The sequence below is a fragment of the Quercus lobata genome, chromosome 4, assembly GCF_001633185.2.
Source record: "Quercus lobata isolate SW786 chromosome 4, ValleyOak3.0 Primary Assembly, whole genome shotgun sequence".
Classification (NCBI taxonomy): Eukaryota; Viridiplantae; Streptophyta; class Magnoliopsida; order Fagales; family Fagaceae; genus Quercus; species Quercus lobata.
In genome coordinates this window covers 28489689-28561777 of record NC_044907.1, presented here as the reverse complement: position 1 = coordinate 28561777, position 72089 = coordinate 28489689, and the positions used below count along the sequence as shown (strand labels likewise).

The following is a 72089-nucleotide window of genomic DNA, read 5'->3' as shown; positions in this document are numbered from 1 at the left end:
GCAAAAGCAAAAGCAAAAGCTTATTCTTCTCTCCTATTCTCATGGGTCGATTGAATCTCTCTTTTCGTACGGCTTTAGATGCAGCCTAACTGCCTAAGCCGTTCTCTCAATCACTCTCTAAACGAAGGGAGATAATTCCGTACCGTACCGGCCGGTACGGCCGGAATTTTTCGTGCAGGCGCTGGACTGGTACAGAAACAGACCTGATCCGTACCGCTCTAGATACCGTAGTATACCGGGATGTTTCGGCCGTTTCAGTGGATTTCGGCCGATATATTGGTTTCGGACCGGTATAAGATTTAGAGTTAAAAAAAAAACACGAATTTACCAGATCTACACTTCTTCTTCGTTGCTAGCAGTCGCTTTCCTTTTCTACTCTTTGTTGTTCTTTGCTTCAATTTGAGAATAATGGCGAAAAAAATTCTTCAAATCTTGTAATTTTTTTTTTTTTTTTTGGCTTTGCTCGCTTTTCTACGGGCTGAAAAGAGCTCACCTCCATAAAAATGCAGTTGAAAATTGAGTGCATTGCTACCTTCGATTCATACTTGGAATTTTCTGGAACAGCCTCTTGACTCTCGAGTTGTGGTTCTTTTATTGAAACTTTTGCGTAGTCAGTTAATAGCTGGCATCCACTAGCCCACGGTCACAATTATAGAATTCCTCTGATTAAAGCAAAACCGCTAATTCCAAGTTTTGAACTTCATAAATTGTTATATATAAGGTTCATTTTAATATAACTTATTTTATTAAAAATTGAAAACTGAAAATACTGTAATAAATAAGTAAAAAATATAGATGATTATTTTTTGATACGGGCATTGTAGCTCAGCTGAAAAATACAGATATTTTTTTTTCCACTCCTCGCCCACCCTAACGCCTGTCTTCGAGAAGAGAAGTCCACGCTCACCAAAGAAATCCACACAGGAAGACAACCCAGTCTAACGCCGGTGGTGGTTCCAGTCGGCGCGGTGGTCAATATCCACCTGTCTATCACACCCACAGAGAGAAGGAGATATCTAAAACCAAAATCAAACCCAAAAAACTCAAGGATTCAAACCTCAAATCAAAACTTAGATCAAATCTAAATATCAAAATATTCAAAACCCATTACAAACCCAAATATTAAAACCTAAACAAGCTCAAGATTCTTGGGACTAACCATCGATTGACTCACCTGCGAAGTCTAATTGAGTAATCGACCAACAAGCAATGGAGGTAGAGACAACAACTTTAAGATCTGGCTTGGGTGGCAGCAAAAACAGAGGTGCTTGAAGATAAAAAAAAAAAAAAAAAAAAAACTAAAATGGTGGTGGGTTTTGTGTTGTGGGTGGGGATGGAAATCTTAGATCTGACTTGAAGGGGGTAGAAATCTCAAGTTTTGTATATATATAAGCAAATCGGTGCAGTTCGGTGTTCACCGGAATCCAAAAACCTTCGCTGACAACTGTACCGGCCGACTTCGGTGCTTGAAAATCATTGCCGACCACCGTGCCTAACACCTGCAGTGGAGGTTTGAGGTGGGCGGATCGGTTCGGCTCCGACCGGTTTCGTCAATGGCAGGCAATGCCTGTACAGCCTTAAAAAGAACCCAGTCCGATGCCGATGAACCTTCTTAGATGATTCTCTGCTGTTTCGATGCGCACTAAAGAAAAAAGCTAGCGTTTTTTCTTCTTGATTATTTCTCATTCCTGCGTTTCAACTATTTTCATCTCAGCGTTTTTCTTTTTGTCTACTGTAGCATGGGTCCCAGCACATTTTTAACGCAAATGCAAAACGCAATTACAAAACGCAGATCCAAACAGTCACGTAATGAATAAGTATGAATATTTTTGCTTTTCATTTTTTTTTAAAACATTAATATATTCATTCTTTACTAATGTACCCATAAGGCCATTACATCGTTTTTAATATTTATATTATCATTTTTTGACAAATAAAGAATAATAAATTAGTTGATTTTTCTTTAGTCCGAAGAAAATTTTTCTTAAATAAAATATTATATTTATATATTTATCTAGAAAAATAGTGCTAATCCTGAAATAGTATACTGGTATTGACCAGTACCGAAATATTTTGTTTCTCTGGCCAAACCGAAATAGTCTCCGGTACAATATTGACTCCCTTGCTCAAAACCCTAACCCTTAAATGCTCTTTATCAATGGCACAGAGAGATCCAAGGACCACAGTCATGTCAAACTATCTCCCACCTTCAGTCCAGCCTCCCGTTACCGTTATAATATATGGGGTTGGGAAAATATTATTCTTGTGGTTGATTTGATGGTGTTTTTTTTAGTGAGGTTGCATTCGAGACCCTATTGTCATGCCTTTTTTTTTTTTTTTGGGTTTGTTGTTAAAGTTTTTTGAAATTATAAGTCTACACTTAAATGCACATTTGTTTGTCTGTTATAGTTTAATCTAAATTCAGAAGTTGCCTATTATTGCCTAGACATGTTTCCTTACGTTCAACTCAGATCTCATCACTCAAATTTTATGCTATTAATTAGCTATCAGAATATGCTCTGCCATCACACAAAGAAAAGTAAATGAATATGTCATATGTTAGTTCCAATGTTACACATGACGAATACGTGTTAATGATAGACTTGACTCCCTTATATAATCAAGGTTTCATTTAATTTTGTTGCTTTTAATTTAAAGGTGTAAAAATATGTTGAAGAAGTTAATGATGGTCATTGCAATGGAATAGTTGCTTTCTCTCTATACTAATACACATACTCTTTGTTTCTATAGTAATCTATTCTTGGTTATCTTTTTGGCATGTTATACGATTTGTTAGATTTGGGAGAGCTTCAGACTATGGCCTACACTTTAGGAGATTCACTCTTTTATCTCTCAAGGGAGTAATTGAATTCATGCTTGAATAAAGCAAATGATGTATAAATTTTTATTGCAATTCGTGGAGACCATAAATCAACAATGGACTGAAATTACAGAGCATGTACTATGGTCCATAGACCATCTGTATGTCTCTCATTTTTAATGATTTTATGTGTAAATTTTTTACAATTTTTCATACGAAATGTTTAATTACTTTCTTTATTTTACATTGGAGCCAAGAGTTGAGATTAGACAAATATTTAACATCGCAACATTTATTGAATTATTGAATACTAATCTTTATTTGATTGATATTTTCAAAGAAAGTGTTAATGCTAAAACATGTTTCATATCAAATTTTTAAAATTGGAATCTTAATGTGTAATCTAAGAGGTTACAAAAGTTATATTTGTAAAACATTCATATTAAATAATAAGTCATACTCAATAACTTTCCTATGCATTGCACGGGTTAGCGACTAGTTGCATGTATTCCTAAGTCTAGTTGGTAACAAAGTATAGACCAATAATAAAATTTGCACTACCCACGTTGCTTGCATCAAATACCTCAATAAAACACATATAGTAAAATTAATGTGTTTTGTTGTCACAATAGTTAATTTAATTAGTTTTATCCCTATGCAATGCACAACTTAATTCAAATTATATAAAAATAAATAATTTAAACCTATATTAATAATTAGTGACCATGTCAAAAACCCAACTTTTATTTTTATTATTATAATTATATAAGAAAATTCTCTATTAAAGCTTCAAAAAATAAAAAATATGATTTCAGCATAGGCTAAATTTATGTATTTGTCATAGGCTAAACACAAGAGGGAACCTAAGATTCTACCATGACATAATATGAACTACTATTAAATAATAATTTTTATAAAATAATGAAAACAAGTGCTATGATATTAAATATTGACAAAGCTTAAATATAATTTCTAGACATTGTACCTTAGATTCTACCATTAAATTCAACCATGTTGCTGTATTTATCCATGCAACACAAAATATGTAAAATTCTCAAAAGGACAATTAAATTACCACCGCACACCCTTAGTATGATAGTCACTCCACAAATATGAGGTTGTTTGGTACTTGGTTTTAAACAATAATTTTCAGTGTTTAAACAACAATAACACTTCTAACACGTATTTCTATAATACTCAAACACATATTTCCACAACACTGAAAACTAAACAACAATACTTAAATATTGCTACCAAACAGCTACATAAGTGATTGTGAGGTGTAGAGGGCAAGAACCAAAATTTAAGTCTTCAAAAGTGAGTTTCATTCATATATATACTTAGTTTAGACTAGAGTATAATTTCTATATATCCTGTATTAAAAAAATAAATAAATAAAAAAGAGAGAGAATTAAATTAAACTAATAATGTGATTCATTAACAAATATAACGAATTTAGTATGAAAAATTAAAGTATAACTTTATAACTATTAATAAATGGTATTTAAGTTTTGTCCTTAAATAAAAATTTCTTATAAAATATAATTAAAATTATGTCTTTTGACCGGTCAAATAATGTTGTTTCATTTACACCACTTTATTTGAAATCATAGTAGTAATTGAATAAGGTTTTTTTTTTTTTTTTTTTAATGTTAAAATGAAATATTTTTTTATATAGCATAGCACTTGATCATTATACGCACGATTGATTAGTTGAATGATTTTAAGCTAACAATATTTAAGAATAGATTAAATTCTATAAGAATTTAGTATAAACCTTTTGGTTTATACTCACCAATAAGGACATGTCACATTATTATATTAATAAAACATAAATATATTTTGTAGGGGCACAATTTGTAACAACTCCAAGATAAAATTGGACTCGTAAGTAAAAAGGTCTCCCACAATATCATTTGTAGAGAGTGGGCTTCAAAGGTATGGTTTGGGCATAGGTGAGTGATTTTAATCGTAGTTCCTGCGAGGAACACTACATGGGCGAGCTTGGCTTTCCTAGCCAAAACTCCCTGGTGGCCAGCCCCCCCCCCCCCTCATCTTTGTTTGTTTCGCCTTTTATACTGGGGTCCTATTCCCCTTTTTTGTGTCCACGTGTTGATTTCTACTTTTGGGGTGCAGGCCTGTCCAGTCGACCCATACCTAGAGTGGTTGGGAGTTGCTGGAAAGGCGTATGGACATAGGCATGGGTTTGTCAGACGCTGAATTCCGTGTTACTGTGTTGGCTGCTTTTTTCCTGGCCCTGCCCGCTACACTCAGCTTGTTCCTTTCTTTGGGCATTTAATGAAGTGCCGAGGAGGAGGTCGTCCTCGGCAATGGCCCTCCTCGGCTTGGGCTGTGGTCCTTAAGATAAACTGGGCCTGGGCCGGGGCTACACTTTCTTTGGCCCCACATATTTAATTAGTCATTAATTCGTGCGATATATTGGATAATTAAATAAAAATTAAAAGTATTTATTTTACTTAAATGTCCATGACTTGACTTAAAAAATGTATAACTTGAAAGTAAATAATATAATGAAAACTACAAGCTGACTTTAACTTTTTTCTCTCGTTTGCTCTCCACTGGAAGCATGCGACAGTGAAACCCCATTGCCTTATATAGGCTCTCTTTCCCCATGACTGGTGGAAATCCTTGGTTTTGTCCTCATCTACCCTCTTTGGCCCCACTTTCCATCCCTCACCATGATGGATGACCTTGCTGGTCAATGTGCCCGCCTCTCTGTGCAAACCAAAGAGTGTCAAACCATCTCCTTAACATCTAAAGTAGAAGACAACAGCAAAACCCTTGTGGCGAAACTCTTTACAAAGCATCGCATCAACATTGAAGCCCTGTCACGAACTCTAAAGAGTATGTGGAGATTCGTACAGGATTTTGAAGTTCGGGATCTCACTGAAAATACAGTACTGTTACTATTCATGGATGAAGCAGACACACAAAAGATCCTATCTCAGGGGCCGTGGTCTTTCAACAAATACTTAATCGGTCTCTACAAGCCAAAAGCAACTGAATTCGTGGATGATGTAAGTTTCGATACTACTTCCTTTTGGATACAAATCCACAACCTTCCCCTTAGCTGGATGAATAGAGCAAATGCTCACGCTATAGGGAGCACTATAGGCGAAGTAGAACAGGTCGACGCCTCGCTGGCTGGGGAATGCCGTGGACGCTACCTTCGGGTTCGGGTTAACATCCGAATCGATCAACCGCTCTGTTGAGGGCGCTATGTGGACGTGGGTGATGGCAAACCGCACTGGATCTCGTTCCAATACGAGCGTATGCCTATCTTTTGTCATTGGTGTGGTTTAATGAACCACGACGAATGAGATTACAAGCTCTGGGCTGAGAACGGCGGCACTCTCCACAAAGAAACACAGCAATATGGCCCATGGCTGAGAGCTGCAGTGACGAACGTGCAACAACCATAAGTGGTCCATACAAAAGCTGCCACTCCTACAACACCACCACGGCCTCCTCGACCCACACCATCCCCTTCGACCCGACCATCACCTTCGATCCCAACGTCCCCGCACCCAACACCTAAACCTTCCCTTGCCACAAATTCCGCCACAACTACGATACACGCCATTATCTCCGATACGGTGCCGACAAACATAGAAATTTTATCGGACCCGAATCTCTTCCATGCACGTATCACGGCCATTGACCATGATTTAAATTTCTTTCCAAATTCAAATATGCAAACTTTACCCACATAGCTGGCACACACTAAAATCACGAACACTCAAAACCATACCTTTTCGTGCTCTACTATGTCAACCACCCTATTTGAGGACATCACAGACACATTAACTCCCACCCTTCAAAGATCATCCACCCCACCAAAGAAGAACTTAGAAACTTTATCTTCCCCTTCTCTTGACACATCCCATCCTGCACCTATCTCTATCTCCTTGGGCCTATATCCTACACCCGCTAAGAATAACCCAGATATTTTACCTTCCACTGACACATCCCGTTCTACACCTATCCCTATCTCCTCGAGCCCACATCCAATACCCGCCAACCCCACCAACTCCACCTCAGAAAAAAAACATTGGACTTTCGCAAGGAACTTGGCGCAGACAGGGCCCACCTAGACAAGTAATGGACACTCGTGATTCAAATGACCAAACTTTTGGGCCTAAACGTAAAACACATGCATGAAGACACGTCCATTGAAAAGAAGCAGAAGCTCTTGGACATGGAGGCAAAACTTTGGGTAAACTCATGGCAGACAATTTGGGATCGGCAGTGGCTGCTTGGCAGCACCGCCGGGCACAATGAGTATCCTAAGTTGGAACTGTCGGGGGCTTGGGAACCTCCGAACAGTCAATGCTCTTAAGAGGGCATGGAATAAAGAAGCTCCCATTTGTGTTTTCTTAATGGAGACGAAACTTTCCACTGAGCAACTTAACAACATGAAAAATAATTGGGACTACAACCAAGGCTTAGTGGTCTTTAGCAACGGATTGAGCGGTGGCTTAGCACTCCTATGGAAACCAAACACCCAGGTACATGTTCAGAATTTTTCTCGGTGGTTTATTGATGCCCACATTATTTGTGTTGACACAAGTCTGAAATGGAGGCTCACTGGTTTCTATGGCCACCCTGACACAAGTAAACGTGAGGAGATGTGGACCTTGCTTGAATCGCTTAGCTATTCCAGCACATTACCGTGGCTATGCCTCGGTGATTTTAATGAGATCATCAGTCATGCTGAGAAGGCGGGTGGGAATTTGAGGCAGCCAAACAAATGGATCGCTTCCGTACTGCCATCTCATGCTGTGGTTTCTTCGATTTAGGCCACAGGGGCTCTCCGTTCACATGGACACGAAATCATCCTACAGAGGGGTGTATTCACATTCGCCTTGACCGTGCCTTTGCTACTGCTGCATGGAAGCAACACTTCCCTAAAACCGTGGTGCACCATGTCCCAATGTCCACTTCTGATCACTCTATGCTCACCGTCCGCTAGCCAACTTTAAGACCATGTAAACCACAATATCCTCCACCCTTTCGCTTCGAAGCAATGTGGCTTCGAGACCCATGTTGTGCTGAGGTTGTTGAAGAAGCCTGGATGGAAGGTCTGTACAAGCCAGAGGGATCCCAAATCACCAACTGCCTAGACAGCTGTCAAACCCGACTATCCGCAACAAAATAGAGTTTGGTCATGTGCAACGACAGATTGAACGACATGAAAAAATTCTGCAATCCTTGGAACAGAATCCACAACACAATTCTGAGCGAATCCTCGAAGTACGCAAGGCTCTTAATTGTTAGCTTGATGCAGAAAACATAATGTGGCCCTAAAGATCCAGGCACCTGTGAATAACTAATGGCGATCGGAATACGTCATTTTTTCATCAAAAGGCTTCTAATTGTAAGGAGAAAAACTCAATCCTGGGGATCACTGATGAAAACGAGGTTTGGCAAGAAGATGATCTGGCCGTGGAACGAGTTATATTGGATTACTTTACTTCCATTTTTCGTACAAATGGACCCACAGACATGACTACAATAGTTGAAGCCATTCAGCTAGTCGTTATTGACCCCACGAATGAATATCTCTACCAGCCTTTCCAAGCCGATGAAATTCACCGAGCCCTGAAGTAGATGCATCCAAAAAAATCACCAGGTCCAGATAGCATGCCCCCACTATTCTATCAGCATTTTTGGTCTCTTTCGGGTGAATGTGTCACCAATGTTGTACTGGCTTTTTTAAATTCTAGTGTTATTCCACCAAAATTTAATGAGACCCACATTGTGCTCATACCAAAAGTGAAGAATCCTACAAAGGTAACTCAATATAGACCCATAAGCTTGAGTAATGTCATTTCTAGACTAGCTTCAAAAGTTCTAGCAAATAGACTAAAGAGTCTCCTTCCAGATATCATTAGTGAAAATCAAAGTGCATTCATGTCTTCTCGCTTAATTACTGATAATGTGTTAGTTGCTTTTGAAACTATGCACTACTTAAACAATAAACGATGGGGACAACAAGGGGAAATGGCTCTAAAACTTGATATGAGCAAGACTTTTGATAGGGTAGAATGGGGGTGCTTAAAGGATATCATGCTGAAAATGGGATTCTCTACCAAATGGGTGAATATTATGATGCTTTGTGTTACCTCTATCACATATTTGATCAGAATTAATGGGAAACCTAGAGGCCACATCACCCCTACAAGGGGCTTAAGGTAGGGTGACCCCATATCTCCTTTTCTTTTCTTGTTTTGTGTAGAAGGATTATCAGCCCTCCTCCGTCAAGCCACAAGCAGAGGAGAACTACATGGTGTGGCTGCCTGTCCACGAGGTCCACGCATATCACATCTTTCTTTTTTTTTTCGCAAATGATAGTATCATTTTCTGCCAAGCCACAAATGATGATTGCAATCGCCTGGAACAGATTTTGGAAACATATGAACGTGCCTCTGGCCAACAACTCAATAGAGAGAAAACCTCCTTATTCTTTAGCCATAACACTCCACAGGAGACGTAGGAATCTATCCAACACCGTTTTGGTGCGGAAGTCATCTGACAGCACGAAACCTACTTGGGACTGCCCTCTCTGATTAGTAGGTCCAAGAAGAACACTTTTCGTGCTCCAAAAGAAAGGCTAGCCAATAAACTTTCTGGGTGGAAGGAGAAGATGCTCTCTCAAGCAAGAAAGGAAATTCTCATTAAAGCAGTGGCTCAAGCCATCCCTACCTATACCATGAGTGTCTTCAAACTACCAAATACTCTATGTGATGAGTTAACTAGCCTGGTCGGTAGCTTTTGGTGGGGCCAATCCAATGGTAGACAAAAGATGGTCTGGTTGAGTTGGGAAAAAATGTGTACGCCTAAAAAAGATGGAGGACTTGGCTTTTGAGATCTTAAAACCTTCAACTTGGCACTTCTGTCAAAGCAAGGCTGGCGATTACAAACCAACACTCATTCTCTGATACACCGTGTTCTCAAAGCTCGTTATTTCCCTAACTGTGATTTTCTCCATGCAGAGCTTCGCCGGCAACCTTCCTATGCGTGGAGAAGCATCATGGCAGCAAAACACGTCATCCATGCGGGTCACCGATGGCAGGTGGGCGATGGCATTACTGTGCGAATCTGGAAGGATAGATGGATCCCAAAACCATTTACTTTCTGCCCTATCTCACAGCCAAATACGCTCCCTCTGGAGTCCACTGTTTCTGAGCTTATTGATGAAGACACGGGTGAATGGAATGCTACCTTGATCAAACAAATTTTCCTCCCTGATGAAGCTAGAACCATCCTAAGCATGCCAAGAAGCCATAGATGAGCCAACGATCGCATTATTTGGGCCTATACACCTAAAGGCAACTTCACGGTGAATAGCGCCTACAAGGTGGCCTAGGCGATATCACCATTTGCTGCCATGGAGGAGGTTTCAAATAATGATGCGAAGAGACAATTCTAGCAAACAATCTGGAACCTTGCTATACCGAATAAACTAAAGACCTTTACTTGGAGAGCATGCCGAGACATTCTTCCCACGAAGAATAATCTATGCCGCAAAGGAGTCCTTGAAAATGCCACGTGTGAGGCTTGCGGATTGACTGCTGAAACAAGCGGACACCTATTCTGGGATTGTATTAAGGCACGTGAAGTATGGACAGCAACAGGGATAGCTTTTGATACAAACGGAGTGCATCACGGTGAACTTGCTGATTTTCTCTGGTACCTTCTATTCGTGCAACACATGGATATGAAGTTGATAGAACTTACCATCACCGTCACTTGGTGCATGTGGTACAATCGTAATAAAACACGGCTTGGGTCCCCAAGACAAACCAGCCAAGAGATAACCTACAAGGCTCGCTCCATACTTGAAGATTTCCAGCTCACCCACCTTGCACGCCCACGCTTCAAGGACCAAACGGATACCTTTTGGGTTCCTCTATCCCTCCCGTGGTACAAAGTCAACACGGATGTCGCAGTTTTCTCAAATCTTCAAACTGTTGGTATTGGTGTTATCATTCGTGATCACGAGGGATCAGCGGTTGCCGCGTTGAGTCAACACCTGCGTTTGCCTTTGAGTCCATTGGAGGTAGAGGCTAAAGCAATGGGTGTGGCAGCCTCTTTTGCATGGGACATGGGCATTAGGGACGTGGTTTTTGAAACAGACTTAAAAGTGGTGTTTGGAGCTCTCTGTGGCACCACTACTCCCCAGGTCTCTATCACAGATGTCATTCAAGGCATGATTCATAGACTCCAAGACTTTAGACAATCTCAGATACAACATGTGAAAAGGAACGCGAATAAGGCAGCACATTTTTTAGCACAACACACTAAGGGAATTGATGCTTTTGTAACCTGGATAGAGGAATGTCCACGTTTCTTGGAATCCATTGTATTTTAGGATGCTATGTACTTATCCTCGCCTTAGTAATAAAAATTTCTCAGTATTCCCTATCAAAAAAAAAAAAAAAATTGATATAATGATTTAGAAAAATTCTTTTTCTTTCATATCATTGTTTCCACATAACACATCCCAGCATGGGCTATTCTATGATGATAACTTCATACAATACTCAACTGCAATTAAATCTACTATCCAACACCAATCTAATCTATGTTATCTTGATAGTAGATCTATAAATTGCATTCTCATATCCTTCTTCATTTAGAAGGTAACTGGAGTAATGATTGTATGTAATGTATAGATTTTATTCTTTTACAATATAAAATTATTATTATAGATGATTAAAATAATTAAAATAAAATCTAATGTTCTGAAAATTTTCTGAAATAGAATTTTAAATTTTTTAAAACTTAGTTAATAGAGTGTCTATTTTACCTAAAAGTGAACTATCATAATTAATGAGAATTTAACCATTTTTTGCAAAGAGAAGATAACCATAGGCCCAATTTTTATTTTAAAGCATATGATGTTATAGTAAATTTGTACAATGTGTAATACGTTAGTCCATTATGATAGTTCCAAATAATATCCTAATACCTATTTATATGAGTTTTCTTTTTTAATGATGCCATAAAAGATGAAGTTTAATAGAAGTCATTTAAGATCCAACGCATCCAATAATTTTTTTTAAAAATTAATTAATTTCAAAAGTCTTTTAATTGTAAATTTTTTTAATCATAAATAGACTTTATCTAAATTCTAAAGAAAACCATTCAAAATTATCATATCATTGATATCATATCATGATGGTTGCAAATAGCAATATTATTATTCATGGCTAATAGATGAACAATGAAACTGTGAATTGACAATTTAACAATTCAAATACCAAGTTTAAACTATAACAACACATATATAGAAGACTCCAAATATTGGAACCTACTTCTTCTGCCATTTTTATTATTTAATCAGAACCAAAATTTCAAAGATAATTCCAATTCAATTAAACCCAATACATACATACACATGAACGGAAAGAATTCCAAAAATAAAAACAACAATATCTAAAAGCCTTTGCCTAATATAGTCACTATTATTTTTTTTTCTTCAGATTATTGATAAAAATATCTCTCATATATGTTAACATTAATCAATTTAAACATGATAAGAAAACTTTAAATACCAATTGTAAGGGCGGTTTTTGGGGCCCAGGCCCAACAAGTAAGTGGTTCTAACCCAAAAGTCCCTAGACAATGAATTTGTAGAGAGCGAGTTATAGAACTAGGGCTGGACGAAGTGAACATTAGTTAGTTGTATGCCATGCAACAGCCTGAATGTGAGAATATTCCATTTATGTTTACAGGATACCGGTCCGAGGAGACGTATAAGTGCACCTCTTGCTCTGGTTAAAGACTACAGAATTCTTTAACCTCTCTCTCTTTTTTCTCTAAATTCTCCGATCTCTTCTTCATGGGGATTTCCTTCTCTTATATAGTCTCCTTAAATTGATAAGGGCTTTACACTTGTTAAACATCTGGACCTTCACTTGAGTGCCTGTCCCATCGGACATCCACCTTATCTTTCTATGAGTTGCACTGGCCAATGTAACACTGTTTGCCTGTCTTCTCCACATTAATGCGGCTGAAAAAGTAGCTTCCTTGCATTTAATGCGGCAATTGTGGCTTTTCCCTGGACGTCTTACATTTTCCTCTTTCCTGCTATGTGAGACTCATCCTACTACCCACGTTTGTTTGGGATGGTTCTTCACTGTGGAGGGGGCGCACATTGGGCCCATATTTGTGTGTCCGATGAGACATTTCTCCTCGGACGTCTTTTAAAATAAACTGAGCTCAACAGGATTGGACCAGAAGTCTTTTGGTCCCCCTTTTCCCTTTTGGTCATGGTTGGGCTCTGTACGGAACCCAAGGCCCATTGTTGACTTTGAGAATTTTACCCCTACACCAATGAATAACCCCCATTGACTAATTATTAAAGTCAAAATATAGTCATATTATCCAGAATCATATATATCAATCAAAGTTCAAAAAAAAAAAATATATATATATATATATTATCCAAATACATATATAAAATCATATATTCAATAATCAAATATATTTGTGATAATCCTATATTCTTTACTTTAAATCAACAATACAATTGAAATAAATTGTAACAATTATAAACAATTTTCAATAGTTAAGATACAATAGTGTAAGTAAAATAAAATCAATTACAATAAGGTTACTTACCTCAGCTAGCTCACCACAAAAAAAATTTCCCTAACACTTTCTCTAAAATCCTTAGATATCACCTAAAATAATTTTTCAAGTATCATTTACTCAATAATCAAATAATTTAAGAAAACTTACCACAGTACCCCCATAAAAAAAAACCTATTAAAAATACCTAATAACTTTTCACTATTATCTCACACCAAAAATACACGTATTCATAATATATATTTCCTTTATTTTCTGCCACCAGTTCCTACTTGCCAGGAATAAGGCCTATAGATTACATACAGAGTCAAAGTCAATTTGTAAAGGACCACCACCTAAGCCCATCTTCTTCTATTCGTGTGTTCCTTTCTTCTTCTTTTATTTATTTTTTTACCTGCCACCATTAATTCTCTTTAGAGATGAGGACAAAACCAAGCACTTTTTTTTTTTTTTTTTTAAGCTTGTCAGACTACAAGCCTAAACCATGACTTTTCCTATTCACCAAAGCCAAAGTTCGGCAAACCAGTGCAGAAATCAGACCCATTAAGTGTGTTTGACAGGGCTGGAGAAAATCAATTTTTTTACTATTTAATTTTTTTTGTTATTATTTATAAGTTTTATTATATTTTTTTATATTATTTATGGGTCTTATTATACTATTTCAGTTATCTTTTAACTTTATCTGTAGTACTTTCAGCAAAAAATTTTCAGTTTCAACTAAATAAACTATTTTTAAACAGACACCGGAGACGGAACTACCTTAGGGCTGAGGGGGCCATGGCCCCTTCCAACCTTTGAAAAAAAATTCCCTAGTATATATATTTGCATAAAAAAATATACTTTTGGCTCTAAAATTAATATACTTGGCCCCCCTCTCCCAAACAATTTACAAGCTGACCCATGAAACAAAAATGAAAAAAATTATCAAATTATCCCTTGTCTAGTTACCCCAAAAATATCAAGAAAAAGATTTAGCTAAACATTTGGACAATTTACAAATCCGGACAATAAGGAGAATCTACAAAACAATTCACATATTCAGATAATAATAAAAAATTCTTTGGACATGATCTAAGTTAAAAAATATATATATAACAAATCAATTATAAATCCTAGTAAAACAAATCACAAAAACTCAATAACCTCTACCCAATCTACAAGTAACTCAACCCCATAGTTACAGAAACAACTCCTATGCTGCTAATCACTCCATCCACACACCAATTAGTGGCACCAGCAACTTGGATCAGTTGGTGTCTTTAACTCAATCTATGAAAATTTTTTATTTTTTTAAAGATCTACTGCTCACTTGGATCATTTGGTGTCTTTTGAAAATTTACTTTAACGATACATTATTAGCATTAATTTATTCTTGATTATAATATCTATTATTGATTTAAAAAAATACAAAAAAAATTAATGCTAATTATACATCGTTATCAACCTTTAGTATTAATATTCTAACTTTTTAAAATTCTTGAACAAAGAACTTTGGCCCCCCTAAGTTTGACTCTTGGTTCCGTCCCTGACAGACACTAAGACTAAAAATCTGCAGCTTCTTTTTACACTTAACTCAAAGAATCAAAATCAATACAAGAAATTGTCCAGTAGAGTGGTGTTGAGAGCGTAGAAGTAGTTTTCTTAAATAGGAAAGAGTACGGATCATGGGAGAGTGTTATTGTATTTGGCTAGAAGTCTAACTTGCATTAGTGTTTTTTTTTTTTTTGGTTTTTTTTGAGAGAGTATAAGGAGTTTAGGGATGGTGGGAGAGTAGTGTAGAAAGAAGTGTTTGTTTTATATTTTGTAAGTTTTGTTTAAAAAAATAATAATGATCAAGTTTTGGGGAGGTCAACAAAAAGTCAAAAGTTTCGGTTATATATATATATATATATATGTAGGGACTAGGGCCTAAAATAATGTATTGGGCCTTGGGCCTTGTCCGAGGGCACTAATAAGTCTGAGGAGGAGCAAATAACTATTAAATAATTCCCAGTGAAAGTCTCATAAGCGGGAGATGAAGGGAAGGAGATCCGAGGAGGAATTCCTCATCGGTCACGACAAATGTAGTCCAAGTCTGTACTCTAGTAATTGAAATGTGCCCCATGAACAGTGAGAGGGAAAGAAACTTAAAATATCTAAGGAAAAACTGCTATCACTGCATTAAATGCACTGCAGCTACTTTTCTGGCCGCATTAATGTAGAGAGGACCTCTGAACAGTGCTGTATTGACTATCATAACTCACAAAAGGCTGAAAGGGGTGTCTGATGGGATGGGCACTCAAGTAGGGATTCAGATGATCAACAAGTGTAGGATCAAGATGGTTAAAAAGGAGTTATATAATGTGGAAGAACCCCCATGAGAAGGGGATCAAAAAAACAAAGAGAAAACACTGTAGCAATCTAAACTATCTTAGTATCCAATTGTGATCAATATACAATAATTGTGGTCTCCTCGGACTGAAAGTTCATTGATATCAATATCTCTTATTTGTGCTTGATTATCTTTTAATCCAATACTAGCCGTTGTTCAATTCATTAGGACCTAGTTATTTGACCCATTCTCTACAAATTCATTGTATTAGGCTCATTAGACCAAGACTCCATACATTTTGGGCTTGGGTCCCAAATTTTTAGCCCTACAATATATATTACAAAGGACAACATCTCAATAAACACCATATTAGGTGTGATAGGATGTATTGATTTTTAAGTAAAAGGCTGATGTGAAAATCTTTTATTGGATTATGTAAATATGAGTTTTACATCCCATCATTACCAAATTCGGACTCATTTAAGAATCACATAAGCTACAAGCCAAAGTGATCAATTGCTATGAATTTACAATTACCCTTACTCACTTTGGCATGTGGCACATGTGATGTTGAACATTAGTCATGTTGAAAGTATTCAAATAATTATAATTGTAATAATCAATTATTATCTCTATATATCAAAAACACTAAAATTATCCACCAAAAAAAAAAAAACACTAAAAAATAAATTTATTCCACAACCCTTGTTGGCATTAAGAAACGAAAAATATCTCTTGACCATTCTCCTCCTTTTGTTTAATAAGCACTTTTCACTGTAAAGATCCCTTTGATCATTCCGACCCACACCCGGCCCAGAGAAGACTATCATTTGGCTAAATTGTCTCAAAGGAATACTTAATCAAAGAAGCTTCAAGACAATCAGCTTGCCAACAATGATTAACCGTGTCAATTAAATCCCTCACCAAAGCATTTTTTGGATGGAATTTAGGTTGAGAAATAACCTTGTAAGTTGTACCCAAAGGAAGCCATCTATTCTGCCAAATTCACACTGTCGTTTCACCAGTATTAATCCTTCATTCATGCACGCTTTATTGTTGAACCATACACATGTTATCAAAAATTTTACTAAAACAAGGGTTTCACAACAAAGGCGACGGGGTAAATTGGGATCAGATCATGAGTGCCTCATTCTTTCCCCATCCTTTTCTTTTGGGATAGGAAAAACTTGTGTGAGGTGACAGTGGGACAAGTTGGGTTCAGGGTGTGATTGGAGGTGTTTTATTAACAATAATGAGATGGTTCTAACATTGATAATATTAAGATGGAACAAAAAGGGGAAAGGGTAACCATAAGAGTATTGAGTGAGGAGGATAGAAAAGTGTTTTGAATATGGTAATAGAATGTGTAAAAAAACTTAAATTATGACTAGGATATCCGTATAAAAGATTAATTTTTTATTTTATATATATATATATATATATATATATATATAAAATGGACAAGGCCAGACAAGACAAGATGGGTTGGGACAAACAAAACTCATTCTTGACCTGTTACCTTTTTAGAAGTCAAGGATCCAAGTCCATACAAGATGGAGTCAAACAAGATGAGTCAAACATGATAGGACAATTTACCATAATACCATCTTAGAGCATTTTCAATAGGCTCTCTAAACACAAAATGCTCTGTATTATAGAGAGTAAACCCACAAAATGACTCTCCAACAGACTCTCTATACCTGAAATTTTTTTGGGCTCATGAACAGTAGCTTATTAAGTCTAATGGGTTACTGTTCATTCTTCAAATATTTTTTTTTCTATTATAATAATAAGGTATTGAATAAAAAAATGTTGGAAGATGTGTAATTGTTAAAAAAAGAATAAATAATGAATGAAGAAATAATATTTAAATGAGATAGAGAATCTGTTGGAAAGTGTATTTGAAAAAGTAGATAGTTAAAAGGTAAAATTCATTGTTCATTCTCCAAATAGTACAAAAATTTGCCTAATCTACTGGAGATGCTCTTACACATGAATTTACTAAGTGCAAAAGTTGTCGTAACATAATAAGGGATAGGAGATATTATATGAGGGAAAAACATGGATCAGGGTAGTGCCAAAGTAAATATAACGCTCCATGGTAAATTGAAAATTGGCCCCATGAAAGGTCAAATCGTGTATCAATCTATGAATATCAAAGGAATTAAATTCCTTTTGAGTATATTGAAGCAACAAATAAAATATATTACATTAATTAACCAATAGTCGTATTAGCTACTTTAATTCCATGACTTGGAACATCTCCAGTGCATTGACCAACCTAAATTTGTTGTTACATTAGCCAATCGTTTATAAGAAGTGTACTTGAATTGCTTCCAATCGCGAAGGACAGCCTTTAGATCATTCACCTTGGCACTAATACTTCTACAACAATTGGCATGTACAGTGGCCACTAACCTCAAATCCTTGCTATCTTGGCAAAACCCACTAAAATAAAGGGTGTCCAAGAAAGTTACTCTAAGATTTAATTCTCTAATTATGCCCCCTTTTATTAGGTTTAATAACACATCCTGCTCTTTTTGTCCTCTAGAGTCGTTCTTCATGGCATACCATATTCCTAATAATTTGATGGTCTTATTATTTGATTGGATGTAGTAGAAGCCAGTATTGATTTGATGATTTTCAGATCGCAAATCACCTAAAAAATAGTCAGTACTAATTTGAAGATCCTCGGTTTCATTTGTGCTTAGCCTAATAAAGGGATTCCTTAGCCACATCACATCTGTATCCTGTTACAGAAAGTTACCAACCATTTAAAAATAAATATAATGTTTAAGAAAATACAAACAAAGAGGGAAAAAAATAAAAACAAAGAAAAAATAAAAAAATAAAAAATAAAAACTCATTTTTTTCTTTCTATTTTGTTATTCTATTTTTCACTTTACCTTCTACTTTTTTACTATTCTATTTAGATACTATTATTTATTTTATTTTATTTTATTTTATTTTATTCACAAACAAATCTAGGGTATGTTTGGATAGAACTTATTTTGTTGAAACTGAAAACTGAAAACTGAAAATACTATAACAAAATAATTTTTAAATGTGTGAATAGTATTGTGGGACCCATTTTTAATGAAAAAATTGTTAAAAAATGAGATTTGTGGGTCTTGTAACTGAAAAGTTGCTGAAAAGTTGTGTAAAAGGTACTAAAAAATTAATTAAAATAATTTTTAAACGCTGAAAAGTTGATTAAAGTGCTGACAAGTTGCTAAGGTGTGCAATAAGTTTGGTACCAAAGTCAACAATCACGGCACAGTTGAGAAAAAAAAAATGGTTGAAACACGCAACAGTGTAAACGCAAACGTGAATAATCCGTATCCAAACCAACACCTAATGACCAAAATTGACTACCGACGGCAACAATCAAGATTGGATACCCACAGCATAGATCAGCCACTTCCATCTTACAGCCAAATCGACCCCCCAACAACCATATTAGCCACCCTATGGCAACCTCGACTACGGCATGCCTAATCTCAATTATTGAACACTTGACCACCCAAATCCAATGTCAAAAACGGATTGTTTACTAAGCCTTTTTGAGGTGGGCTAATCAAATTTTAATTGAAGTATTCGGATAATTAATCTATTGCTAATTGACATTTGACATACCAAAAAATTACACAGGAAAATTCAAACGGCATGAACCCCATCCTACGAAACAAAAGTTCAAAGCCATTTAAATCACACACACACATCTCTATATATATAATAATAGGTAAAACTGAGAAAAACTCAAATTAGAATTTCAAATTAGAGTTCCAATTTTGCGCCATGTGTTCTAAATTATTTATTCTTAAAGAGTTTTATTTTTTAATTTTAGAATCAAATGTGGGACCACATCATAAATATTCATCCAAGTGACTTATTAAGTACAAAAACCAAAGAATCTAAAATAAATGAATCATAAAAAAAAATGCTTCACAATAATAATAAAAATGACAATTTACATTTTATATCTAATAATATTCTTATAAATTTTTTGAAAGAGTTAACAAAATATAAAAATGACTATCAATAGTATTTAAATTATATATGTATATAGGAATTATATTATGTATCTTATTGTATTTGAAAATAATACAAAAGGCTCTAGTGAAACCGACCTTGGATTGTGTTTAATGCATTTTGGTATTGCATCTCTGAGTGTGTTTGTATAAGCAAAAACTATCCTTTGAGTTTAAAATGAGAATTTGTGAAAAAACTATGAAAATTGTGATTTGCAAAATAAAGTTTTAAGTTTTAAAAACCATCTTTTAAACTTTCAAAATACCTAACAAAATGGACCCTGAAAGTCCAATACGAACACGCAAAAAAAACGCATTTGCATTTTACAAGCCCCAAAAAACGCTTTTTTACTAGCCCAAAAGTTGAACCAAACGGGCATTGTAACCTATCATTTTCCTGACAAAAAAGTCAATATCTGCCATATTCACAATCCTATCATATTCCAACACCATTGTTTCAATTCCAACCAACCATTTACATTATCAACCAAAATCCATCCAACGGCGTAGCTTTTGTTTTTCCTCATTAATTAAAAGTTGAATGAGAGGAGCCGAAAAATTTGTTTGTAAGTGCGAACTTCAAGTTTGCTTCAAAAGTGTTACTTTCTAGTTTCTACTACATAAGACATTAATTATAAAAGCCAACAGTGTACTTCTAACCATACCATATCCAGAATTACTATCTAATATGTATAGAGTAGTTTCTCTTACACCTACTCTGTCACACATAGTTTTAAGAATAACTTGAAGATGTGGGTGTAATAGAACGTGTGTAATAGCTTTTATCCATGTTTATAACTCCAAATATGTGCTATAAATGCAATACTAAACTATAACTTACCGTGAAAATGAAGCTGTAGCCACGCTTAAGAACCTCGATTAGAAACTGAGTTCTTCTCCACATCATCTTGATGAAATCCTCGGACATGTAAACTTTTTCTCCCTCAAAATCCACACCGTCCGTTTTCAATCTGTAGCAGTTCAACCGTCGAAACAGGCAGCGATCGTAGGCCGTCTGATCTATTGCCACGATCAAAAGGTTGTCAAGCAGTGGCCTAGTGTTCTCCCCAAGCCAAAAGCTCTCAAGAAAAAGGTCAAGCATGGTGGTGTCAGCTTGGATGTCTTGGACAGCATAGGCCTTGTTTATGATGGTGATTATGACCGTTTTGTTTGCCATTGAAGCTTTGGATAAAGCTTCTTCAAGCTCATCTTGAGGAACACGTATGTTGGTCTGTAAGAATTAAAAGATTTTTTGAGTTTTTGGTACAAAATTAAGATAACCCATATTCATGTTTGTGAAATAAATGAAGGAATAAGCTTGAAAGTTGAAACTTACTGTGTTTGATTGTGAAGAAAGAGATTCCTTTCGGAACACACTGAATGGATTTGTGATATAGGAGGAGGACCAAACAGCAAGACACAAGAACCCCACGAAGAATAATAAAAGTATTGCAGGGTTTCTAAATGAGTGTTTTACATGATCCATGTGTGTCTTTTGGGGTTTTTGGATGATCAAGATGTCTCACTTCTGGAAAAAAAAATTGATAGAGAAGGAACTTATAGATAAAGAGGGAGAGAGGGATTGAAAAGGTCATGCTAGGTAGAAAGGTCATCATCATTTACCAAATTACCACCAAAAAAGAAAAAAAAGGTAGGAAGGTCATGCAATCTGCCTAAAGTCTTAGAAACATCATATTAATTCCAATCACTTCAGGATATATTGTACTTGTGGTAGACTGGTAGTTATATTTTTCATTTTCTTGTCCAAATTCTTGGTTACCGCATGCTGCATGCATATTCCAGCCCACCAAATATGGAAATTATATGTTAGAGAAATACTTATATTTTTATGAATTTTAAAATAAAGATAGACATGAAGTACATATATAAGAGCATTCACATAGCTCATGCAAAATTTTATTTTTATTTTAGCATAAGAATCTACTTTTTTTTTTTCCTTCTATTTTACATACTTACATTTCAAAACACCAAACATTAAATTATCTATTTTATATTACATTTCATTAAAATATTAAATTTTCTTGATTTTTTAAAAAATTGTTTCTCTTTCTTCACACACAACAATCACCATCCACTTTCTTCCTTCATCTTTAAGATATATAAAGAAAGAATAAAAAACAAAATGCAAAATAAATAGTGTCAATGTAAATCTACACGATTACTATAGCAACAATGTATTTTTACATAATTTTACATAATCTGATGTGGGTGAATTTTCAACTTGATAAACTAAAATGTGGTATATTTTCTATTATATAAACATTGATTCAAGTGCTTTTCGGAGCTATGTGCATAATGATAAATAACACTAAAATAGTCACATATGGAATTTTAAATTATACATAGACATTACTAATACAAGCCAAGCATAATTGTAGAGGGTGCAGAGAATTTCAACAAATTGGTAAAACTCTGACATGAATATAAAACCACCAAAAATTGTAACACTTCAGAACAAAATTGTATGAGAATTTTATTTTACAGTGTTGGTGTTAGATATTGAATTAATACTGATAGGTCAAGAATGTGTTGACCCCTTATGATAAATTAACCAATTAATTTAGCCAAGAAAAATTAATTAGATTCAATTACATGTAATAAGCGTGGTAGCACAAACAAATCACTAACTAAGTTAAATGCAGCGGAAAATAAATTTGATATAGGTGATTTGTTTATGAATGGGGAAAACCACCGAGGCAAAACTCCACCGAGTGAATTTAAGGTCACCACTTCTGAGAATTCACTATTATCAAAACAAACGGTTACAAGTAAAAGAATCTCAGTACTTTATACCAACTTACAGTTGAACCCTTACCCCAATACCTAATTGGACTTGTTTTGTAGTGACAATCTCTCATTTTCAATGCAAGACTCCCAGTACGTGACTAACCAATCAATGCACGGATTCAAGTACGTGACTAACACACCAACTTGAGAAGGATGTTGGCTGTAAAATTCTTCAGTTCATCCACATGATGAAGATCAAGAAGTTTCTTGGTTACAAAGCCTTATAGCGTACAAATGCAACAACTTCTTCAAGAGAAAGATAAACTAGGGCATATGTCTCCGGTCTTAATATGCTTGCAACAACAAGTGCAACAACCTTTTCGTCTACTTGCATCAAGTGAGACGGCCCTTAAAATAATCTTTATATATGTTTGGGGTTCTGAAAAAAGAAAACCTAAACACATACACATGGATATTCAGTTCATCCACATGATGAAGATCAAGAAACTTCTTGGTTACAAAACCTTATAGCGTACAAATGCAACAGCTTCTTCAAGAGAAAGATGAACTAGGGCATATGTCTCCGGTCTTAATATGCTTGCAACAACAAGTGCAACAACCTTTTTGTCTACTTGCATCAAGTGAGACGACCCTTAAAATAATATTTATATATGTTTGGGGTTGTGAAAAAAGAAAACCTAAACACATACACATAGATATGCGTGAAATTAGATTTGAAAAAACTGATTTTCGTAATTCAAGATAGATACAGCTGTCAAGTTTATCTGTTGAGTATCACATTTTAAATCTTGATAGATACATCTGTCAAACTATCTGTCGAGTTTTAAAATACAGCACTTCTTCACTTGATTCTTAAACAGATTTGCATGACTTCAATACTTGAACTTGAACTCGAACTCTAGTTTTTGAAGTATTAAACACATCATAGATTTACCTAATTACAAGTAAAATGCGTTTTGTCAAAAGATTAGCTAATTCTAAATAACATATATTCTTAACATGATCTACATATGTCCTAATAGATACCATTAATTTCTATTAGAAAATAGAAATGACTATGGGTGCGTTTGTTTCGACTTCAAATGAATTCCGGAAATCAATTTCCGGAAAATGGAGCGTTTGGCTGTGACGGAAAATATTATTTTCCGGAAATGAATTTCCTGTTGACCGAAATTTGAAGCCTTGACCACGGAAATGAAAATCTGCCTTCATTTTCACTTCAATTGATTTCCGTGGCTTGCAAAACGCAGAGAGAGGGAGAGAAAAAACAGAAAACACAACACGAGAGCGAGAGAGAAAGAACAGAAAAAAACAATCGAAGAACACAACAGCCCACGAGCGAAATCAAGTGCGGAATAGATCAAGCCAACGAACGAGATCGAAGCCAACGAGTGAGATCAAGTGCGAGAGCTCCGATCGATCCAGCCACCCAGAGCTCCGATCGCGATCTCCGCTTCGATCTTCGCGCGATCGCGATGCGTCGATCGTGATCGACGCATCGCGCTGCCAATCGCAATGCGTCGATCGCGATCGGCAGCGCGATGCGTCGATCGGAGAGATCGCGATCGCGCGAACGCGTTGATCGCGATCGTGATCGACGCATCGCGCCGCCGATCGCAATGCGTCGATCGGAGAGATCGCGATCGCGCGAACGCGTTGATCGCGATCGCGATCGACGCATCGCGCCGCCGATCGCGATGCACCGACCGCTCCGATCACGATCGCGATCTCGCCTTCGTTTGTCCGGATTTGATGATTTTTTTCTGGGTTTTGTTTATGTTTTGATGAATAAATGATATTATATAATCGTTTGGTAACCAAGAAAATGTGAGAAAATGTGAAAATGTGTTTTCTATGCTATTTTCAAGAACACAACCAAACATCAGAAAATATTTTCCGAAACATTTTTTGAAATGCAACCAAACACATGAAAACATTTTCCTTTCCGGAAAATAGCATTTCCGGAAAATAGAATATTTTCCGGAAATACTTTTACACGAACCAAACACAGCCTATTCTATTTTCCGGAAATACTTTTACACGAACCAAACACAGCCTATATATATGTCTAATTCTGATTTTCGTAGTCATTAGATTACGTGAATTAATTTACATGTGACAAGTCATGTTCTAGAAGTTCAGTTGTAGAGACTTGTTGTAGTCACAGAAGTGTTAGGACTTGGGAGTCACGAGTGGCTCATATCTCGCCAGCAATGTATAAAGAATCATAAATTCTTTGGTCATAAAATGGAGATGTCAAAACGTATTTCCACGTTTTTAACTACTAGTCAAAGTTTTAACTTTTAAGTTTTAAAATGGTTGAAAACGTTTATAATGCTATCAAAGTTTAATAATTCCTTCATCAAAAAAAAAAAAAGTTTAATAATTCCATCTTAATTAAATTCATCTCATTTGAAATAATGAAATCCATTCATTAATATGAATTACCAGAAGTTGAGTCAAATAAATAATTAAGAGTCTACAGTAGTGGTTCTAGGAATTTTTTCCAAGATGTTCCTTAAGAATTTCTAAGTTAAAGACTTAAAGTCAACATGAATTCGTTTAGAAGATAAAGATGAATTTTGCACAAGAGATAAATTTTGGGTACGTGGTTTTCTTATCAAATACTTGTCCATATTTCTAGCAAAATAATAAACAATAAACTATAAGTTCATTTGAAATATTAATAAAATTATTAATTATTGTTGTTTAGTTGTTTCATTAATTTGTTTGTTTTTTATAAACTACTATAATTTGTTATATTGTTGTTTCATTAATTATAAAATTATTAATTATTGTTTAGCCTAATATAGTAACATTATTTAATTTGTTTGTCTTTTATAATGTATTGGTTAATGAAATTATTAATTATTGTTTATTAGTTGCTTTCCCCAATTAATTATTGGTTAATTAAATGATTGTTTATTAGCTGCACTGCTGCACTAGCACACAGCCACACACCCATGTGCATTTACCCCGGCCTCATGCCCCCATCCACCCCCCAATTCAACAGACAAGCCCCAATGCCCCATGGCCCCCAATCACAAGACTAGAGCCAATCAAATAAAGCCAATTAATTGTATCTCACCAAAAACACAACACCAACACTAAAAGACAATTAATTTATCTCACCAACACCAATACCAACGGATAACTCCAAAAACAGGGCAAATATTAATAAAAATTTATAAAGTAAACTAAGCAAAAGGCAAAACAACAGACAAATGACAATCATAGTTCAAAGTCTGTGAGAGAGAGAGAGAGAGAGAGAGAGAGAGAGAGAGAGAGAGAGAGAGAGAGTCTGAGTCACATCGGTGTACAACTCTTCAAACTCCTCCTCTGATAGATCAAAGAAAGTAGTGACTCTGTGGACCGCCGTGGGGTCGAGCACTTGGTGCTTGGCCGCCCTTATCACATTCTTTACGTTTGAATGGGAGATCGAGTTCGAGGCCCGATCTAGCAATCTCCTTCTCCGTCCGTTCCGTTGGTCGTCTCAAGGGAAAAAGCAAGTGACCCAAGGCAAGGAAAGCGAACATTCCCTCATATTTAGGGCCAGCCGCAACGTATCCCAATCATCCATTGTCATCCACGCCAAGTACGCCGCCTCCGAAGTCGTTGTCGTGTCCAAGAAGCTCCTTCGTAGCACTAGCAAGGCGGCGTGGATCATCGGCACCACCTTCCTGATCCTAGTTGTGCCACTTATCATCGAGATGGACTGTGACCAATAACTCACCGAAATCGAGCTCCGAAATGCTAGCCTTCTTGGCACCACTCCCACTCCTAAATGAGTGTGATAGAGAGAGAGAGCCTTTTGCTTCTTTCTTTTTCAATTAGGGTTTTTGAAAAGTTTCAGACTTTTTTTAGAGAGAGAGAGAGAGAGAGAAAGAGAGAGAGATTTTTAATTTTGGTTCTGTTTGAGGCTGGATCTGATTTCAGTATATTAGGTTAGTTTTTTTTTTTTTTAATTTATTTATTTTGAGAGTCCGTGGATTACTAGGTTTGCTACCATCTGTTGGGCTTGCCGTGGGCTTGACGTTGGGTGTGCCGTGGGCTTGCCGCTTGCTTTGTTATAATTTTTTTTTTTTACTTGAAAGTAGAACAAATAAATTTTTTTTTTTAGGGTGTTCCTAATTTTGATTGAGGGTGTTCCTAATTTTTTTTTTAAAGGGTAAACAAATAAAAAAAAAATTAATTACTATATATATATATTTTTTTTTTTTTTCAGTTCAGGGTGTTCTTGGGAACACCCTGAGCATAATGTGGCGCCACCACTGAGAGTTTGTTTGGCAAAGATTATTTTTGCCAACTTATTTTTGCTACTATTCATGAGTTCCACTGCACTTTTTGGTATTATTTATGGATCCCATTGTACTATTTCAGCTAACTTTTACTTTTATTTATAGTACTTTCAGCAAAAAGTTTTCAATTTCAACAAAATAAACAGATCCCAAACAAACCCTAAATATCATAAATGGTGGTATAGAAATACACACACACACACACACACATATATATATATATATTTTTTTTTTTTTTTTCCTTTTTAAGAAAGGTTTTTTAAGAGCTAGAGAAAGATAGGTACATATTTACCTTTGTTAAAGAGAGTATAGGATTTTTGGCTCTTTGTTGTTTTTCCCTAGAGTGGACTAACAAAATACCAAAGTTTTTTAATATAAATAAAATTGTTAGAAATAAAGGTATTTTAGTAAGGATAAAGTTTGGTCACAAATTTAGTTAAATTGGCTACAATTCCCATTAAAAAAAATTAACATAGTTATGTATTTTGAAAATTTAATTGTTGGATTACATATTCTTTATATTCTTAACACGCATATCAATTGGATGTTATTTACTATTTGCTTCATAAATTTATTTTTTATACATAATTTTAAACTACAAAAGTTGAAATTTAAACATTTGATTGATAATATAACTATTAATCTTTGGTTTTCTCGAAAATTTGCAAGCATGAATGATATATGAAAAAAATGTTATCCAATTGTGGATTTCTCAAAATTTACATCCAATAAAAAGATATTAAGTAAAGTTGTAACCATTGGCTTGTCTTTTTATAGCAATGTAAATTCATAATCAACTAGGAATAGGATTCGTATGTGCCTAAGGTAAAATTTAAATATTTCCCAAACCTTAATGGCCTCAAAAATTGGAAGTCAATTTCATTTAAAAAGTTCCAAACTTTTACTACTAGAATCAGGTTGGACCGAAAAGCCCATTAAACCCGATCTATTATCATTCATTAAAGACCGTGATTCTCAATTAATGTTTAGCATATACAATTCATTAAAAGAGACCCGACCATGCAATTGAGGTAGAATGTTTTTTAGTTTAACTTTGCATACCTCTCTTTCATTAAAAGAGACCCGACCATGCAATTGAGGTAGAATGTTTTTTAGTTTAACTTTGCATACCCCAAGAGAGATCACATTAGGCAAGAGAGATGTAATTAGGGCAAGGTACAAGGCTCTTGGTGTTTGTGGTGGTCCCTTCCCAATAATCTTGGACTTTTGGGCCTAAACCCCCAATTTATTTGTATTTTGGGTTGAGCTTATTCCACAATCGGAGATCCAAGAAATGTTTCTTCAGATCACTAATGGAGATTGAAAGTTGCTCTAGCACCTAACTCTTTGGTTTCTAGCTCAGCTAAGGTGGATACTAGGCAATCGAGCTTCTACCTTGAAATTCAAGTAGGCTTTCCTTCTTCCAAAGATATGCTTTTCCTCACTACTCTCGTGTTTCTCTCTTCCCAAAAATTTCCAACCCCTGATTCTTACCTCTCCTCTCCAATTTATATCCCCCCTTTAGTGGAGTTATCATGATGAAGAGATCTCCTCATGTTAGTGGGTCCCTCCGTATCATATTATTGACCAAAGGGGACTCACCTCCTACTGTTGATATGACTTCCTAGTAACTTATGCCTGATGTCGATTATTGCTCAGCGGGCAGATTCACCCCAAGACATTATCTCTTGTTCATGGCATATCTTGGGTTAGTTCGAATGTTCGGCCAAGCCCATCTCAGCTTAGCTAAGTGGGCCAAGAACATTCAATGAGTGGGCCTGCAATTTGGGGCTGGGCTGCTATTCTTGGTCCGTGCAATGTTTATTTAGTATATAAAGTTATGATGCTTCTCATGATAAATTGTGTTATTTAGATGTGCTGCATATCTTATCATATAATATATAATTTTGCTTAAAACCCCACTCTACTACTACAAAAGTTAGCCCCTTTTGTAGTGCTACTTTGAGTTAAATAATGTGTTTGAGCTTAGAGAGAGAGAGAGAGAGAGAGAGAGAGAGAGAGAGAGAGAGAGAGAGAGAGAGAGAGTGTGTGTGTGTGTGTGTGTGTGTGTGTGTGTGTGTGTTTAACATTTAGTTTTTTTCTAAAAAATAATATACTATATACTAAAAGTTAGGCTTAGAAACCGCACTAAGTGGCTTTACCAAAATACAACAATATTTTGGATAAAAGTATTTTTTAGATAGAGACAACAACATCTTTGTTCTTATCAATTTCTTTAAATAAAAGTCAGGCTTAGAAACTATGATTGTGCTAAGTGACTTCACCAAATTACAGCAATATTTTGGATAAAAATATTTTTTAGATAGAAACAACATATTTGTTCTTATCAATTTCTTTATATAAAGTAATAATAAGTATTTTATCAAAATATGCAAAATGCATCTATGTTTCAGTCGATAGAATAACAAAATATTTCCACATTTTTAACTACTTGTCAAAGTTTTAACGTTTAAAATGGTAATCACGGGGTTGAAAACGTTTATAATGCTATCAAAGTTTAGTAATTCCATCTTTAACTCATCTCATTTGAATAGTCAAAATATGACAAGTAGTTTAGTAATTCCATATTTTATCAAAATATGAAAAATGCATCTAAGTTTCAGTTGAAAGAATAACAAAATATTTCCACGTTTTTAACTACTTGTCAAAGTTTTAACGTTTAAAATGGTAATCACGGGGTTGAAAACGTTTATAATGCTATCAAAGTTTAGTAATTCCATCTTTAACTCATCTCATTTGAATAGTCAAATCCATTCATATGAATTACCAGCAGTTAAGTGTAATAAATAAATAATTAAATATCATAAATAGTGGTACAGAAACATTTTTTAAAGATTTTTTTTATACAAAGATAAAAATTCTACTCTAACTTAATTTAAATGTACATGTGTGTAAAACTTCAAATTAGAGACTTGAACCCAGGTCTTGCCCTCGACACCCCACAAGCACTTATACTTGTGGAGTGATCATTGCACCAAGGACGTGTGGTGGTTTTTAAAAGAATTTTTAAGAGAGAAAGATAGGTACACATTTACTTTTGTTATAGAAAAAATCATTGGATTTTTTGCTCTTTGTTGTTTTTCCCTAGTGTGGAATAACAAAAAATCATAGTTTTTTTTTATTATTATTATAAATAAAATTGTTAGAAGTGAAAGTATTTTAGTAAGGACAAAGTTTGGCTACAAACTTTATAGAATTAGTTATAATTGTCACTAAAAAAAATTAACATGAATACATATTTTGAAAATCTAACCATTGGATTACATGTTCTTTATATTCTTAATACGCATATTAAACTTCATGCCAATTAGATATTATTTATTATTCGGTCCATAATTTTTTTTTTTTATGCATAATTTTAGATTACAGAACTTGAAATTTAAACATTTGATTGATGTCATAGCTATTAATATTTTATTTTCTGAAAATTTTGCAAGAATGGATAATATAAAAAGAAAATATTATCCAATTATGAATTTCTTAAAATTCACATCAAATAAAAAAATATTATATGAAATTGTAGTCCTTTTAGCGATATAAATTCATACGTACCTTAAGGTCAAATTCAAAAGCTTTGAAGTCAGATTCATTTAAAAAGTTTCAAACCTTTATTATTAGAATCATGTTTTTTCATAAAGCCCATTAAACTTGGCACATTATCATTTCATTAAAGAGCATGATTCTTAATTAATGTTTTGTTACCATTTCTTTTATGGGTGTGGGTTCTATCCAGTATCCTGTGATATTGAACTCATTGCGATCATAATACGTGTTCGAAAATGAACACATGTCATGATCATAACGGGTCCGGTACATTGGAGGCACTAGACAGAAGTTGCACCTTTCTTTTATATTATTTGTTCCAACAAGGTGGGTGGAGAGAGAGGAATTCCAACCTTGTCATAAAAGAGACCAGACCATGCAATTTAGCTGCAAGACCTTTTTTTTTTTTTTTTTTTTTTTTTTTTTTTTTTAAAAAACCTTGCTCACCCATAGATACTTAGTACCAAGGGAGGTGTCACTAGACCATTAAAGTCATTGGTGTGGTACAAGGCTCTTGGTGTTTATTTAGTATATATAGTGTGATACTTCTCATGACAAATTGCCCTACTTCAATTATATATTTTTCAATTATATTATATTATATTTAATTTGAATAATTTGAAAATGTTATATATATCTTATAGTTGAGTTTAACTCTGGGAGTAATTTTAGAAACTGGTAATATTTTATTTCATCCTAAGAAAATTGAAATTTTTTGTGGTAGTCATGATTAATATGCAAATGCAAAGATGCAATATATCATGTCGAATTCAACACACCATCTACTTTCGGGGAAATAAAAATAAATTCAACACAATATCATACTATTACAGTCGCAGCTCACACCATCTACCAAATATTATGGCCCAAACGCGCACACTCTCCCTAGTTTCGGACCAGTCTCTCTTTTTTTTTTTTTTTGGTAGAAAGGAGTTTCGGCCCATAGTCATGACAATGGCTTATACGTTTGTTTTTCTGTAGTGCATTTACATAAGTGAAAAAAAGAGCAATATTTTATTTGAGAAACAAAAAAAAAGAAGGTGAGTTTGGCAAACTTTTTTGTTGAGAAATTTTTTGGAACAAAACTTATTTGCATAGTATTTATCAAAACTCACCTTCAAAAAAATATAGTTTTTGATAACTTTTATGTTAAATATATGACAAAAAATTTAAAAACTAGCTTTTTATTATTATTATTATTTTTATTTTGATACAAGATAAAAATTCTATTTTATCTTAGTCTAAGTGTATATGTGTGTAAAACTCCTTCTTGGAGATTTGAACCCCAGCTCTTATCCCCCACACCCCACAAGCACTTATACTTATAGGGTGACCATCGCACTAAGAGTGTGCAATGGTAATACTAGCTTATTTTTAAAAAAACTAAAAATTAGATTATTTGAAAAAAAATAAAATAAAACTTGAAACAAAAAGGAAAAAAACTTTTCTCAAATACACTAAGGAATATTACTAGCTTGCTTGTAATGGGCTTGTACATAACATCCCTCTGTAACCTTTCCAATCTAATCATCTACTTTATCAGACGACACAAATATTTAAATGAAACAAAAAAGAAAGGAAAAAAAAAACCCAACACATTGCCATGAAATATTATTAAAGAGCTAATATTGATACATTTTCATAAACAATGATATCTAAGCTTATCTAAAAATAAAAAAAGAGAGATTATAATTTTAAATATTCTTAATAAATTGTTATTCTTATTTTATCCAATAAACATAAAAATTCATAAATAACTATATTATATGTATATATATAATTATTAGCGATAAATCTTAAATAGTACACTAGTATTAATTGATATCAAAATATTTCGATTCTCAAACTAACCAAAACGACTTTTGGTACGGTATTTACTTCCTTTGTCAAACGGTATACAAGACAATTTACCAACACTAAACACCAATTTACTAAGTGCAAAAATCATCGTAACAGAATAAGGGATAAGAGATATCATATGAGGCGAAAATGTGGATCAAAATAGTGCCAAAGTAAATATAACACTCCACGGTCAAATCATGTATCAATCTATGTATATCAAATAGATTATATTCCCTTTTGAGTTTGAAAAATTGAAGCCACAAATAAAACAAACTATACATTAATTAACCCATAGTCGTACTAGCTACTTTCCATGATTTGTAACATCCCCAGTGTAATGACCACCTTAAATTTGCTGTTACATTAGCCAATCGTTTATAAGAAGCATACTTCTTGAATCGCTTCCAATCACGAAGGACGGCCTTTAGATCATTCACCTTGGCACTAATACTTCTACAACAATTGGCGTGTACTGTAGCCACTGCCCTCAAATCCTCGCTATCTTGGCAAAACCCACTAAAATAACGGGTGTCTAAGAACCTTACACTAAGATTTAATTCTCTAATTATCCCCCCTCCTATCAGGTTTAATAACACATCTTGCTCTTTCTGTCCTGTTGCGTTGTCTTTCATGGCATACCATTTTTCTAATAATTTGATGGTCTTATTATTTGATCGGATGTAGTAGAAGCCAGTATTGATAAGATGCTTTTCAGATTGCGAATCACCTAAAAAATTGTCAGTACTAATTTGAAGATCCTTGGTTTCATTTGTACTTAGCCTAACAAGGGGATTCCTTAGCCACATCACATCTGTATCCTGTTACAAAAAGTTCAACCATATAAGAATAGTATAATGTTTAAGAACATAAAAATAAAGAGGGAAAAGAAAAAATAGAGAAAAAAGAAAAGAGCATTATGTTTATGGGCCTATGGCCTAGCAAAAGACTTGATTTGGTTTAGAAAGTTCAATATTTAACCTTTGCTTATCGTCAATTCATCTAAAGAGGTTAGATATGAAAAAAAGTATCATATAAGACAGTCTCTTAAGACCTCTCTTGCACAAGATGTGTGGGTTCCACATCTGTGAATCTCACGAGCTAGAAATGAGAGGATGGTCTCATAAATACAAATTCATGAGATGTCCTCTTGTTAGATATGGGCCTAAACAGGGAGAGAGTATCATGATATCATCTAATGGAGTACTCCTCTCATATTTGGTAGATCCCATTACCATATATCAGTGGGAGTTGTATATTTCGAGAGAAGCGCTCCATGAGAGTCTCATAAGATAATTTTTCCCATCCAACCTAATGCTAATAAATTGGTGCTCTATGAAATGAATTAAGCGGCATGAACTAAATTGAACATCTAGCTATTTGAACAATCTAATGTTTGGTTTAGAGAATATGAGAATGTAAATACTTTGACTACACAATATGTGATTTATTTATTTTTGCCGAGTCACGTTTTCCCCCTGAATATATAAAAGACTTTCTTTTGTAGAGGAAAAGAGAAAAACTTAGATAGTCCTGGAACTATCTAAGTATCACTCATGGAGTATGAGTTCCCCTCCATCTAAAAGATTACAGGGTACAAACAACAAATCCGCAAAGAGGCAAAAAATAAAAAAAAAAATAGGCCCTAATGTGTTACAAAAGAAAGCCCAATGGGCTTATATAAAAAAAGAAGCCCAATCGGCTAAATTATGTGTTACACATCTTTTTCCTAACATGTTTACAAAAGAAAGCGCAATGGGCTTCTATAGAAAAAGCCCAATCGGCTATGTGTTACACATTTCAACTCTCTTTTTACGAGCCTGTCTTTTTCTAGTGGAGGACAAGAGAAATTATTCCATATATGTTGGTTTATTAATTTTTAACTTGACCAATTTTTTATAAAAATAGAGTGGCGTTATTTCACACACTTTGTTTCGCATGAATTGCACACATGCACAATTTTACATTGAACTCGTCTTGATTTCCAAACTGAAATCGTAACTTCAAGTAATGAGTTGAGTACAAAATTGTGTTTGTGTGTACTTTGTGTAACAATATATGTGCACTGGTTATTATCCTTAAAAATAAGAGAAATACTATATCTACAACAATTTCACAATATTTTCATAATAAATCTTAAATGGAAAGTTGTTATTGACTTTTATGGATGGGTAAAAAAGTAATTTTAAAGTTGTGATTAAATTAAAACCAATAATAACTTACTACTTATAATTTACTGTGAAGTATTCTGAAAATATTGTGAATATAACATCTCTCTAAAAATAATGAACACAAACAAGTTGATTAGATAATCATTCAAGTGTTTGTTTGTTTTTGTTTTTGTTTTGTTTTTTTGTTTTTTGTTTTGTGTGGCTAATGTCACATGTGAATGATTATTATTATGAATGTTTAAACTAATTACATTTTTTTTCCTTCTCTGTTTTTGTTTTCTTCTCTTCTCTTATTCTCCTCATCCTCCTTGATTTATCTTTAAAAGAGTTTTATATGTGAAAAATTGAAAAATCATGGATTTATATGAGAATGGAAAATAATATTGTCATACAAAAAGATGTAACGATGATTTCCCTTTGGAGTCAGAATGAAATAGAATTGTAGAGGTGGTAGGTATTAGTGTTGGAGTTAGATTTGGAAAATTATAGTTTTTCATCCTAAACTATCACATCGATTACACTTAACCCTTTGAACTATTGAAATACACAATTGCTAGTAATGACAACGATTGCAGAGCCCATGGGAGGAGAGAAAAAATTCAAAAAGAAATGAGAGAAAAATAAAAAACAATGAGAGGGAAAATCGTTTTTTAATGGAGAATGAAAAGAAAAAGGAAAATACAAAAATGAGAATCCTCAAATTTGGAGTACTCATTTTTTGTTTCAGAAAATAAAAAAAATGCAACATAAGTTTTCGTGAAAATGCAAATCAAAACCTGAAAATGTTACCAAACATCATTTATTTATTATTAGATGTATAATATTACTTTATTGAAATATGTAAAATCCATTTTAAATAAAAATGTTAAACAGTCTAAATAACGATAACTTGAACTTGATTAAGTCTAATCAATGTGATGAATGAGCTGATTATTTAGATAATGGGGTTTTTTATTTTTATTTTTTATTTTGAATTTATTATATAAAAGGTTTGGTACAATGATTGAGGGCAACACAAATAATTAGCATAGTATATGATCTCAGCCAAAAACATTACCTTTTGAGCATATGGTCTGAGAATTAAATGTCCCCACTTTACAGTTTCTATGCTCGAATATGGAGACTTGTCTGAGTATGGTCAGTGTCTCATTTCGGCTCATATTTAGATCTAAAATGTGAAAGAAATTATAAAGCTGCATTCCAGCTATAGCTAAATTGTCACTTTCAGTGGTCATCCAGAAAGTTTCAAACTAAAATCAAGTGAAGCTGTAGGTCATAAAAATCCTTGAAAGCTTTGGTCACTGTCACTCACGATTTCAGTTCCTATTTACATGTGCACGGATGTGTGCACAAAATGATGTGTGTCAGAATTTGACCAATAATGCATAATCCAAATTCCAAAGTTCTTAGTATTGATTAATTTGATTAATTTCTCATATGTTATTCTAGTAACACAGCTTTTATAGTACACCTAATTATAACTATCTTATATGGTAAATTATGACTGACTGCCTACTAATTACATATAAACCCATCACTATTTTTACACTACTCACAATCAGCCATATATAATAGTCGTATATAGTCGTAGAAAATGGTATCGTATAGGCAGGGGTGTAGACTTCTTGACTTGTCACATAATTCTCAATAGCAATGGCCCTCCAAAATTTTAATTTTCTACTACTATTTTGGTAATTTTAGGCTACAGGTCTGGTTCAACAAAGAAGTAATAGGCAATGGGCCCCTCAAAAAATATGACAACCCCACAATTATCCTTAAGATCTCAACATAGTCCAATAAATATATGACTTAAAGTCCACATATCTTTCTTATAAAAAAAAAAAAGTCCACAAATCCTCGAATAATATACTAGCTGGCCCCCTTGATTTGTTGCGTACCCAATGGATAATAACAACTGTTTCAAAAGAGCATCATTTAGTCACTTCTTCAAATAAAAAACTAACCTTTTTCCATTTATCTCAATCTCAAGAAGCTATCTTTAGTACTTATCCCTATTGCTGCTAGCCTACACTGCCCTCTCTCAAATCAATACGTTAACTCACTTCTCAACACAACCAAATAAACTCAAGCATATAGGCATTTAGATTTAAGTTTTGTTATACATATGATAATGGACATATGGTTTTTTTTTTTTTTTTAATTATGATATGAATCTGACCATATGAGTCTTTGCCTTTCTAATTAGTTTAATGAATATGTTTTGTTTATCAAGATTTTGTTCTTCAATTTTTGTATTGCTTGCTATATTATAATATATTTTATCTTTGTATGTCATCATTTTTTTTTAAGTTGATTTTTTTTTTTGGTTTGAAATTTGGTGCTAAATAATTCATTAAAAAAATTAAAAAATATAGGAAATTTTCAATATTACAAATAATAATGGGTTTATAGTTTTTAAAATAATAGTGAATTTTTTTGTATATATCTATAGTGAACTAAATAATTGTTGAGAATATGATAATATATCAAAGTTGATAATTCTGTATTTAATAAATTTTTGAATTATGATTATTGTATTAATACTACAATTTTTGTTGTGGAGATTTTAAAAAAAATTACACCAAACCGGCCCCCTAGCTACGCCCTTTGTAGACTTGTCACATGGTAAAAGTTGTCACCTTTTTTTTTTTTTTTTTTTTTAATTATATATATATATATATATATTTATGACTTCTATTAACTTTATAGCATTTCTTTATTATCACAATTATCTCCACCACCGACAATTCCTTCAGAACACAAACCAAACATTTTGTCTTATATAGTTATATATACATGCCTTTGCTCTCCTAGATGACTCTGAAATTTCTAAGCTTTCTTCCCAAAATAATCCATCTTGTTAAAAGTAAAGCCCTAGAGAATACTAAACTTAGACACTCAATAAGAACATTCACATAAACCTAAATTATTATTATTTAATTTTTTCTGAACATATAAACCTAAATTTAGACATTCCAACAAGAACATTCATATAAACCTCTTTATAAGTTTAAGCTAAAAAAAAAAAAAAACTCATTTTTTTTACCATTTTGTTAGTCTATTTTCACTTTACTTTCTACTTTTGTAGTATTCTATTTAGATACTATTTATTTATTCTATTTTAATCACAAACAGATATAATGACCAAAATCGACTACCGACAATCAAGATTGAATACCCACAACATAAACCAGCCACTTAATAACTAAAATCAAACATCTTACAGCCAAACCGACCCCCCAAAGGCCATATTAGCCACTCTGTCGAGCACTTAACCGATCCAATGTCAAAGACAGGTTGTTTTGGCTAAAAGCTAATCCAATACTAAGCCTTTTTGAGGTGGGCTAATCAAATTTTAATTGAATTATATTGGAATATAGTTAGTCTATTGCTAATTCTTGACATACCAAAAAATTACACCGGAAAAATCCAAATGGCATGACCGCAATTTAAAATTATTTTCACATGACAACAGGGCTTCATGAAATGCTTAAACTTAGAGGCCCACGTTCACATCACAAACTATTGGCATAAATGACACATGTTACATCGATGTACTACTTTTTTTTTTTTTTTTTTTTTTTAATATATGAAATATTGCCATAGAATCATATCCTAATATTTTCATTTCTTATAAAATATATCTCTTTCTTAGAAAGAAACAAATAATAATAATAAATTCGAGATACGTATCCTACATTAATATTCCTAACCAAAAGTCAATCACAGTTGTATTCACATTCCTATATCATATTCCAATCATTATTTTTTAAATGCAACCAACCATTGGCATTATCAACCAAAAACTATATAATTAATGGTGTAACTTTTGTTTTTCCTTATTAATTAAGTAGAATGAGAGGAATCGATAAATTTTATTACAAGTGCAAACTTTAAGTTCACTTCAAAAGTATTACTTTCTAGCTTCTACTCTAAGAGACTAAAACATCTTAGCTAATTATAAAGCCAACGTTACATTTTCAACCATAGTTTTAATAGCGTCTTTAAGTCATAGTTTTAATTTTTTAATTTTATTATTATTATTTTTTAATTTTATGATTGATTGCATAAATGTATTGTGTAACGTTACATGTGTTATACTTTTTTGCTTTGGCTTATTTTCACTATATTTTTAATTGAAATTTATTTTTTTTTATGAAAAATTGTTACACCATTCATTAACTAAATAAAAAGAAAAAATTAAATCCCATGCAAGCAAACATTTTTTTTTTTAATCCGTGTTTATAACTCTAAATACTAAACTATTAAAAAAAAAAAAAAATAGTAACGTACCGTGAAAATGAAGTTGTAGCCACGCTTAAGAACTTCAATGAGAAACTGAGTTCTTCTCCACATCATCTTGATGAAATCCTCGGACATGTAAACTTTTTCTCCCCCAAAATCCAAACCGTCCGTTTTCAACATGTAGCAGTTCAACCGTCGAAAAAGGCAGCGATCGTAGGCCGTCTGATCCATTGCCACGATCAAAAGGTTGTCAAGCAGTGGCCTAGTGTTTTCCCCTAGCCAAAAGCTCTCAAGAAAAAGGTCAAGCATGGTGATGTCAGCTTTGATATCTTGTTCTGCATAGGCCTTGTTTATGATAGTGATAATGACCGTTTTGTCTGCCATTGAAGCTTTGGATAAAGCTTCTTCGAGGTCATCTTGAGCGACATGAATGTTTGACTGTAAGAATTAAAAGAATTTTGAGTGCTTTTTTGTACAAAATTAAGACAACCCATATGCATGCTTGTGAAATCAATGAAGGAATAAGCTTTGAAAGTTGAAACTTACTGTGTTTGATAGTGCAGAAAGAGACTCCTTTTGGAACACACTGAATGAATTTGTGATAGAGGAGGACCAAATACAGAGATAAAAGAACCCAAAGAGGAAGAATAAGAGTAGAGCAGGGTTTCCAATTGAGTGCTTTACATAATCCATGCGTGTGTTTTGGTGTTTTTGGATCATCGCGATGTCTCACTTCTTGAAAAAATTTGATATATAGCTAGCTTTGTATGTATGTATGTAAATGGAAAGTTTTGGAAGGGAATTTTTTTTTTTTTTTGGAGAACCAATTTGGAAGGGAACATTGATAAGGAGGAAGAGAGGGATAGAAAGGTCAAGCAATCTGCTGGAGGTCTAAGAAACATTAATTTAATTTCCTGTGGTTGAAAATGGTGCCGACGACATTGAAACCAAGTAGCTAGAAAGTTCGTACTTTGCTACCTACACGTCTATTCTTATTATAGTTTATAGTCTTTTTTTTTTTTTGATGGGATATAGTTTATAGTCTTATTATACCAAAACTGCAAATATCAAATCTTATATATTAATTTCAGCCACTTTAAGATATTGTACTTGTGGTAGTAGTTATAATTTCATTTTACTGGGAACTGCATGGATATTCCACCCCACCAAATATTGGAATTATATGTGTTAGAGAAATATATAAATTTTTATGAATTTCAGAATATAAATATGGACCTATGTGTGCATAATGATAAATAAGTATAAATAACACTAAAATATGTACATATGGAATTTTAAACTATACATAGACATTACTAATACAAGCTTAATTAGCATAATTGTAGATGCTGCAGAGAATTTCAACAAATTGGTAAAACTCAGAGACATTAATATAAAACCACCAAAAACTGTACACTAAACAGAACAAAATTATGTGGGAATTTTATTTTAACTTTTAACTTTTAACTTTCAATTTACAATTTACAATTTCCCTTTTTTTTTAATAAAAGAAAACTTTTATTTTACAATATTGAATTGAATCATCAATGATTCCTATTACAAATGACTTATAAAAGATTCCGTGTGGTAATTTACATGTGAAACAAGTCATGTTCTAGAATTGTGGTTGTAGAGACTTGTTGTACTAGTCCCTTGATATAAATGGAAGTATGAATACGCTAAAAAGTCGTACAACACCGACATGAGTACCACAGTGCATACTGTTAAGACAAGACGCGAGTGATGCATATCTCACCTGCAAAAGTATAAACAGAGTCATAAATTCTTTGGTCAGATCGTATTGATTTCCACGTTCTCAACTACTTGTCAAAGTTTTGAAGTTTATAATTTAGTAATTCCATCTTAATTAAATTCATCTCATTTGAAATAATCAAAATCTATTTCATTAATATGAATTACCAGCTTTTCTCAACAACAAAAAAAAAAAAAAAAAGAATTACCAGCAGTTTTAGTCAAATAAATAATTAAATATCATAAATGGTGGTATAGAAATTAACTTTTTATTTTTTTAAAAATATTTTTGGCTTTTTTTTTTTTTTTTTGGTTTCCCTATAGCAGAATAACAAAAAATCATAGTTTTTGAATATAAATAAAATTGTTAGAAATAAAGGTATTTTAATAAGGACAAAGTTTTGCTATTAATTTGACTACAATTCTCATTAAAAAAATGAACATGGTTAAGTATTTTGAATATCTAACCGTTTGATTGTATGTTTTTTATATTCTTAACACGAATGTCAAACTTCATGCTAATTGAATGTTATTTATTATTCGATTCATAAACTTATTTTTTATGCACAATTCTAAACTACAAAAGTTGAAATTTAGATATTTTATTAATAGCATAATTATTAATTTTTTATCTTTTGAAAATTTTGTAAATATGAATGATATAAGAAGAAAATTAGCCTGTAGCCATAATTTTTCATTTTAGTAATATAAATTCACAATCAAGTAGGAATAGGAATAGCTCAACTAGTAAAATCTTTGATGGTTGTATAAAAGATCTGGGGTTCAATCCCCCCTGCTTACACCAAAAAACTGATTGGTGTCTTGGTCTAATGATAAAAAGTTATCATCAGGAACGGATGTCATAGATTGAAACTCTCTCTCTCAACAAAAAAAAAAAAAAAAAAAAAAAAAAAAAAAGGTAGGAATAGGATTCATATGTACCTTAAGGTAAAATTCAAAAAAAAAAATTCCCAAACCTTAATGGGTTTAAAAATTTGAAGTCAAATTCATTTAAAAAGTTTCAAACCGTATTAGAATCAGGTTGGATTGAAAAGCCCATTAAACCCGATCCATTGTCATTCATTAAAGGGCATGATTCTCAATTAATGTTCAGTACCTACAGCTTTTTTTGTTTTTATATGACATGACAAGGTTTTGGGGCCTCACCTCGACGCCGTGTGCCCGCTTGGGGGGCCGGGGGCATATCACCCATGCATGTTTGGAAAACATTAATATTTATGGTATAACAAATTCCTTATTTGATTGAGGTACAACACTTTTTCTTTTTTTTATTTATTATATTTTAAAATTTTTTTTATTTGAAAAGTTAATAATATATATATATATTATATACTATATAATAAAATTTGAGTTTAAAAACCTTGATTACGTCAAATGACTACTCTCACTAATACATAAATTAATTATATATTAATTGTTAGGTTATATTTTCTCAAATTAAGAGATAATAATTAAAAATTATTTAATTTAGGTAAAATTTATCATTTTAAACTTCTAGAAATTTAAAATATATTCAAACTAAAAGTTTATTATAAAAAGTTTTAAACTTTAGTTCCAAACAAAAGCCCACATTTTCTTTCTAAAAAAAAGTCATGTTTTGACTTCTACCGTAACTAAAAGTCTATTATTAATATTTTAAGAACAAATAATTAACAAATTATTTTTATGATATAATTCTTCAAATTAAGGGATAATATTTAGCAATTGTTTAATTTAGATCAAACATGTCATTTAAACTTCAAAAAATTTAAATTATATTCAAACTAAAAGTCTATCCTCAAAAATTTTAAACTTAAAATGATTTAATTTAAATAAAACTAAAAATCCATCATTTAAATTTTCTAAAGTTAAATACCACATAACTCACGAATCATACTGTAAGGGTGCAATTTGGTTCCTATGCCCAAAAGGTAATAGGATCTAGACTCAAAGAATCCAATACAATGAATTTTGTAGAGAGTGAGTTAGAAAACTAGCCTCTAATGAATTAAATAACAATTATAGTGATCCAAACTACAAAAAAACAAAGATAAACTGGTTTTATCCAAAGAAAATCGTCATCAACTCAATCTGAGAAGGTTAGTTCTTATATATGATTCTTTTAAATTTGATTATAAGTCCAGTTCTTGTTGCTACAATATTTTTCTCTTGATTTTTCGATCCTCCCTCCTCAGGGTATTCTTTCTCTTTTATATTACCTTCCTTCTTTCATCTCCACCCTCCACGTGTAAATCATGTTTCTGATGTCGATCCTTGTCCCATAAGCATCTTCCTGAAGTTTCTGGAAGTAGCTGTAAGATTGAAAATTACTGTTCGGGTATCACTTCCACATTAATGCAGTCAGAGAGTTAGCTACAGAGCATTCAATACGATGATAGCAGCTTTCTCTTAGATATTTCATATTTCCCTTTTGTCTTGTGCCTTCATAATGTGTACCCTTATCAATAGAATCTCCCAGAATGTTGTTCTGGGTGGCAGACCACACCTTCAGACCTCTTCTTGGCTCAGCCAAGGAGGCATTCTTCCTCGGACTACCTTCTTGGACCCTTATGACCAAATCTCATTTCTTCATTCACTAATGCAGACTTCCATGACAACGTTTACCCGTCCTCGGACTACTAGATGTTCTCGAATTGGGCCCCTGGCCCAACATATATATATATATATATATAGATATATACTACTGGGCTTATCATACCTACACATTCCATAATATATCATATACTATACAACAAGCTATTTAGTATTTAAATTTTAGTCATTATGTGAGCTCACCCCCACAAAAAAAGAAAAAAGAAAAAAAAAGTTGATTAAGGTCGCCCAATGCAATGCCTCAAAACAGTAATCAATTCGAAGAACAAGAATAAGAAGACAAAGAATAGTGGTGGTGGGATTATAAGCACTGAAACCTTTGAATCTTTGATTCTCCAAACCAACTTTCAAAGCTAACAAGGATATAGGATTTCACCATATGAGTCAGGTATACCCACCCTTATTTTGTTTTGTTTTATTTACTTTACTCTTTTTTCTTTCTTTTTTTGTTTTGTTTTGTTGTGTTTTTTTTCTTTTTTTTTTCTTTTCTTTTTTGTTGGTGTGAGGATGAGGTAAAGAAAAAAAAAAAGAATATTTGAAGTTGAAAAAAGAGTTAAAATAAGCTGAGTTTGATTTTTTTTTTTTTAAAAAAAATTTATGAAACCAAGTAGTTCCCAATATAAACCATGCAACACAATCACCACAAGCTTGATCCAATGATTAGGAGGAAGAACAAGACAAGAAAGAGGACCACAGTAGCATCAAGGTATTAATCATTACCAATTTGTTTTTTCAAGTATAAATGAAATAATGATCTAAAAAAAAAAAAACGAATGAAATAATGATCTTAAAATATATAAAATTATATAATTCCCTTAGACTATATCTGATTATATATGTGATTTAATCAAGTAAATAAATCTATTTGTTTACTATTTCTTAAGTTTAAATATTACTAAAAAAATACTAATTGATGTAAGCGGAAACATTTTAATTCTATAATTCAATGAAATTAATTATGTTAAATTGGTGGGTTTCATTTAGATCAACTGGTAAAATTTCTAATAGTTGAAACTCTATCAAAAAAAAAAAAAAAATGTTTCGCTCTTTGGGACCATATAAAATATTTAAATGAAATAAGATTTTTCGATGTTTAGATTTATAGATAAACATTTTATTTTAATTTTTTTAACTGAAGCTTTTACTAAACTATGTTTTAAATTATTTTACGAATTGCATTTATATATTCAATCTAGGGCATTTTATTTACATCTATGTGTATATTGTGGTGCTTTATGTTTTCAATTTTAATTATTTTTAATATATATAAATTTGGAGCTACAAATATAATTTTTTTTATCATCCCACACAACATATATTCATTATATAACTTAAAGTAAAAGATTACTTCACTTCCAAATATATATATATAATTTTATTTTTATTATCTATTTTATTATTTAATTTTAATGAAATTAAGAAACATTTTTTTTTTTTTTTTAGTTTACATGTGATTCTTGATAAAGCCGTGCATTGCACAAGCATAATACTAGTAATAATAATAATAAAATTTGAGCTTAGAAACCATGGTTATGCCAAAATGATTACTCTCACTAATTAGTAAATTAATTTTATATTATTTATTAGGATATATTTCCTCAAATTGAGGGATAATATTTAACAACTATTTAATTTAGGTAAAATTATATCTTTTAAATTTCAACAAATTTAAATTATATTTAAACTAAAAGTCTGTAAGGACTAAAATTGACCCTCAGCCCAAGAGAAGTGAGTGATGGCCCAACAAGCTCACAACAATAAATTTGTTAGAGAGTGGAGTTTACAGGTGAAGACTTAACGAATCAAGTGTTGGACATAGTAGATTGGTTTAGTGTCAGAATGATTAAGAAGTATACTTTGAAGAGAAAAACACTCTTCGATCAAATCCGAGGAAGATAAGTTCTTATCTTTTTTCCAACTTTTTCTAAGTACAAAGAGTTCTTTTTTTTATTTTCTGTAGACCAAATGCCCCTTCTTTCATGGAGGCCCTCTCCTTATAGTCTTCCCCTCTACCTTCATCCTAACCTTCCACTTGTTGATTATGTAGATGATCTCTTGGATGCTTGTCCCATTAGAACTCTGCTAGAATCTTTGGGTGTAGTTGTAAGACTAAATATCCCTGTTTTGGCGTTATTTCCACATAAATGTGGTCAGGGGATTAGGTGCAAAACATTTAATGTGGTGGTAGCAACATTCTTCTCAGATATTTCTTAGTTCACTGTTGAATCCTTTCTCTGAAGTTTATCCTCAAAAACATGGTTACCTCTTGCACAATATTCTCTAGGTGGCCAAACTCCACCCCTCCACAATGCATACCGAGGAGGTTTGGATCCTCGGGAGACACCACTTGTTTGTCACTATTTGTCCTCGTCCTTGGCCCATTGACTCACATGCTTATCCTGCTGTCTGATTATCCTCGGGTTCCTTGGCATTCTCGGGTATGACCCACGGCTCAATACTCCTACTTAGTTCTTTTATTCCCACAAAGTCTATTATAAAAAATTATAAATTTAATCCCAAACAACTACCTACATTTTTTTTTCTTAAAAAAAACTCCATGTTTTGACTTCTACTCTAACTAAAACTCTATTATCAATATTTTTAAGAACAACCAATTAATAAATTAATTTTATATTATTTTTTATCATATAATTCCTCAAATCAAGAAATAATATTTAGCAATTGTTTAATTTAGATAAAACTTATCTTTAAACTTCAACAAATTTAAATTCTATTCAAACTAAAAGTCTATTATAAAAAATTCTAAATTTGAATCCCAAACAACAATCTACATTTTCTTTTTCAAAAAAAAAAAAAAACCTTTTGACATCTACTCCAACTAAAAGTCTATTGTCAACATTTAAGAATAATTAATTAGTAAATTAATTTTTATAATTTTTTATGATATATTTCTTCAAATTATGGGATAATATTTAACAACTGTTTAATTTAAATGAAACTAAAAGTTTATCATCAAAATTTTCTAAAGTTAAATACCACACAACTCACATTTTTATTTTTGTTTTTTTTTTTTCCTCAAGTTGCATCTTATTAAATTAATATTTTATTAGGATATTAAGCTAAAAGACTTTTGACTAAGGGATAAGATTTACAACAATTTAATTTAGATAAAACTTTATCATCTAAGTTTTAGAAATTTAAATTCTAGTCTAACTAATAGTCTATTATCAAAATTTGTAGAATATATATATATATATATATGTATGTATGTATGTATGTAGGGAAATAAAATAAGTTATCTAATAGTACATCTACATGAAAAAACTTGAAAAGATGCTAGCTTTGACATGACACTTGAAAAAGAAGAAGAAAGTGGTAGTAAGAACATAAAAGGACACGAGATGTACGTGGAAAACCCTAGATAAGGGATAAATAACCACGGTTTGCGCAAGAATGAAATGTTCTTGCTCTGCTCAAATTGTATTATGTATGAAAAGAGGTCACTCTTAGACAATAAAGGTGTTCTTGCTTTCCACCATCTCAACTTTCTACTCTCTTCTCTAAAATACCTATTTGGGTTCTTGCTTAAAACTACAGCTGCATGTCCCTCTTATAATTTGAGGAATATGGCTGAGTACAGAGACATGTGTCAAGTTATCATTTCTTTATTTTGGACATTTTCACAACTGCGATGTTATCTACTGACTAGAGGATAGGAATTGCGCCAATGTGGCATTGGGACCTGTGGGTAGGTAACTTTGTCACTGCTAGGGAAACAAATCCTAGACATTAAGAGGGACATCAAGAGTACTGTGATTGATACATGTGTTTCTAAGGTGATCCAACATGCATTCAACCAATAAGGGGTGTCCTCATAGCTTCTGACCTTAGAAAGTCACTATCTCCCTTTTTGTGATTGCTTGAGTACCATATTAGGTGCATATCTTACTTCCTTCCTAAGGCAGTCACGCCTTTAGCACAGACCAAGAACAAGATCCCTTAGCCCATGCTTCCTCTTCTTTTGCTCACCGCTATTCCACGTGTAAGGTCCAAATTCAACCACGTATACATTCTCCCATGCCTTAGTGGTGTTATGTATAAGAAGTTTACTATAAAGAAGCAAAACAATGGACAACTATTTAAGTTCTTGATTTCTCTTATGTAAATTTTTTATTTTTTATTTTTATATTCTCAAATTTTGAACTCTTTAGTGTATATTTTGATTTAGGTTTTGATTATTATATTTAATTTTTGAGTGTGTTAATTTTTTAAATTAGACTATCACTAGGAAAAAAATGTATTGAGGAACTATTTTGTTTATTATTATTTGTGTTGGTTATGGCATAACCCAAATAGGAATGATCAAAGAGAAATTAACACAAAACACAAAGAGAATTTTAAAATATAAAAATAGATAAACACTAATAATGTCCAAACTCTACACAATTAGAACTTAAAAGTAATTTTTTATATTAAAATTAATTACTTATTTTAGAATTTATTATTACTTTTTATTTAATATATATATATATTTTTAAATTTAGCTTACATATGAATCTTCATCAAACTATGCATCACATGAGAATAATATATATATATATATATATATAGTTGAGTTTAACTCAAGGTGGTAATTTTAGAATCTACTAATATTTTTACTTCATCCTAAAAAAAATTGAAAATTTTGAGTTATAATGATTAATATGCTAATGCAATACATCATGTCTAATCCAACACACTATCTACTTTTTGTGTTGGGGGGGGGATGTGGGTGGGGGGGCGGGGGCGGGCGCGGGAATTCAACACAATATTCCGAATCCTATGGCCCAAAAGCGCGCAGACTCTCCCGAGTTTCGGCCCATAGTCATAAACAATGGCTTATTCGCTTATTTATTTAGTGCATTTACTTAAGTGAAAAAAAGAGTAATATTTTATTTGAGGAAAAACAAAAGTGCTTTTAGGAACAACTTATTAGTTATTAGCATAGTTTTTTTTTTTTTTTTTTTTTTTCAAAAGATATAATTTTTGATAATTTTTATGTTAAATTAATATGTGACAAAAACTTAAAACTAGCTTATTTCTTAAAAAACAAAAAGTAAGATTATTTGAAAAAAAAAAAAAAAAACTGAAACAAAAATCAAAAAAACTTTTCTCATATGTAATGGGCTTGTACATCACTCTGCAATCTATCAAATCCAATCATCTACTTTTTCAGACAACACAAATATACTTTTAATCCAAACATGTTTTGAGTTCCAAAGCCACAACCTCTGTAACGTGCTTTTTTGTTTTTCTTTCCCAACTTGGAATAATATAAATAGAGCATATACTAGTTTATAGAAATGCCAAACTCATACAAATCAATGAAATGACCAGCGTGAAATTCAATGATTTTCTCTCAGAACAAAGAATAAAAAGACAAGAATGGACTACTGTTAGAGAGATGGGAGTCATCATCATCATCATCATCATCATAGGCATATATAAGATCAGGAGCACTAGAAGATTATCAAAGAATCCCGCATGTCCTCAGCTTTCTCTTTGCCTTTTTGGGCTTTGGAGGTTCCAGCACCAACTTTATAGATGTATCAAACACACCCTTAACATTCTGCAATTTTCAGTAACAAAGTTTCAATTTACAGTTCTTGAAACCAACTTGGAACAATTCTTACAATGTCTAAATTATGTTAAAAGAACACATTTGGATGCCAATTAGTACTATTTCATTACTTTCTTCTGTATCTACAATTCTGCATATGTTGCTTTGCTTAGAACAATGATTTGATTCCTTGTTTTATTTTACTAATGAAGTGATTACCGTACTGGGACAATGATGTCTCCAAATGGCTTGTGTTAGAGTTTAGAGGAGCTTTTTACAGACACACATACCTATATTTTTCCCTTTATAATGATGTCTGAAATATATGTCACTAAACTAACATTCAGGTGGCAACCAGAAGAATTTTTTTTTTCCATGATGATGGGCTACCATCACAGAGACCCTACTGGGAACAATCTTTAATAAATTGGCTGCACAACGAGGTTGACCTGAAATCTCATGTCCTTTATGAATTACCAATCAATCAATATGTTCCCATTTTGTTCCTGTTTTCACTTCACTAATATATCTAGTAGACCAAGTACTGAAGTTTGATATGATATCTTCTTCATGTTAAATGATGGAGTATTTCATAAATTTTATGAGAAAATATATAAAAAATGAGAAACATACCTGCTGTGTCTTTGAGCTGCATTCTATGTATGCTACTGCTCCAATTTGGTTTTTCAGTTCTTCACCCTGGTATTAAAAGATGTACTATATAAATACATATAATTGAAAAGGAAAACAACTCCACACAAGATGGTTTTTCACTGATTTGTCTGTGTCTCAGCAGAGGGGTGCATCAACATCAAACTAGGCCATACGCACAATGTGACATGGCCTGGAAAGCTAATTATTTCCACCAAAAAGAGAGATGGGTGCACTATTCAAATTGACTGTGCTTTGTTGAAACAATCAGTGTGTGCCCCATGTTCAGTTGGTGTTGCAAATAGACCCATGTTCAGTTGGTGTTGAAAATAGACCCATGTACACGCGTGTAACATGCGACTAACATTAATAAGTCTAAAGACCAACAAATTTTACAATTGTTGAGGTGGCAGATTAATATTGGTATACCTTGTGCAATAAAGGTGATGTTAATGGTGCTTCCAACGAATGTGACGTTACATTAATAACAATCTACCACCTCTATTAGTTGTGAAAAGAAAAATTTGTCGATTGATTGTCTCTGTAGCATTGCTATACGATTTATTGTATTGCTACAAATGCAAAATGCTTATGTGATTGTGGGGAAAAAAAAAGTTGCAGGTTGCCTGCCTACCTGTTTTGTGGCAATGGTACATGCCCCAGGATAATTCAAGTGAAACTCTTCATCTTCTCTCAAATCTGCGATCCCAAATAACAATGTTTAATAGAAAATAGTAACAAACAAATGTACAAGCAGAAAAAATCTGGGTTTTCTTTTTTTGTGGGGGAGGGTACCAAGATTTTAATCTTCATGAATAATTAAGAATGTCCCAAACAACTGTGAATATACCAAACCATATATACTAAATATTGATGCAAAACTAATAAGAACATATACAGATATTTCTAGCTACATTTATGTACTTGAAATGTATATATGTATGTATTCAAATATCATTAATTGTAGGAGTGGATGACCATGTTGCACTTTTGATTTCAACAATATACTTTAATTTGATTGTACATTCCTGTATAATAGATTTTGAAGATTCAGAAGAAAAAGAAGGACAAAAAAAGGAACTTTTCATTCTTCACTTTATATCTTCCACCGAGCATACTTGATTATCTAGAGAATTGGGACACTTCATGGAAAAGCAAGGCCATAGTTCTGGCAATAATCATTAACAGACGTAAAAAATTAATGAAGGAAAGAATCTATCACCTAGTTTGGTCCCCACAAGAACAATGGGCACTGATGGGGCATAATGTCTCAGCTCCGGAACCCACTACCCCAACATAAGAAGAGGCAGGAGGAAAAAGAAACAAGCACAAAGAACCTGATAAGTATATACATTTGGTTGAAACATTTTGTAAATGAAAGAAGATCAAAAGAAGGATTTTATCAAAAGAAAAGAGAATCCTACTTTCTTTGATATGTTTTCAAAGCTAGGCCTACTTATTAAAGAAAAGCAAAGTAGGAAAACATCAGCTCCTCTGTAACTCAAGGGCCTCAGCCTGTTATAATCTTCTTGACCTGCAAAAATTGCAGACATTGTAAGCTTTCATTCCATTGACTTTTAAAAGCCAAAGAGCTATCCTAATTTTGTTTTAGGAGCCACTTTTGCATTTTCATATGAGTTCCCGCAATATTAACTTGGAAAGTTACTATTTATTTCAAGATTAATCAAGGTGCTTTGCAATAATTGGTTTTCAAAAACAAAGCTTAATGGGCTTGTTTTTTTCATGTCACATGGAAGTGCTGATGTGTTTCTAAGATATATGGAACATATTAATAAATATTAAAATTTTTAGTAAGCCTAATTGCCACACGAGTTGGATGATTTCATGTAATCAAATGCTTTAGGAAATACAGAACTCTGTCTTTTTCACTGTCATTCAGCCAAATCATTAAAATGAGATCTCAATATTTTTTATTATCTACAAGACTACAATATTAAGTAGCTCTAATTAATTAGCCTTAGTCAAATACATAAACACGCACATGCTTTTTTCATATATGAATAAAAATGATACCAATGCTTCATTTGATACAGTCTATTCGATTTTCCTATGAATTGTAGATCACCACTACTGTTCGATTAGAATGTATTTTTTTTTCCTTGCCATGATCCTTGTAACTCAATGACATTATCAAGTTCTCTTAATAGGGAGAACCTAGGTTTAAATTTCCTATCCCCAATTGTTGTATAAGTCAGGAAAAAAAAAAAGATGTGTTTTTCCTTTGGAAATTATCATTTATGCTATATATGTCTAAAATTCCTTTATGCTTGCTCACAGTTAAGATTGAAAAATAATGAAAACTGAATCTTTGGTAGTAATGGTGATCAATTATAGCCATTAAAAAAGTTTTTTTCATCATAGAACTAGAAAAACATACGAGTAGAAGTTTAGACAAAAGCCATTTCATCAAAAGAAATTAATTGCATACAAGTACAATTTGCCTGATCCCTTTGATCATAAACAATAGCTTCAAATCAGAGGCCAAAATTTCTTCCCCCTAAGGGAGGTCATGATTCTTGAACCATAACAAAGTTAACAATCATTGAAGGAAAACTAAAAATTGAAAGATAAAAAAAAAAAACCATGCATCAAACAAATCGACCATTATAGAGGGAAAGATTGAGTATACCAGCAGTATCCCAGAGACCCAAATTCACAGTCTTCCCATCAACCATAACATTGGCACTGAAGTTATCAAAAACAGTGGGGACATAATCCTGTCATACAATACATAAACCCACATTGGAAATCAAATGCACATTAACAGAAACAACTAAAAAATGAAAAAATAAAAAAATAAAAAAAGTAAAAACAAATAAAGAACATATATGAAAGTTAAAAAGAGTTTTATACAGCTGGGAAAGTGTTGGTGGTGTAGGAGATTAAAAGGCTTGTCTTCCCAACAGCACCATCTCCAACAGTGACACATTTGATAAACCTTGTTGTTGTTGTGCTAGGAGTAACTGCAGCATTCATTCTGTTATTCATCAAACAAACAAAGAAACGAAAGTAGAACAAAACTCTTTTTTTTCTCTCTCTCTCAGACAAACAAGAACTTGTAGTGCCTGTTTAAGATTCTCCCTCAAAGTCTGGTTAAGTTTATATATATCATGTAAGAGTAAGAGAGAGAGAGAGAGAGAGAGAGAGAGTTTGTGAAAGATGACTTGAAAAGGTGCCAAAATTTTCTATAGGCTTATGAAGGGTGGCAAAGACCTGTGAGTGTGAGTTCACTTTAATTTGAGCTGTCAGGGAGGCAAAAAGTTGAAACAAAAAGCAGCCCACGTAGGAAATTAATCATTTCAAATCAAAATATTGAAAAGTAAAAAAAAAAAAAAAAAAAAAAAAAGAAAAATGGAAAGAAATTATTGATTATTACGCGCTTGGGGAAGCATTTGAGTACAAGCTCCAATGATTTTAGCTGTGTACTTGGTGTTGGTTTGTGCTTCTTTTTGGCAAATCAGAGATTTGGATTGCAGTCATGAACATTTGGTTTTTATTTTTTATTTTTTATTTTTTTTTATTATTATTTTTTTTTAATAATCAGTAACCTTTGGTTTAGTAGAATATGAAACATTTTTTTTTAAAATTTTTTTATTTGTTTTTGTTTTCTGTTTGGACAGTGGAGATTGGTAGATAGTGAAAAGGTTTCTTATAAATTGTTCTTATAATATTTATCATTTTAATTTAGCATAAAAAAATTAAGTTCAAACCACATATAGAGACACAATTAATTTGGCACGCAACCAATGCATGAAGTTAACAAGTTACGTAGACATGTGGTTTTTTTTTTCTCTAATGATTTGATAAAAATATTAAAAGCCTTTACGCAATTACAATGCGTGCAAATCCTCACCACCCTCTTGCGGCATTTCCTTTCGAACCTCCAAAAGCCAATGCAAAATAACATATTAGTATTTTCCCTCGTGTGTGTTTATATAATAACATATTAATGAAATTTTCACACCATATTCTAATGGCATATATGATATCTATGTATAATTTTTATACTAAATGATAGATAATTCGAATTTGTGAAATTCGCTTCATAATTATTTTTCCATAAACAAGTTAACTAAGACATTTCTTCTCAAAATGTTAAGACACTAAGGCTATCTCATAAAAAAAAAAAAGAAGGTAAGATTCTAATTAGTTTTGTTGTACAATAGACAGAATTTGAACCTAAGTCTCTTATGAGATTTTACAAGTTGAACTCCCATATTATATCATAATTAAGTATTAGAACTTTTAGGAGACTCTTTTTTTTTTTTGGGGAAAGATTTTAAATGATAATGACTTTATTCGTAGTCGAAAACTGAAATCGCATCAACTTGTGTGATAGAGTTTGCAAATTGATCATTTAAAAAAAAAAAAATGATTCCACACCTATTGAATATTAATTATCTCCTCTAAGAACCTCTTTAATCCCACAAATTTCACACCTATAGTGGACGTGAACCTTAACAACTACATTTATTAGCAAGATAAGTAAGTATACTACAAAGTCATGGATCCTCTCAATGAGCTTGAAATCCAACAAAATCTCTAAATTTTAATGAATTCAAAATACATAATTTGTTGGAAAATTTATTTAGAATTTTTTTGGTGTTAATAAAAGTCTATTTCTTGTTAAAAAGTAATTGGTATTTATCTATATGGATTTGATAACTTTGCCTTAAGAACCCTTCTATAAATGGGAGAGGAGGAGATTAGAATTAAGCATAAAACAAAGATAGGAAAAACATGAATTTCTGCTTGGGATATGAACTTATAGTGCATGAAAAGGAGTGCAGCATGTGCATGAGAGAGGGCAAAGAAAAGTGAGAAATTTTATTTAATGGTGATATTGTTGTACTTGCTGTAAAATCAAATTTTAGACATAAACTTGAGAGGAATTTGATATTGGTTTAATTATCTAGGATTTGTTTGTAGTTAGTCAGTGGTGGCTCAAAGATATATTTTTAGCGGAGGTAAGTAAGAAGATGCATTTTGGGTAAAAAATGAATCTTGCAGTTTATGTGATTTCTTTATTACAAAGTGCTATATTTACAAAGTTTTTACAACATTTTTCTAATAATTTTAGGTGAAAAGTTGTTATTAGTTCTAATTTAAATTCACTACTGAAATTACCTCTTTTTTTTTTTTTTTTTCATCAGTAACAACCAGTAACAATCCGTCACTTAAGATTTGTTGTGAAAGTATTATGAACATAACATTTCTCATATAAGATAAATTATAAGTTCAATGCATATTGTTTATTAATATGATTTTTTTTTTTATAATAGTTTATTAATACAATGAGGATACTAATTATTGTTGCTAAGATTAAATGTTGGAAATCATCTATTGTTTTTAAATACAATAAACATATGAATTATTGTTATTAAGTAAACTCCAAGCGAGATTTAAAAACAATAAACTTTTATGTATTAGTTTATTTCAAATTCGTTAAGATCTAAATGATTTTTTTTTTAGATTTAAGAAGAACAAATTTATACTTTTGTTGTTAGGCTTACTGTTTCCCCCATATATTAGATAAAATTGGTTTGATATTGAGTTTTTTTTTTTTTTAATTTTATTTTATATATATTTTTAATTTTTAAAGACCAAGATATTGTCAAGACAATCATAATCAAGTTCATTTTAGCTAGGCTTTAAAAAAAGAAAAGGTCTAGGAGGTTCAAAATTTTATTTTAGGAGGGTCATATAAAATATATATATATATATATATATATTTTATATAAAATTGGCTAGCTCAAGAGTAGGGGGGGGGGGGGGGTTCATTTGAAGCCCTGAACTGTTCCTAGAGCCGCCCATGTAGCTAGTCTCCTAGTTTTCTTTCAGTTTGAAATGTGTTTTAACCTCATCATAAGGAGCAACTATTATGAAGCGTACGTAATCTGTTTAAATTTTATGAGATGTTAATGAGGTTGGTCCAACTTAATTAGCATCATAAGATTAAAATTGATTTTGGTCAAACCTGTCCCATAGTGTAAGATAGCTAACCTGTCCCATAATGTGGAACATATATAATGTCTAACTCAAATAAAGATTGATATTAATTATTAAAAAATATAATAATAAAGATTGATATTAGTTGCCCTTGATCGTAAAGATTTATATTAGCTGTGTCTGAATTGCGTACAAATGTCTCTTTGCCTACAGATGCTTTAGAGGATTAGAATTGATATTGCTTCAATTATTATGGAAGCCACGGAAGTTACAGCAAATGTCTATTTGCCTACAAATGCTTTAGAGGATTAGAATTGATATTGTTTCAATTGTTATGGAAGCCATGAAAATTACAGCAAATGTCCATATTTTTCTAAGGTACGGTCATCAACTTTTTGGAACAGGGTTCAAGAGCCCTAACTGGACAAAACGAAATTAAGGAAAGCCTAATGACCTACAGCAGTTTGGGAGACATCCATGAATATATATATATATATATATTTTTTTTTTTGGAAAGAAAAGTATTTTAATTGAATTGAATAGATATGAGGAGTTTGTGATGTGCCTTATGTTAGAACCTCATTCTCTTTTCTTTGTGTTTGATTCTTAAAAAAGAAAAAGAAGAGATGAATGGGCACAAGGAGTTAAGGACAGCTAACTGAAGGTCATGATGGGAAAATTTTTATGGTACCAGATTGGAAAAAAAAATATAAAAAACTAAAATAGATGCACAAAAAAAGTCTCCTTAATGTTGATGGCGCAACTTTCAAATCCTCTCATTCTTCAAGAGTTGGGGTAGTAAACCGTGATTTTGCTGGAAGAGTCGAGGCAACGCTGAGTAAAAATATACCAGACCTGTTGGGGCCATTGGAGATTGAAGCAAAAGCTTTGGAGGAAGGGGTTCTTTTTGCATGGGATGTGGGGGTTCAAGAGGTTATCTTCGGGGATGGAGTTAGGACTTTGAGTTAAGGGGGCGACTTCGACCTCTAGTTTGGCGGCTTTTTAGCAGTGGAGGGTTTTTTTTTTTTTTTGGATGCGTGCATTTGCTAGGTTAAGACAAAATTATTCTGTTTAAAACTTTTTCAAGGGCCAGTTGTTTGTTTGAGTAAAATTAGTTAATTGGACTTAATTTTTTTTAGCTTTACTATTGGTGATTTTTGTTGTTGCACAAATGTTTTTGGGCTAGTATATGTTGTTTTAGATTTTAGATCTATAAATTTTTTTAATGGCCTTTAAAATGAGGAAAGTGTTAGAGGTATATTGCTGATATAATGAGTAATTATTGGTAAGTAAAAAAGTGATGTAAGTGATAGGCCTAGATGCGAACTAATAAGAATTTGTACCTCAATAGTTTATAAAAATATTGTAAATAAGTTTGTAACTGTAACATTATTCTAAAAAGAATCAATGATATTGTTAAGGGGGCAAAATGTAATTTTATAGAACAAAAATTCCTAAAATTAATGCATATATATATTAATATATATTTTTTAAAAAATTATGGGGGACCATTGCCGGTCAATTAATGCCTCTGTCCCAGGTTATCTTTGAGTGTGACTTACAAATTGTTGTTGAGGCTATGAATGGATCGTGTGAACCACCAATAACTATTCGCAATATAGTTGAGGGAATACAGCTTAAGTTAAAGGATTTTAGGGGAGTGCAAGTCTCTCATATTCGAAGGCAAGGCAATCGCCCTGCACATATCTTAGTTCAATTTGCTAGGAATTTAGTTAGTTTTGTAACTTGGATAGAAAAAAAATCCTATTATAATTGAGTCAGTTTTGGCTCAAGATATAATGTGTTTATCTTCATCTTAATAAAGTTACAATCTTCTTATCAAAAAAAAAAAGTCTCCTATTGTCGGTAAGAGATCTAAAGTTTAATTCCTACTTACAAAAAAAAAATCAATGATAATGAAAAATCATTATAGAGTGAATCCCATAAAAGTGAAATAGAGGGTAGGATGCATGTTTTATTCCGTCAAAAGAAAAAAAAAAAAAAGAAAAGAAAATAATTTAGGATGCATGTTTTACACGCCACTAAGAGCATGTGGGTTTACAGATTGAAATTTGATACTCCCCGATGGTCACGGTATGGGAACATTTTTGGTCCACCATTGGTCCTTAAGAAAAAAAAGATCACACTAGAATCACGCTTGCGGTCTACTAGGGTTTTTATAAAACAATATGCATTTTTTCTCTTTTATTTTTATAAAAAAAAATTCAAGAAAAAAAATCTTATTTATAAATATAAGGCAAAAATGTAAATTGCACTATTTAAGTTGGACCAAAATTCATTTCATGTCTTTAACTTTATTTTCGTTCAATTCAGTCTTCTAAGTTTTAATTGTTTCAATTAAGGCCTTACATCTACTTTCGTTAGAATATTTTGTTAAGTATTTAACTCATTAATAAAAAAATAATGAAATTTTTTTGCATATTAACAAAATATATAAAATTGAAAAAAAAATTTTTGAAAAAAAAAAAAATCAACAAACTCTCCCTAGCACTTTTCCAATAACCAAACAAAAAATAGAGAGAAGAAAAAAAAAAAAAAAACTTTTCCAAATCTCGTCATTAAAACAGAAGTTTGGGAACCCTTGACTTCCACCTGCCTCTCCCCCCCCCCCCCCCCCTCCCTCCCCAAAAAGTATATATATAATATTAATTTTTTTTTTTTATCCTTATAATAAAAATATGAACACCTTGATCCTAATTTTTTTTTTTTCAAGCCCAGCTACAATAAGTTTAAATATGATCCTCTTAATACTACTTTCACAATATTTTTACAATAAATGTTAAGTGACAAGCTATAATTGGTTTTTATCTAAATTCACAACTGACATTACTCTTTTACCTACTATTAATAACTTGTCACTTAAGTTTTGTTGTGAATTTTTTGTAAAATTATTGTGTTAGTAGCACTACCCTTAAAATATTTAATTTTATAAGAAAGAAAAAAAAAAGTTTCATACTTTTGTTCATTCGTTAAAAAAAAAAAAAAAAAAAAACTTTTTGGAACTCTAGGCATTGACAACAAAAGGTACCCATGTGTCTCTCCTCATTCTCCTCATTCTCCCTTTCTCCCTTTTATGTTATTTAAAAAGGTGACTTTTGATTAACGCATATTGTAAAAAAGATTAACCTCATTTCCCTCAAAAACTTCACATGCCCCATAATAAACTTCCCTTCTAACAGTATTCTACCAAATGACTCAAGGGCATTTGATTCGCTGTAATGTGTCTTTGATGTGATGCACATTACGATGATGTAACATTAAGGTTTTTGATTTTTTTTTTTAACATTACCATAATTTAAAATTACAAAATATATCATATCATCTTAATTTCATTATTTTCCTAAACAAAGTAATGTTGTATTTTTGTATTAAGATTATATTAATATAAGATTACAATAATACAATATTATAGTGTAATATAACATTGCGGCGAACCAAACTCTCCCTAAGAATTCATCATGATTTGGGTCTGGGTCTGGGTCTGGGATGTATTTGTTCATTAAAAATAGATTAACATTAATTAGTGTATAATTATCATAAAAAATGTATAATTTACTTAAGACCATGCCCAAACACATTCTATTGCAAGTCTCGAGTGGGTTTTGCAATCTATGATCGCCAACTTAATTGCTTAATAACTTTGCCTTGGCCCGTGGTTCTTTTTGAAAGTGGAATAAGCCCAGTCCCATATTATAGGATCAGGAGGGAAGCCCAGTCTAGTGTTCAATGCCCACAAACAAGCCCAATTTATAAATTGCTACAGTGGCCCAGTACACATCAGCTAAAAAAAATGAGTTGGACTAAATGTTTAGATTTTAATTTTAAAAATTCATTATAATTTTTGGACAGTCACCAGCAAGCTGCCCAAAGGTAAATTCAGGGAGGAGATGAAAATTACCAAAACGATGCCATTTTGGGCGTTTAACAGATCGGTTTAATGGAGGCTAATGGGAGGCTTTGATTGAACACTTTTGAAACTTAGAGGATTCAATGGAATAAAAGCAATGTTAGATACTTGAAATGAACTACGGTGAAACTTAAAAAATGAGTTTTGCCTTTTTGCCAAAAATTTATATTAAAATAATGATGTGAAAAATTGTAAGAGCACAAAAGTTTATGTGACATAATATTATGAGTTCAACCAAAAATCAAATGTCTTTGATTTTATGTGTGTGTGCGCGTGCGCGTGTTGAACAATAGGGTATAATTTACTGAGTTTAGATACAATGCAATTCCTTAAAAAAAGTATCACATATTTTCATCCTTATTAATCAGTTTCTTACGATAAAATGAGGAGTCCAAAGAGGACTAGCATTCTTGATAGTTTTAAAAGTAACTCCTCCATCAATTTTCTAAAGTCTTATCCATTTGTTTGAAATGAGTGGTTGGATGTAGCTATATCATCAAAGTTTTAAAGAGATACCAAAATAGTGATGATAAACATTTGTGTAAACATTTTTTTTTTTTGATAGGACAATATTTGTGTAAACATCGATAACATAACAAGTGTAATCTACTTATTTCAAAATGGAAGGATATAAGAATGTTAAGGAACTTCATGGTAGAGTTACCTAAGAATGATATACAATACTAATCCATCCAAGGAGTGGCAACTGGGTACAAATCATTCCCTCGTCTGCAGGTTAATCCCAAAGACTCGGACATGTCAAGTTCTTCTGGATTGATTGTAGAGGGAAGTTTCCAAGTGAAGTGATACAGCAATTGGGAAAGAACAAGTTCAACATTAGCAAGAGCAAATGATATACCTGGACATATCCTCCTACCACTTCCAAATGGAATGAATTCAAAGTTGGTCCCTTTAAAATCAACAGAGGAACCATGAAACCTCTCAGGATGAAAGCAATCTGCATCAATCCAATATGTAGGATCTCTACCAATAGCCCATGCATTAATGATTACTTTTGTGTTGCTTGGTATCTCGTACCCATTAATTTCACATTTTTCTCTTGATTCTCTTGGGATCAAGGCACCAGGAGGGTGTAATCGCAAAGTTTCCTTCACAACTAATTTCAAATAATCTAGTTTTTGAATGTCTATTTCATCAATGTTTCTTGTCCCTTTAAGGATTTTTCGCACTTCGTTTTGTGCTTTCGCCATTACTCTTGGGTTTCTCAATAATTCTGACATTGCCCATTCTATTGTAGATGCTGAAGTCTCACTTGCTGCAGCGAAAACGTCCTGTAAATGAAGGTTGAATCACACTAAGACAATATTAGGAAAAATAGGCTAGTTGCATAATTTGTAAACAAAGTATTCCGTAGTCTCCAGTTACGCTTAATTTTCTTTCGAATTCCAAATTTAGTGACTTCAATTTTGATTTATTATTTGTACATGAAATTAATTTCAAGAGATAAATTGCTTCTAAAACCATCATACTACACAATCCTGTGTATTTGATTAGACAAGCTACCACTCTCAAAGAATATAATGGCAAAATACATATTCATGACCTCCTTTTGCGTATATGTGTATCTCAAATACTTCAAAATTTTATTTTTATTTTTTAAAGATTTTTGTTAACAGATGTCCTTGTGGACGTGTAAATGAGGTTTTTGAAGGGCCCTACTAAAGTATTGAAAGTCTCGACTACTTATACGGAAAACCAATCAATTGTAATAGAAAATTATATCTTAACAATGGCACAAAGACACCAATTAAAGGGAGTAAGGAAGTCAATTTCGCAAAAGAAGCCATTTTGGTTTAAGCAAAGGAACGATATATTTTGGTACTAGTTAATATCGATATACCGCTTCAGAGTTACCGCTATATATATATAATTTTTCTTTTCTTATTTTCCTTTAGTATTTTAAATCCCAAGTCTTTGAGTATATTAGGCCCAATTCATCATCAATTTTATCCTTTTATAATAGCCCAGTCTAGTAGAACAAAACTTATTTACAGTACCTTGGGTGCTTTTTTTAGGTTTCTCTCTTAAAATTTTGCCATGTGACCATTTAACTAAAAAATTCACTTTCATTTCATGAGAAAAAAACACATAACAAAATTTTAAGAGGGAAACCTAAGAAACAGTACCTAAGTATTGTACTTAAGGGTCTGTTTGGTTGGAGGGATGGAAAGTGGGAGGATAGAAAATTGTGAGAGGATGGAAAAGTGGGAGGATAAAAAAGATTTTAATTTCTCTCATTTTTGTTTGGTTGGGAGTGGAAAAATGGAGAGATGAAAAAAACAAGTTTATATAAATTTACGCATCCTTTATTTAAAAATGATACCCAATTAAAACAAAAAATGTGATAAACAACAAAAAAAATCAATCATCTAAATTTATTAAAAAAATAAAAATCATGTCCATAAAAAAATCACATCCAAAAAAAAAAAAAAACACAAAAGGAAGCAAAAGAAAAAAAAAAAAAAAACTGAACAAACCCCCCCCCCCCCCCCCCCCCCCCCCAAAAAAAGGAGGTAGGCAACGCCTGCCCAGTAAATCAAAAGAGAAAAAAAGAAAAAAGAAAAGAAGAAGGGGCAGGGGCAGGCAACGTCTAGGTGAAAAAAGAAAAAAAAGAAGGCAACCAGAAGGAAAAAAAAGAAAATAGAGAAAAAAGAAAAGGTTGTGAAGAAAAGGAACGTATATTGCACATGGGTATTTTTGTCTAGAAATGATGTCTAATTTTTTCCTTCAATTTTTTCTTTATTTTAGAGAGAAAATTTTTTGGTGAACATAAGGAGAAAACATCTAGATTCTACAATTTATTTTTCTTCCTCCCTACCCAATAAAATATACTCAAAAAAATTTTCTTTCATATTTTATCTTCAAAATCTTCTACCGACCATATTTCACTCTAAACCAACACACCATAAGTCTTATCAGTCCATTACATATAAATCAAGATTGTCTAATTATTATATTTAAAAAAATAATAATAAACCTTGGAACAAGTGTAAAAGGCATAGACTCCACCTAACTCGCATGATTTCTGAATAGAATTCAATGCCTAACATTAGTTTTAACTTTTACCAAAGTAACAAAAATATACATTCATTTTATAAGTAAAAAGTTTATAAAATTTTATATGAAAAATTTAAGAAGCAATACTTAGATATTGTACTTAAATTTTGTCAAATTTATTACATTAAAAATCTAAATTGCCTAATATTATATTTGAAAAAATAACAATAAACCTTAGAACAAGTGTAAAAGGCATAGACTCCACCTCAATGGCCGGTACGGCACAATGACAAAGTTCCGGCGAACCCCACCACTGCATCATGCCCTCGTTCTATTAATCTGCCTCTCAATGCAATTTTTGAATCGTGTGGCCGTTAAGCTGTGTTTATTATTATTTTTTGAAGTAACGTGTGATTTGATAAAAGTTAAAACTAGGCATTGAATTCTATTCAGAATTCACGTGAGTAAGGGACCCATATTTGTTAAAACGTTGCTCACTTTCTAATTAAGAAGAAAAGTAAAAGAAATGTTGTTTATAAATTGACAGATCTTATTTGCGTACCTGAGTTACAGCTTTAATCTGGTTGCTTGTGATTTCAAATTCAAGCTCACCCATCTCCTGAAGTTTTAAAAGCACATCAACTAGATCATCATCATCACCACCAGCAGGTTCATGTTTGCTGGCTGAAATGGTAGTACTTCTTTTCATCTTATGCTCATTGATTATTTCTTCAAGAATCTTGTCTAGCTTTTTGTGCAGTTTCTCCAATGCAGGCCTCATCCCAGTAAGGAAGCTAAGGAACTTCAGTGATGGGAACAAATCAGGCACATCAAAACCTCCACTGAGATTAAACGATTCCTTGATTAATGATAACAATTCTTGTTCATATTTGCACTTCTTCCCAATTGCTGCTCTGGAAGTTATACAATATGAGGTGGTGAAGATTTTCTCACTAAGATTGATTGGAAGTCCCTGTGACAAGGAAATGGATTCAACAAGATTCCATACCTCTTCTTCTCTTATTGTCTTAAATGACCGGACTCGCTTGGGACTTAGGAGCTCAAGAACACAAATCTTTCGCATTTGTCTCCAATAATCACCATAGGGAGCAAATACAATACTTGAATTATCATAGCCCACAATTTCAACAGCAAGAACACTTGGCCTATTTGCAAAAGCAGCATCATGTGTCTTCAGAACCTCTTCAGCTACTTTTGGTGATGAAATAATTATAGCCAACACCTCACCCAGCTGAAGTTGCATAATGGGTCCATATTTCTTGGCTAAGTCTCTCAAGGATCGATGTGGTAGAGAGAAAACAAGCTGGTGCAAATTCCCTATAAGAGGTAGTTTCCATGGCCCAGGAGGCAATTTGTGGATTTGGCCTTTGGCTTTAGATCTCTTCCACCAAATAACCAGGATAAACAGGAAGGACAGCCAAGTGAAAAGAGGAAACTGTGGAACTTGGAGCATTGTGGACAAGACAAGTAGAGTCGCTCTTATCTTTGGCCTTTGGTTTTGTAATCATAGAGTCAATTAGGAGTGTACACGGTTTGGTTCAGTTGGTTTTGGAGAGGTTTTTTGCGCTACACTTATAGGGTGCGGTTTTATCCTATGCTTGACCACACCTCACTTTTGGAAGGTAAAAACCGGTCTACATAATGTGCGGTTAATCTTAGCGGCTTGGTGTGGTTTGTTCAATTATATGGGCTGGACTCTTATGTGGTTGAGTGCAAAAGAGAAGAGAAAAATGGTTAGTGGGAGCTTGAAAATCTAAGATTGAGAGGGAAACACTACTAATTGTTCAGCGGGATTAGGGTTTGGAAGAAACATTATGTGATTGAGAGCAAAAAAGAAGAGAAAAATGGTTAGGTGAGAGTATGAGATTCTGAGATTGAGAGGGAAGAATAATGAAGGTGGTTGATGACTGATGAGTGACTGAGTTCTAAGTTTGAGAGGTGAGACTGTGAGAGGAGCAGAAGTCTAAAGACTAAAGAGGAGAAATAAGATTATGAGAGTAGTTGAGTTTGAGTAGGACACAACTTGAGATAAAAGATTTGTGTGGCTGAGATCAAAAGAGAAAAAAAAAATCTTGCACAGTGAATGACTCCATCATTGACTCAAACAGTGACAATATGACATCATTTTTTATTTTTATTTTTTTAATATGTTTTTTTTCAAAAAACGCAAGTGGCAAGACAGTGAGTCAGTGACTAATACATGCAGCATTTAAAATTTTTTTTTTTTCCAAAAAAAGTAAGTGGTAAGACTGTAACCCATAAGGCTATACGACATTATTTTTTTAATATTTTTCTTTTCAAAAAATGCAAGTGGGAAGACATTAGAGTTACTAGACAAGACCACTCACACTCAGTGATGAGACTATTCGGCTATTCCTCCTAACACACGTTTTTTGACTGAGAAAGGTAGCCTCACTCACACACATTAACTTCTTTTTTAATTCAATTTTTTTTTTTTTGATAAGAACGTGAGGCCTGTTCATGGTCATGGATAAGAATTCAAATTTTTTTTGGGACCTGTTCATGGATGAGAACTTTAGGCTTAGGCAACCTCTTCTCTTCAGCTCTTCTTAGAACGGTATGATATTTATACACACACACACACACACACACATAAATATATATATATATATATATATATAACATGCTCGGGTCGGTTCGGTCTTCATCGGTGGGCACATCTCAATGCCGATGGCTGCACTGGTTTTGACCATTGTGCCAGAAACCTTCGGCGGAGCCCTAAGCGTGGTGGGGCGGTGCGGTTAAACTGGTTCTGTCGATGCTGGAATATTCATGAACAGGCCTAGAGTCAATGAACAATATGCTTCACCTCATCTATATATAAAAAAAGCGCAAATGCGTTGATGCATTGTAGCTATAGTGCCCTTTTGGTTTTTTCAATTGGCACTGTAGCTATAGTGCCTAAAGTTTTTTTTTTAAAAAAAAAAAAAATTTATATGACTGGCATATATATTGTTATACTGATACAACAAATTTTGATGCACTGTAATTACAGTGCCCTTTTGGTTTGTTCAATTGGCACTGTAGCTACAGTGCCTAAACTTTTTTTTCTCTAGTAATCGGTTTGTTTGTTTGTTTGTGTTTTTTTTTTTTTTAATATTTATATGAGCTGACATATATATTGTCATACTAACCAAAAAATTTCACAATATTTTCACAATTATTGAGGTGTCAATTTCTTACAAGTTGAAATAAAATAATAAAATATGAGACTGTAACTAACCACAACTGAAAATAAATGTTTTAAGAAAATGTTACAACACTTATTTTTTTACAATATTTTCACAATTGTTGAGATCTCAGTTTCTTATAGATAAAAAAAAAAAAATGCTAAGTCCATAACATTTAACATTAATTTCACAACAAATCATAGGAAAGCTATTATTGATGGATAAAAAAGTGATATTAGTCATGGGTCCATTTTAAAATCAGTAACAACTTGCCATTTAGAATTTGTTATGAAAATATTATGGAGATAACATTTTTATAAAATAAATAATAATATATCAGACCAAATCTTACCACGATTGAAAATAAAGGTATTGTGAAAATATTGTGACATTTTGTTATATTCCTAAACTTCTTTTTTGATTTAGTCAAATTTCATGAGCATAAATTCACTGTTTCACGAACAAATTTCTCCTGTAGGTTTTTTTTTGTTTTTTAATTGTTGTTGTTGTTTATTTATTTATTTTTAATGCATAGTTTAAAGTGCTTGTCCCAATTAAAACCCAATAAAAATTTACCATCTATAATTTGTTGTGAAAATGTTGTGGATGTAACATTACTCTAAAATAAAATTATAAAATATCATACCAAGGCCCACCATAGCTAAAATAAAGGTATTGAGAAAATATTGTAACATTTATTATGTTCCTGACTTTTTTTTTTTTTTGGTTTAGCCAATTTGTTGAGTCAAAATTTATAGTTTTACTGGGCTAACTTTTTTTTTTAACATATTTTTTAAAGTAAAAAATATGTTTTACCAACAGAAAAGAATTATGGAAAAGGGTACTTTCCCCATTTATGTTTGGGGTAGTTTCATCCCTCAACAATAAAGTTGAATAATTTCCACCTTTATATTTTGTAGACAAGTATATAGTTCCTTCTGTTACTCACTTAGTTAAACAATACCAAAATCTTATGATTCCTAGAATATTTTATTGCGCAATATCTAAAATGCCTTACTAAATTTTAATGTCCCAAAAATTTTCTTCGTGTATTTTGAGTTTTATGTGTTAGTCATACTTAAAAAGTAAAAATAATGATGCATTGTATTCTATTTTTTTACCTAGAGAACACTAATATATATTAGTGGTTTAAATCTTCTAAATTTTTAATTTTATCTAATAGAAACTTCAATGACATATATCTTTTGTTATTTTGTTATTTTTTTATTTGTTTTCTTTCTTAAAAATGTGTTCATTAAAAATTAAGTAAGCTAAGTATTGTAGTTAGGCTCATAAAATAAAATGATAAAGAAAGAAGTATGAATAACAAAATATTCATTGCAAATGGTTGTAGGTATTTAATTTAATGAAGAGTTTCAATTGTAGCATATGTAATTATTTATTGCGAAAATTTAAATATTGTGACAATGTTTTATCAAAACTTAGTTGTTTATTGTTGGAAGATGACGATATTTGTTATCATTCTTAATTAGTTGAATTTTTTTGTGAGTAGATACCATCTTTAGTAAATAGTTTCTAAGAAATGAAAAAATATTGTGTATCAAATGATACAACGTCATCCGTATCAAAATCCAATAAACGAGAGATATGTGTGTAAAAATAACTACCTACTAGCACGTGTCTTTCAATTATTAGTGGATTAGTTATTTTTTACTGACATATCTCACACTTATTTGATTTTGATATCGCTGACATGGTATCATTTGATACTAAATACCTTCTCCTAATAAATTATCATATTAAATAGATAGCCATACATTAAATAACTATTCTATATTTAAATACATGGTTTGATACTACTTCAAAAAACAATCCTATCTTAAATTTTCTCACTCAAGGGACAGCATGTGCCATGCACGTGCAACCCTTACTAGTTTTCTTAAAATTTGTGGATGCATTGCTAACTAGTGGCATAGCATTATGATTAATTAACATTGAGCGGAGTGTGAGTCTGTGTCATAGTTTTTAATTGATTGCCATTTGATTTCATTCTAATTAATCAACAATTTGGAATTTAATATATCTTTCTTTAAATTATTGGTTCTAAAAGTCAAAATTAGATTCTTCTCAAAAATAAAAAGTCAAAATTAGACAGCTTTGTATATACTAATTAATGCGTATGTGACATCATATGCTTTCCATTCTTTTTGATTTGTAAGTATTTCACCGCATACTTTTGGTGTGATAGTCACTCCACAAGTATAAGTGCTTGTGGAGTGTGAGGTGTAAGAGCTGAGATTTAAATTTCCAGGAAAGAATTTCATACACATATACACTTAGATTAAGTTAGAATAAAATTTCTATCGTGTATATATAAAAAAAGTATTTTAGTCTGTCTATTGCAAGTCTCCTGTCACATTTTTCAACGTATAAGAATTAGTAACTCTGTCCAATTTTACGCGCTGAATGGGAATGTCAGAGGAATTTTGGCTGTCCAAAATACTTGCCAGTCAAGTGACTAAAACATGACCCACGCCTTACATATGTATCGTCACTACTTTAGCAATTTCATCAATCTATATAATATTTAAAAGTTGAAGTGTAGTATTTTAATACTCCTATTAAGCCATATCAATATAGCATTTCAGTCTATTTAAATCTATTTCAATTCATTCAATCCACTTCAATCTATTTGGTCTACTTGGTCCATACCGGTCCACTATGGTCGATTTGGTCTACTTTGGTCTAATACTCGAATTCAGTCCATTCTATCCACTTCGGTCCATTTTTGGACTATTTGAGTCTTAAATTGATTTTTTTTGCAGGTTGTATTTTTCAATTTTGGGCACAAAAAATCATTTTTTATATCTTAATATTTGGATTAAAATTATGAAATTTTATTTTATTTGTGCCAAACTCTTTAATTTTCGGTTAAAAAAAAATACAAAAAATAGGAATTAGAAATTAGAGATATAAACCCTAAAAAAGAAAAAAAAAATACATATTCACAAGATTACCTTAAAATTCGAGTTTCAATAATATAGACATTATACCTATATTTGGAAAGAAAGAAAAAAAATTGTTACAATTTTAAACTTATATAATAATTTAAACTGAATATAACATGTTACATGTGTTCCATGGAATGGAGGTGTATTTTTATTTTTTATTTTTTAGATATTCTTAGATATGTTCAAATTAGTTAACTAATTATAATATTTAATAACATCTTTTTCATATATATATATATATATATATATATATATTGTAAGGGCTCAAACAAGCTAAGCCTTGTTAGAATAGAGAGTTTGAATGCAACGACCCAATACAATTAATTTGTTATAGAAAGGGTTTGCCAGGTCAACCTTGGTTTACTTGGATGGTTTAGCTGCTATATTAATGAAGAAAAAACAGCAAGTGATTCCTAAAAAAGAAGCAGATTTGGGGAACAACACTTCCATGGGTGAGGCTGAGGAGGAATTGTTCATATAATATTCTATCTCGATTATAGGGTAATGTTGCACAGAGTATGTTTTTTCTTTCCCTTTTTTGTCCCCCCCATATTGGAGGGCTTCCTTTCTTTATATAGCTGATTGAATTGCATCATTGCCTTCCACTTGTATAGTCACAGACCTTCCTTTGGATGGTTGTTCCATCAAGGTTTAGTTGGAGGTGGTAGAATGTGTTGCAAGTTGTGTAGATGGTTACTTTAGCTAGATATTTCACTTCTTCTTTGCTTGCACGTCTTTACTGTCTTCTTCGGTATTTTGTTTTTTGGTGCACGTGGCCTACCTTATGCCTCTTGAGGAGCGCTCACTCCTTGGCCTTACCCTCGGGTGATCGGCCTCTTCATCCCTTATTATCGGGTTCTCATTTACATGTTGGGTTCAGGACTAATGTGGGGATGGACTCTTCCACCTCCTTGGATTGGGCCCATGGGCTCTATTTTGTACTCGGATCTTACCCCTCCTATATACACACACACACACACATATATAAAACTATTTATGGTTGTTAAACGCATAATATATTATGTTTCATTATATAAAATTTATAAAAATAAAAAATACTTTTAAATAACACATGTACTATTTAACCTAAAAATTTTACATTATATTTTTTTATAAAATAATTATATTATATTTTTCCACTTATCATGTGGATTTGTGACTAGTTTATAGTTTATATTAAAGTGTGAGGGACTAAAACATGACCCACACCTTTGTTCATTTGAGGATTGGCATTAGATAGAAGCATAATACCTTTTCCACATGGTTAGATAAAGAAAATAAACGTTCCTAAAAAAAAAAATAAAGACAATATAGATACTTGTTAGGGTCATACTTTTTGTAATTGGCAAATCATTTGACAAAATGCACTTTACTTGTAATTGGGTAGATCTAAGATGGGTTTAATACTTTAAGAAACATGTTGTTCAAGTCAAGTATTAAAGACATGAAGATTGATCCAAGAAACAAGTGAACAAAAGTTGCTCATTAATTCTTGATAGATAGCTCGATAGATAGCTGCTATCGAGACTTTGTTAGGACATATGTGATTCACTTGTTAGGAACATATGTCATTATTTTATATAATTGGCTAATCTTTTAACAAAACGCACTTTACTTATATTTGGGTAGATCTAGGATGTGTTTAATATTTCAAGAAACTCTGTTTCAAGATCAAGTATTGAAATCATGTAAGTCTGTCTAAGATTCAAGCTGAAAAGTGCTTGTCATTAAAGCTCGACAGCTAGCCATCCATCGGGCTTAAAAGAGTTGTTCAACTCCGTGGCTCGACAGTAGCTCGACAGATAGGGTATCTGTTGAGGTTTATGAAAAAAAGATTTTCAGTTCTGTCGAAGCACCAGGACTGTCTTTAGACATCTATATGTATGGATTCTCGACTATGCTCTTTGGGGTTGTACAAGGACAGGAGGATTGGGCTTTGTTGATGGCTAGCAATGACATGGGTGGCTATTTGTGTCACAATTTATGGAAGGATTAGTTAGGTTTGCGTAATACCTCAAAAGAACTAGTTAAGTTATAATTAGTGTTTTCGTAATAACTTATATAGTCACAATTTACTTAATAAATACATGACATGAAACTCAACACACAACATAATATACAATTATATGATCCAATCAAATCCATACACTAAAGTATCATAATTTGAATGGATTTTGGGTAGTGTGGATGGGGGGATTCGACTCGATGTTATGGATTTTTCGGCGTGGTGGGTTCTCAATGGCAAATGGGTCTTAGGAATTTAAGTTGGCCAACAATGGGCTGGCTGCCTATGATTCTTGATATTGATGATGATAATAGGATATGTGTTTATTTTTATTTTTATTTTAACTAACAATTGTTGTGGTGGTTGTTAACGGTTTTTGTCAATTGATCTAAGGTTTGGTTGATTTCGATTTTTGTTGAATTGTGCTGGGATTGTTTACTTGGGTTTTCAATTGGTCATAATTGTTAGAATCGCAATTTGGATCTTACTATTCCAAAAAGAGTAGGATCACTAAGCATGCAGAATTGGTGGTAAGATTGATACAATTGGCAGGGATTGATAAGATCATAGGTTATGGTAGAATTGTTTCAACAACAAAAAAAAAAAAAGGTAAGTTCTCAAAGGATCCTTGATCCTAGGCATATGTTATTTTCTTTTAGCATTTTGGGCCTATTTCACTGAGACTAATCTTAAAAGTGCTGGTCACTTAGGCAAGAGTTTATTTATATTTTATTTTTTATGGGGGATGGTTCTAAGTGAAAAGAACTGGCACAAATTGGTGCTTAGCTATTTTTAATTTCCCCCAAAATTCCAAATAAAAGAGAGGAGAAAGGGAAAACTCTTCCAACCCCAACTAATAAGCTTTGCAAATCCACTTCCCTTTAGAATGTATTTCTCTCTCTTTCTTTTCCCTTTTTTTTTTCTTTAAGCTTTTTGGCCTGGGTGTATTTTAAAGTAATGGGTGTTTATATTTCACAACTTCTATATTGGCATTGTTTATTTTTCTTTGCCTGGCTTGCTTCCAAACTTCCATCTTCTATTTTGGTGAAATTGATTGATTGTATAAATAGGTTCAAATTTCACATTGTGTAAAATTGTAAATTATGCTAAATGGTTATATGCTTGCTAATTCATATTCATATAATTTTTGTGTGTGTGTGTGTGTGTGTGTGGATATAATCATAGATGTGCTAAATGGGTATATGCTTGCTGATTCAAATGAGACATGCAAAAACCCCACCGAATGATTTTCAAGTCACCACTCCCAAAATTTCACTATTATTACAACAAGCGGTTACAAGTAAAGGAATCCCAGTACCTTATACCAACTTACAGTTCAACCCAATTGGACTTGTTCTGTAGTGACGATTTCTCCTTTTGATGCATGGCTCCCAAGTACATGACTAACCAGTTGCACGGATCCCAGTATGTGATTCAATCACCAACTAGAGAGGTTGTTTGCTGCAAAGTTCTTCAGTTTATCCACATGATGAAGATTAAGAAGATACTTGGTCACAAAACCCTACGGTGCACATAATACAGCAACTTCTTCAGAAGAGATGAACTAGGGCAAAACTTTGTCTCCGGTCACAATTTGCTTGAACAGACTTTTCTTAAAGCTTATGCAACTTGTGAACTCTTTGACGGCTTTTAAAATAATCCTTTTATATGTCTAGGGTTAGGAGAAAATAATTCCCAAAGACACATTCACGGATTCCAAGAAAACAGATCAGAATTTC

The 72089-nt window shown here is 32.6% G+C and overlaps 4 protein-coding genes across 4 annotated transcripts; all 4 read right to left on the bottom strand.

Moving 5' to 3' along the window:
- Positions 1 to 17876: 17876 nt before the first annotated feature.
- On the bottom strand, positions 17877 to 21442 carry LOC115987346 (uncharacterized protein At1g28695-like). Its single transcript, XM_031110872.1, has 3 exons — positions 21120 to 21442; positions 20625 to 21014; positions 17877 to 18502 (listed from the first exon to the last, which is right to left on the bottom strand). The coding sequence occupies exons 1-3, from the start codon at positions 21267 to 21269 to the stop codon at positions 17993 to 17995; spliced, it is 1050 nt and encodes a 349-aa protein (XP_030966732.1). The 5' UTR covers positions 21270 to 21442; the 3' UTR covers positions 17877 to 17992.
- An 11012-nt stretch (positions 21443 to 32454) lies between these two features.
- On the bottom strand, positions 32455 to 39607 carry LOC115983786 (uncharacterized protein At1g28695-like). The gene is made up of 3 exons (XM_031106561.1): positions 39216 to 39607; positions 38718 to 39107; positions 32455 to 33074 (listed from the first exon to the last, which is right to left on the bottom strand). The coding sequence occupies exons 1-3, from the start codon at positions 39387 to 39389 to the stop codon at positions 32541 to 32543; spliced, it is 1098 nt and encodes a 365-aa protein (XP_030962421.1). The 5' UTR covers positions 39390 to 39607; the 3' UTR covers positions 32455 to 32540.
- Positions 39608 to 48172: 8565 nt separating this feature from the next.
- Positions 48173 to 52386, bottom strand: LOC115987016 (rac-like GTP-binding protein RAC2). Its single transcript, XM_031110455.1, has 7 exons — positions 52120 to 52386; positions 51896 to 51983; positions 50670 to 50779; positions 50468 to 50531; positions 49880 to 49944; positions 49228 to 49293; positions 48173 to 48603 (listed from the first exon to the last, which is right to left on the bottom strand). Exons 1-7 carry the CDS (start codon positions 52252 to 52254, stop codon positions 48505 to 48507), a joined length of 627 nt encoding a protein of 208 aa, XP_030966315.1. The 5' UTR covers positions 52255 to 52386; the 3' UTR covers positions 48173 to 48504.
- A 7324-nt stretch (positions 52387 to 59710) lies between these two features.
- Positions 59711 to 64135, bottom strand: LOC115983709 (premnaspirodiene oxygenase-like). Its single transcript, XM_031106448.1, has 2 exons — positions 62724 to 64135; positions 59711 to 60435 (listed from the first exon to the last, which is right to left on the bottom strand). Exons 1-2 carry the CDS (start codon positions 63633 to 63635, stop codon positions 59827 to 59829), a joined length of 1521 nt encoding a protein of 506 aa, XP_030962308.1. The 5' UTR covers positions 63636 to 64135; the 3' UTR covers positions 59711 to 59826.
- Between the last annotated feature and the right edge of the window lie 7954 nt (positions 64136 to 72089).

Coding starts and splice junctions, on each gene's coding strand:
- LOC115983709 (XM_031106448.1), bottom strand. CDS start 63,635: ATGCTCCAAGTTCCACAGTTTCCTCTTTTCACTTGGCTGTCCTTCCTG. Junction 60,436..62,723: donor AGATTAAAGCTGTAACTCAG/GTACGCAAATAA, acceptor CTTCATTTACAG/GACGTTTTCGCTGCAGCAAG.
- LOC115987016 (XM_031110455.1), bottom strand. CDS start 52,254: ATGAATAACAGAATGAATGCTGCAGTTACTCCTAGCACAACAACAACA. Junction 49,945..50,467: donor TCTTGTGGGGACCAAACTAG/GTGATAGATTCT, acceptor TTGGGATCGCAG/ATTTGAGAGAAGATGAAGAG. Junction 48,604..49,227: donor GCAGCTCAAAGACACAGCAG/GTATGTTTCTCA, acceptor TGAAAATTGCAG/AATGTTAAGGGTGTGTTTGA.
- LOC115987346 (XM_031110872.1), bottom strand. CDS start 21,269: ATGGATCATGTAAAACACTCATTTAGAAACCCTGCAATACTTTTATTA. Junction 21,015..21,119: donor TTTCTTCACAATCAAACACA/GTAAGTTTCAAC, acceptor TAATTCTTACAG/ACCAACATACGTGTTCCTCA. Junction 18,503..20,624: donor GCTACAGCTTCATTTTCACG/GTAAGTTATAGT, acceptor TTTCTGTAACAG/GATACAGATGTGATGTGGCT.
- LOC115983786 (XM_031106561.1), bottom strand. CDS start 39,389: ATGATCCAAAAACACCAAAACACACGCATGGATTATGTAAAGCACTCA. Junction 39,108..39,215: donor TTTCTGCACTATCAAACACA/GTAAGTTTCAAC, acceptor TAATTCTTACAG/TCAAACATTCATGTCGCTCA. Junction 33,075..38,717: donor GCTACAACTTCATTTTCACG/GTACGTTACTAT, acceptor TTTTTGTAACAG/GATACAGATGTGATGTGGCT.